The sequence below is a fragment of the Vidua chalybeata genome, chromosome Z (assembly GCF_026979565.1).
Source record: "Vidua chalybeata isolate OUT-0048 chromosome Z, bVidCha1 merged haplotype, whole genome shotgun sequence".
In the NCBI taxonomy this organism is placed as follows: Eukaryota; Metazoa; Chordata; class Aves; order Passeriformes; family Viduidae; genus Vidua; species Vidua chalybeata.
In genome coordinates, this window is record NC_071570.1 from 3,995,629 (window position 1) to 4,056,576 (window position 60,948).

General features: G+C 37.4%; 1 protein-coding gene and 1 long non-coding RNA gene across 3 annotated transcripts in view; one reads left to right on the forward strand and one right to left on the reverse strand.

Annotated features, from left to right (window-relative positions):
- The window catches only part of LOC128782379 (uncharacterized), a 13,744-nt gene extending 6,325 nt beyond the window's left edge, over window positions 1-7,419 (reverse strand). Inside the window, exons 1-3 of the long non-coding RNA XR_008428754.1 lie at window positions 7,186-7,419; window positions 1,176-1,239; window positions 768-858 (exon numbers count right to left, since the gene is read on the reverse strand). This is a non-coding gene — a long non-coding RNA (uncharacterized LOC128782379). The remainder of the gene's footprint in view (window positions 1-767; window positions 859-1,175; window positions 1,240-7,185) is intronic.
- A 41,500-nt stretch (window positions 7,420-48,919) lies between these two features.
- Window positions 48,920-60,636, forward strand: SYT4 (synaptotagmin 4). Of its 2 annotated transcripts, none has more exons than XM_053932698.1 (4): window positions 48,920-48,985; window positions 51,721-52,535; window positions 54,137-54,257; window positions 57,255-60,636. In XM_053932698.1, exons 1-4 carry the CDS (start codon window positions 48,952-48,954, stop codon window positions 57,560-57,562), a joined length of 1,278 nt encoding a protein of 425 aa, XP_053788673.1. In that variant the 5' UTR covers window positions 48,920-48,951; the 3' UTR covers window positions 57,563-60,636. The 2 variants fall into 2 exon arrangements, with proteins under 2 accessions (XP_053788673.1, XP_053788674.1); XM_053932699.1 differs by having other exon boundaries at window positions 51,721-52,529.
- The last annotated feature ends 312 nt before the right edge of the window (window positions 60,637-60,948 follow it).

The window sequence follows — 60,948 nt, forward strand, 5'->3', positions numbered from 1 at the left end:
AAAACAAAAAACCCGAACCAAACAAACAAAAACAAATCACAAAACCCAAAACAAACAAAAATAAAACAAAGAAAAAAAAACGCTAAAACCAGGCCCACCTTATGCATAATTTTCGGAGTATCATTCTGGTTCAGTTTTATAATCATACTTACAAATTTTGGACTTGGTGGCCTTTTATGGTAGTTTGGGGTTTTTTAAGAGAATTTTTAAATTTCCTTTAATCTTTTTAGATCTTTCCATCTGAAAGGTCCAACAGCAAATTAGACTGACAGTGAAATAATATAACTCAATCTGTATAAAAATATGTCAAATGTGTGAGGGGAGCAAACTGAAGAAATAGCTTTTTGAAAATATATTTTGCCCCTTGGGAAAAATTCATCACCCTTGCAGGTCCTTTAAACAGTGAGGCAGTGTGTGGTTCAATAAAGCTTTTTGTTATAGTAACATTTACCATGCACTGATATTTAGCACACATTTTTTCTTTCCCTACAGACAAATTGCTATTAATATGACAACATTCAAATGCAAATAAACATCAAACATAGAAATAAAAATATATAAAATCTTTGCCTTTCCAAATATTTCTTAATAAAAATATTTCATTTGCACACATCCATTTAATAGCATAACCTAAACACCATTCAACAGGTGAGAGTTTTGGTGGATAAGGTCCAATTAAATTCCTGTGTTATAAAAGTATAAATGTGTACTGTTGAGTTGGGGACATCAAATTATAATCTACATAACACTCTGCAACTTAAACATACCTCAAAACATCCTGGTGTTAGAAATAGATTGTATTCAGGGTTAGCTCATTTCAATTTGTCAGTAAATAGCAATCTTTTTCTTTGCTGACATCTGCCACAAGAGGGAGAGATGAACACAAAATAAGCCATTAAATCAATTCTACAAATTTGAGAGGTCTAAAATAAATGTTGTGATAGATTTAATTATAGGACATGGTGCTGTTTTGAAAGACTGACATTAAAAAAAAAAAAAAGAAAAGAAAAGAGATACAACATTATGGCTCTGCAATATAGTATTTTAAACCAGATCAAAATGAGGATGTCAAACATTATCTGAACTTGCTGTGTCCCTCTAAAAAATGAAGTGCTTTTTCTAACTGCATGATAATTGCCTTATCACAGGGTGCAGGATTTAACTCAATGTCCTACCAGCACTGTTGTGGATTACCCTGCAGGAAACACAGAGGCAAATAAATTTCTTCTCTCTCTTCCTCTGGAAAATAAAGAAGGTTCAGCACAACATTTAAAGGGATGAAGCAAAATCTTAACTGACTGCAACCTGGAACACAGAAGGGATTTGTTATTGCTTAAATACATATACACTTGGAATAACAGGCTCTGCCACTAGATACAACTTGAATTAAGTTCTAAAGTTTCAGACCTTCTGAGTTAAAGGTCTAGAAAATGTGTAAAAAGGTATTGCTTTTGTCTAAGAAGAATGAAAGAAGAAAAATTATTTGTGAGAAGCTACTGTCCTGTACTCTACCCTCATCCTTACAGACTCATTTCATATGCGGTTTACTGCTGGGTAAGACCTTCTCTGGAGTTCTATGACTGAAAGTGGACAAAGCAGATTGCTACAGAGGAGAACAGTAGCCTTTTAGAAAGAGTTTAGAATAAATCAGGATTGTGAGAAATTGTCTCACAGTGAAAACAGGAGAATCTGGTAGGGAGGTTTGCCAGGTAAGGCCATAGTTTATGACCAGGCTCATGATATCTGTCCATTATAAAGCAATTTTATTCATATTTACTAAGATTTCTCCTGGCATCGTGATTCTCACTCTACCTAAATTAATCTTTTCTTCAGCTTTAGAAGACACTGGACTCAGAATGGAAAGATGGATGCTAATTGTTATTCTTTGTTATTAATTCTGCATGGTAACAACACTCAAAAGACATCCCATTCCAGTCTAAGAACACTACAAATAGAAAAAGGGAAAAGCTTCCAGGTTTTCTCCTGAGGACTATCATCATTCATGTAATTTGTCCAGAAATGAAGCCATGCCCTCCACTACCCACTTTTTGACTGCAGTTATTGGTGAGCACTTTCCTAATGAGATAAACACTCTATTTGAGGGGGGAAAAAAAAAAAAAAAAAAAAAAAGTTCCAAAATCTATCTTTCTAGCAAATTCATTATTCCTGCTTTTCAGCACAAAAAGAGAGGTATGGACTGATTTTTGTTGTCCCCTCCAAACCCACTGTTGGTGAAGCAAGGCATGGCAGGAGCAAGGATGTTTTTCAGCTATACTGGTTCATTTATGACACAGCAAGCTGGGAGATGGACACAAAAAAAGTTGTGATTTAGCCTCTCCTTCATCAGTCACCACCAAAAGTTCAATTTTAAGGAAGAAAAAAAAAAAGACTTTTTTTCTAGTTTCCTAATATCCTACTCCAATAATGAACATTTCCCTTCATATTTCCTAGTCACAACAGCTCTAATTTCCATGGGCACTGATACTTCTTTAAAGGAACAGTCTTCCCAATTATTGTCATTCTAAAATGCATTTTTGCTTACTGGGGCTACTTTTAACTGATGTTCTGCTAAATAATTTTGTTATTTTGAATGAAAACCTCGCACATATGTTGTCAGATTCTTGCCAATTGCTCTTGTCTCTATTTTTCATCATCTTCAAATACAAATTCTGCCATTTGCAGATTTCCTCACATCTTTTTATACTGCCATGAGACAGAGACTTTGTTTCCCTTGCTATAACGGTTTTTTTCTCCAGTAAGAATTTTTCATAACTGGCAGCAGTAGTTCAATAGTCACCAACTAAGTGACTTTTTCATCATTTTAAATAATCCTGTTTGCTACAGTATGTTTTTTAAATGGACTCAGCAAAGAGTTGTTAATGAGAATTGATATTCATGTTAAAACCAGAATCACTTGAAACACCACATTTTCTTGGTCTATTTACAGCAGTTTCAAAGTCAGTCTTAAGACGTTCAGTCTCTTGATAATTTCTATTCAGTACCTATCTTTAGAAGTCTATGAGTTGTCCATATAAATATGGAAGAGTTTAGGTGAATTCTCGTGGAAAAGGATTCAAAAATTGATTAAAAGCAGTGAATTATTTCATTCCAAAGACCTATTGAGCTAATCAAATGCATTGTCTGCTAGGAGGGTGTATAGGTTTTATCATAATACAGGATCATAACATCATAGAATATCTTGAGTTGGAAGAGATCCCCAAGGATTCTTTCCCTCTTTTTTTGGTTTCACTACAGTTCACTTCTTACACTGAGCTTAAACCCCTCATCCTACAAAATGTAGTTTGGGATAGCTCTCTGTTCTACTTTGCTTCAAATCAATATTTATTACCAATATTTTTGCTCTGATGCAGACAATAAAAAGACATATATGAAACAAGTGAAAAATTGCCTAATACAGCTGTTGGGATTAGAAGATCATATACAGATAAATACATTTTGTATTACTGTTTACCCATGGGGTAAGCAGACAAAAAATAAAACAGATTTTTTTTTTTAATGAGCAATTAACTCTGTTTTATATGTGTATCTTTAGGTTTACTTTAAGCTACATTGAGGAATTTTATAGATACAGAAAGATTTTTAATAAATAGGTACTGTTTTAATTGAATTAAAAATAAACATTTTGCTAAAAATAAAGGCAAGAAGGAAAAATCTAAGACTATTTTTTGGTGTGTTTTGTTTGTTTGTTTGTTTGTTTTGTTTAGTTGTTGGAATTTTTTGTGAAGGAATTATAAGTTTAGAAAATTCATAATTGTAATTCATTGCATCGAAATTAGCAGAAATTTGTCCTACAGTGAGGTAAAGACATAGAATTGGATAAGGTAGGGTGGACAATATCAAATGAAGATAAAGTCCTTCAAAATTTCCAATAATACAACCATTTTTTTTATTTTTTATTGATGGTACCAGAGGAGTTTAGAAGTTGACCCATGCCTGTGGCTGAGCAGATTTTACTTTCCTTTGAAAGGCAGAAGCTGAAGGGCTATGCCACATTGTGAACTTGCCACAAAGTTTGTTTATTGGTCAAATATCTCACAAAAAAAACCCTCTGTTAACTCAGACACCCTGACTTAGACTACATAGACACCCCCCTGAGCCACAAAAATAATATTAAAAATGCACAAAAAAGAGCATCAAGCTGTAAAACATTCACTTTGAAACAACGTATCTTATCTCTGCCAAATCTAAAGGTCTCACTTCAAAAAGGCAAAGTAGAGGTAAAGGGCAGCAGGGAGGGAGAAAATGTTTCCACAGAAGAATAACACTGCACTGAAGGAAATTAAATGGATGATGGAATGTCATGAGGCAGGGTGGCCCTGGAGGAGAACACAAATCAATGTTTCCAGATGTAAACCAGAAAGTTAGTTCTTAATATGCACGCATATCCAACTACAGTTTTGAGAGTTGTTCCTTTTTCCTTTCTTTTTTTTTTTTTTTTTTTTAAGTGTTTCAGCAACTGTGCGAGAAATGTGCTGTGCTTTGAAATAACATCCCTATGTGAAGTAAATTTCAGCTTTGGTATTTGCATAATGGCTACTTTAAACATATTAATATGCCATAGAAATCAAACTGTCAAGTGAGACAAAAAATAGCATACAGGTGACATAAAACAGTGAACAGAGTGAAGAGGAAAGATACTGAGATTTTTCCAACAAATTAATATTTAATAAGCTACTTACATTGCTTATGAATGAGCTGCGAAGTTTGCAATTTGCAAACTTACTTTTGTTTTCAAATAAGCCAAGAAAAATTAAAGTTTTCATTGCATGGTGACACAATGACATGGAAGAAAAAGAAGTAGCTTAATAAGGATAAAAATAATATCTGTATCTTCAGCACACTAGTCTTTGACAAAATACTCATATTCCTGTATTTTCTTTGTTATAGATTGTATGGAAATCTGCAGGAAATTCTTTCTGAAAAAGAAGTATTATTGCAATTGCTGTATATGGGCCTACTACGTTTGTTACAAGAGCTTTGAAAGGCTCACATAATTAGTGTTTGTAAATCATGTTAGTATAATCAGAATGCAATTACAGAATTGCAAAGTGCTATTATTACTATTAATATTATTATTGCTATCACATCAACACATCCATTAAAGACATACAAGATCACATTGTAATTCAATATGAATCTTTTTGACACATGAACAAACCAATTCAGCTTTTTCTCTTGCAATTGATTATGAGAGCTGGGATGGGCAATGAAAAGCCTGGTGGAGTATTATGCTGCATACTTTTATAGAAACTTCTCACATATTGAGTGGAATAGTGGTTACAGTTTGTTCATGCGCTCTGCTGATAGAAAAAAAATGGTGTTATCTTCACAGTTTATGAAATAGAACTCTTATCCACACCTATTTTAAAAGTCAAAAACACAAGTACAATCCTATCATGCTCATATCATTTGTCTGTGTCAAATTATGTAAGTTTGTAGAGGACTATTTAATTGCGGCATTCTTAAGGACATAGAAGTTTGATGTGAGTGCCATATCACAAAACAGAGGAAAAAACAGCTCTCTTTACAATCTGGGTCTACATTTTCCACTCCTTGATCTTGGAAAAAAGAGTTCTTTTTAATAAATTGTCACCTGTATGCAATGTTTTGGCCAGATTGAACTAACAGCAACAGCAATATTCCAGCACATCTCTGTTTGTGGTCACCAGCAGTAAAAAGTCAACCCAGTGGGATATACATGCATCAGTGCTTGAGGCACAGAATTGATTGATATGATAGCTGTCCCCAGAGTATTCCCCTTCCCTAAGGCAAGATTGGCTATTTCTGCATCATTTCTGATGGACATCTGTCTAATTTGTTTTTAAAGACACTTGATATTGCAAAATCCAAACCCACTTTTTAATCCTGCAACTTATCTGGGATTTGGGATCTACTTATGATGATCTCGCTAATAAAAAAAAAATATATGTAAAGGATTGTACTTAATACTGAAGCAAAGTCATCTTTGCTTTCATTTAAGGTAGCAAGTAGAATAGCCACTTAAGGCTACTCTAAAATCTAGAGTTTTGTCTACAGAGCTGCTGTTTTAGTCAGTCATGATCCACTTAGTGCATATGGTGTCTTCTTCCCACCAGTCTTTATTGAACAGCCTGGTGGGGTTTTGCATCAGTTTGGTAGCTGAATGTCATTTTTCTCTTCTGACAGACTAACTTTTTAACTCAGTGTGATCATAACTTTTATTATACAAACTTTGTCAGATGCATCAAGCATTTAGGCTTTCTGCACCCAAGGGAACATTGAAGAATTTCTCAGAAGTAACATGCATTGCTTTGACTTGCTTATTTTCAATAAATTCTTGATGGATGCTGATCATTTCCTTATTCCTTCGTGGTTTAATATGTCACTGCTTGTGTGCTCCATCATTTTTCTTAGAACTTAAATTACAGTGACTGGCAATGCCCAGTTTACATATATAAGAAAAAATACATTCTTAAATAAATAAGGGTATTTGTATTTATATTTCCAGACATTCTCAGACTTATGACAGATTAAATTTATTTAAAGACAAAAAGCTTTCTTACATACTGTCTTAAATATATTTTCTTTGATTGAGTAGTTTAACTTTTTCTGTCCTGTGTATATTATTCCATTGAGGCTCAAGAAATGCTAGTGTTTCCTACCTTTTAATCAAAAAACTGAGAGATTTTTTTCATAGCAGCACAGAAAAACAGAATCATTAATGTTGCAAAAGAACTCCAAGACCATCGAGTCCAACCTGTGACTGAATACCACCTAGTCAACCTGACCAAAGCGCTGAGTGTCATGTCCAGTTGTTTCTTGAACACCTCTAAGGATTGTGACTCCATCAGCTGCCTGGGCGACCCCTTTCTAACACTGAACAACCATTTCTGTGAAGAAATTCTCATGCTGTACAACCTCAACTTCCCTTGGTGCAGCTTAAGGCCATTTCCTCTTGTCCTATTTCTAGTTGCCTGTGAGCAGATGCCAATCTCCACTGTGCTGTCCCCTCCTGTCAGGAGCTGTGCAGAGCCACAAGGTCCCCCCTGCGCCTCCCTTTCTCCAGGTTGAGTCCTCCCATCTCCCACAGCCACTCCTTATATTACTTCTCCAGCTACAGCCCATCAATGTCTTTCAAATAGTGACGCCCCAGAAATGAGCACAGAATTTGAGGTGTAGCCTCACCTGTGCTGACAACAGAGGTTAAATCACTGCCCCGGTCCTGCTCGGCCTGCTACTTTGATAACAAGTCAGGAAGTCATTAGCCTCTTGCCCACCTGGGCACCCTGGGCTCATGCCCAGCCGCTGGCACCAGCACTCGCAGGGCCTTTCCCAAAGGGCCCTTTCCCTTTCCAGCCCCTCTGTCCCAGCCTGGAGCTGCAGGGCTTGGTGAGACCCAAAGGCAGCACCTGCACTTGGCCTTGGTGCCCCTCACGCCATTGGCCTCAGCCCATGGATCCGGCCTGTCCGGCTCCCTCCTCAGGGCTTTCCTGCCCTCCAGCAGATCCACACTCCCACCCAGCTTGGTGTCCTCCATGAATTTACCATGGGTAGACTCGTTCCCCTCATCCAGCTCCCTGCAAGGATTTTAAACAGGGCTGGCCCCAGCACTGATCCCTGGGGACACCATGGTGGCCAGCTCCCAGCTGCATGTGGCCACCACCACCCTCAGGGCCAGGCCGTCAGCCAGTTCCTAGCCCAGAGAGGATGAACCTGCCCAGGCCCTGAGCTGCAGCTTTTCCAGGAGATGCCGTGGGAGAGGGTGCCAAAGGCTGTGCTGGAGTGCAGGCAGACACAGCCACAGCCTGTCCCTCACCCACCAGGCAGGTCACCTGCCAGCAGAGACCAGGCTGCTCGGGCAGGACCTGCTTTTTCTAAATGCATGTGAAACTTTTTGGAACATTTTTTTAAAGAATGATATAATGTATCCTGTCTGTCTTCATCTATCTGTAATTCCTTTCTCTCTCTGTTAGAAGACTTCTCCTTGGTATACTGTTTGTAGCTCAATAATCAATTAATTTCTTTTGCTTTCATGTTTTCATTTATCTCCACACAGTCATGAAAGACTTCCATATTTGTCTCAACTTTATTTCCATTTTCTACATATTTTGTTTATTCTTATTTACATCAGGTTTAGATTACTGATGACATAAATGCACTTTCAATTTTTTAATTATTCCTCAAATTTCATAGTAATAGCTGAGTAAACATTTATTATTCTTTACAAAAATTGCCTTGCTTTAACATATTTTTCCCATTTGCTCAACCTCTCCATAACTCTATTTACAAAGTTTAACAAAATTCCTCTTGAAGAAAAAAAAAAAAAAATATTCAGTTTCTTCTTAATTGTCTTTCTTATTCTATCTCAGGTACAAATGTTTTAAATTTTCTATTACCACTAAGTATTTGGATGTTCTTGCCATTTACTTACAAAAGGAACTATGAATTGTTCACTCTTTCTATTCAAATGGTGCTCAGCACAGCAAGACACCTGTGTTCCCTTTCTCCTTCAGTCACTAGCAATAAACCTTCAGCAATCTGTTACTCTCTGTAGATGAAGCTCAGGAAAAGAAATCTGCTATCCATAGATAAAGCAATACCTTTAATGGTGTGGTGGAAATAAGTGAATCTGGAGGGCCGGCTCTCTTAAAGATGAGCATGACAAAAAAATTATGAACATTTCAATCTACGTCCTGGTGTGATGGATCAGAAAGATAAAATAAGAAAACTCCTGTTGCATAAGACAAAATAATAAGGAAATCCTCAACCTCCCTTTTCCTGGACAGGTCAGTTCCTGTCACTTTTATCCTCAGTTCACTTACTTGCAGCGCTACACAGATTTGCTACGAATTTGCATTTTTCTATACGATGTATTGTCCTGTAGACACTGATCCTTCTCCCTCATGGATCATCTTTAGCCCATGTATTCTAGAAGATGATCCCAACGTGAAGAGTTTCTGTCTGCCCAATCTCTGCTGGTCTTAGGAAAGAACTTTTTTTCTCCTTTTAAAGAGATCTATTCAACCACAAGATGCACCAGTGAAGGATAAGACAAGCATTCACAGCCCTTCTAGCAAAAGAGGACAATGACAAATGTCAAGGCTGAACAATGACGCAAGATTTTAGTGGCTGGGATTTTATTGACAACAGATGTTTAACTCCCGAGTCTATTAGTCGCTCTTCTAGAGATCCATTGTCATTTTTGAGCTGTGTAATGCCATTTTTAATATTGTCAGCCACTCACAGAAATGATGATTTGATGGGATCCCTCCTGATATCATCCCAGCCTCCCACCTGAATAAGGACTATCATTCAACAAGTTCTCTGGGAAACATATTTCATTGACACACTTCCTACTGCTAGTCAGGAAGATTTTTCACATGTTCAGCTTGAGCTTACTAAGCCACACTTTAATGCTATTTGACGTTGTTTTACCATCTTTCCTATAAGAGGAGAGTTTGGCTCCACTGTCTCTGTAACTGCTTCTCGGCCGTCTGCAGGTTCCTGTACATGTTGGCTGTGACTCTGGAATGGATATCTTTTCTCTCTCTTATTGATACTGAATCCTTAAGGGCAACCAGGACAATACTATGATTTTGATCTCAAATTCCTGCCTCCTTAAGACTGGAATATTATCACTGGAGTATTCCTAGACCAGCTTCCTCTGTGTAGTGTGCTTAATTCCTTTACTGATGTCACTCAAGAGAGTCTGGGCCAGGCCACTCTGTGTTGCAGGAAGCAGAAAGAGGGTTTAGCCACGGATGTTATACAGGTATTTACCTTGTTTTCATGGCAGACTAAAGATTATTATTCATTCTATTTACTAGCATATAGTCAAAAATGCCTGCTGAATCATCTTTGCTGAATGTGCAGGCGGTCGGGAATTTGACATGCATTAAACCACCTTGAATGAAAAAAAATGTTGCTGCCAGGCCAAATTCTCACAATTCACATTTTTGTAATCTGAGCATGTTCTGAACAAGATGCTCCTGTCAATCTACTGGTATTTAAAGCAAATCAGCCTTAAAGCTTCATCAGTATTAATTACAAAACTCTCAAGGCATTAACTGCTACTACTCTTTGGATGCAGCAAATATTTAAGACATTTACTATGTTTGCCTGGGCAGACACACTAAAAATAGCTAGGTATCTTCCAGTGAAATTCCTAAATATACACTAAGTGATAAAATTAATAATTGAACTATGTGTATTGTTGATTTGTGGTCACCCTTTTTCTTTATGGATGCAAGACGACACAAAAGTTGAGTCCAGAGAAGGTGAATAAAGCTGAAGTTTCTAGAGGGTACATCCTGTGAGGAGCAGCAGAGGGAGCTGGGGTTGTTCAATCTGCAGAAAAGGAGGCTCCAGGGGGCCTTCTGGCTCTCCACAATTCCCTGAAAAAGGGTGAAGCCAGGGGAGATTGGCCCCTGCTCCAGGGAAAAAGGATAGGTTAAGAGGACATAAACTCATTATACCACAGGAGATTCTGGTTGAGCACCATGAGACATTTCTTCACAGAAAGGGTTAATAAATATTGGAAGCTGCCCAGGGAGGCGGTGGAGTCCCACCATCCCTGAAACTGTCTTGGGAATGGCTGGATGAGCCACTCAGTGCTCTGGTGTGGGTGACAAGACAGGGATTAGTCACAGGTTGGACTCAATGATCTTGAAGATCTTTTCCAACCTTAATGATTCTGTGATTCTGTGAAAAGTACAACTTAGCCACCATTAATTATCAAGTCACAAAATAACAGTGTGATGTTCCTTTTATATGTGTACATCAAAAATTCTTACATTATTATCAGAAAGTCTAATTATTAGCAAAACAGACATACCTTTATGGTGAAATAATGAGCCCTTTTGCAAGCAAAATTATAATCTCTGTTACCATTCATATCACTGAAATATGATAATGACTAAACATTTCAGACAAAATAGACTTTTATTTTCTCTTCTCCATAAAATCATGTTCCTATTAATTTAACAAGGACAAAATTCAAAGACAATGATAATATTGTTGATATAGTCATAAAGTAATTGATGCAGACACACACAATTGGGCAAGATAATACAGAATGAACAATTTGGTTATTATTTTCTGCATCAACTGTGAGCACTAAGAAAAATAAATGAAGAGATACCATCCACTAAACCTCCTGTCTTCACAGTGCATGGTTCATAAAATCACCTCACCTGTTTCAATGTGAAGGTATTTTTCTTACTTTTAGAGATGATAAGACAAAACAAACCAATAACCTAAAATTCTAAACTATATAAGGAATGAGATTTAAAAAATGCCAAACCCAACCTGAAATTTAAATACAGTAATTATGTAAAATGATGGTATATCAGTGGGGGAAATTACATGTTAAATTCCAAAATCTATATGGAATATAAACATCTACAAAGTCTATATATGCCATTAGGACATGATGCAAAATGCTAGAAAAGTTAGTATTACACTCTACACTAGAGTGTTGAATGTTTCCTTTAAAAAACCAAGAGTTTACCAAAAATGATGATCTTTAAACCTAATTCAAAACCGGTCTGTCAATGTTTTTAAAGTTGTTTTTATCATCTTGAAACCCCTTGATTCCACTGGAGATGAACCCAAGGGATTTCACTGGTGCAGTAAAGTACATTTACAATTGCGACCAGTTTACAAGGGCGACCTTCAGAAAACGGTTTTAGAGGACCACCAGGTTTGTTCCAGCAGGAGCATTTTTCTCTCTTTAGGAAGCCCGAGTGTGTGGCTAAAACCCAAATAAATACCTAGGAATATAAGTTTGGTTCTTACCCCAGTCATTTCTATATACACCTAGAAAAACTGAGCTGCCAGACACCTTTTAGGCAAAAGTATGTGTAAAACAGAGTAATAATTTTCTCAGTAGGAAATATGAGGACAATTTTTTTTATTTGCAAGCTAATTAAAAGTGTTTCAATGAGGTAATTATTGAAATAAAACTATCATATTAAATGGAATGCATTTATTCTTAATCAGTTTTCCAGTGTTGTACATAGAAATACTAAATTAATGAAATTTTGTTTGCTTTCTTAACAAATTCATTAAATGAATAAAGTAGGAGAGGAGTATTATTTAACCTCAATAGACCTGGAGATTATGAAAAGATATGCAGAAATCAAATAGTTCAAGTTAATTTTTATATTAATACTGTTAAATTGGCAGCAACTCGTGTTCAGTTCTCTCATTTAATTTAAAAGTAATTTATTTTGCTAACCTCTTTCTAATTTGAAAGAGAAACAAATAAATACCTAGTTCTTCCAAATGAATTGAAGAGTTTGAATCAATACAATTTCATTTGTTTCTAGAGTCATTGAAGCATAAACCCGTTTGGGTTGGAAGGGACCTCAAAGACCATCTCATTTCAACCCCATCTCCCATGGGCAGGGACACCTTCCACTATCCCTGGTTGTTCAGAGTCCCATCCAAACTGTCTTTGAACACGTCCAGGGATGGGGCAGCCACAGCTTCTCTGGGCAACCTGTGCCTGTACCCCACCATCCTCACCCCAGATTACACCTGGATTACATTGGAGCGGAGTTCTTGTATAAAGGAGCTCTTTTTGGGGTTTTTTGGTAGTGTGGGTTGCAGGCTGCAATCGTTTCTAGGGATTACTACCAATCTACACCACCACCACTACCTTCTCTTATTTCCAAGAGAATGTGAAGGAACTTCTTTTCAGACAACAGCAACAAGCCTAGTAGTAAGCAAATAGCTTACAAAACAATGCCCCAGTTCCATTAAACAGTCTAACACAAACTGACCACATTTATTATTTAGCTGATAAATACAGCATCTGAGGTAGAGATATAGTGCTTGAAGCACTCCGGTTGATATTGAGGTGCAGCACAGCTTCAGAATGTTTCCATTTTTCTATATTTTCTAACAACTGTGATTTTTATTATAGGTAAGTGGACCTAACATTCATTAAATGTGTCAGATTTACAGTACTGGAAATGAGAAGCTTTCAGTTTAATGCAGAGAAGAGCTGCAGGGAGGGAAGAGGCAGGAAGAACATTTTGATCCCTGAGGGATATGTCTCTGCTTCTTACTTTTGTCTCTGGAGGGAGCAGCTCAGCACTGGGGCAACCTCCCCTCTACTGCTTCAGTGACCACAGCAGACTAAATTCCATTAGATTCTACAACTATGAGAAGAATAGCTGTGTGAACTCAGTTTCTAGTCCCTTCTTAAATATTTTCAAAGCTAAAAAGTGCATGAAATTATATATATTTGCTGAAATTTGTGCAGATTCTTTTCATCAACACTGCTGGTTTACAGCACTACTTGGTGTCCCAGAACACCAAGGCTACTGACCAAATCAATATAGTGACAGAGTCCTTCCCATGAAAACCTGTCTCCAGTTATATTCACCTTTCATAAAAGTTTCAAAGACAGAAAAGTATTTATGAAGTATCCATGGGAGAGAAATGTAAAGTAAGAAGAGGAAACAGAAAGTACATTATCAGAAGTCTCATAACCTATTTTTAGTTCATTCTTCACTCACCATCTTAAATTATCATCTTTGTCTGAGGATACAATCATTCTAGGCTAAACTCAGAGGTGACATTTAAGGGTTTTAAACTTATACAAACTCTTATGCAGAGCATAGCCAATACTGGAAAAGGTAGCAGCAGTGTGACTCATAATAAAATTTACTTTCAATAGCTCATGCTGTTGGTAATTGTCTGAGTCAGAATGTACAGACTTTAGTCAGTTAATATTAGGCTGATAACCCAAAATGTGATAGAAGTAATGCCACCTTTCCAATTTATTCAGATTGTTGGTTCAGTTTGTCCCAATAATAACCAGTTAGATCATCTCTGGAAGGATAAATGTGGTTATGAGAAACCGAACTATGTCAAGAAATCAGCACAGATATAAAAGTTGGAAATTACTCTTTTAATAAGAATCTTAAGAATCTCTCCATTAACAATCTCACTTTTCTTGTTTCATTGAAATTGTATTTCTGAAACATCCACAGAGACTAGCATTAGCCAGGCTAATGACTGTGTTGGGAGCTAAAGAGTCATAAAATCATGGAATGGCTTTGGGTGGAACTGACCTCAAAGATCATACAGTTCCAAGTCCCCTGCTGTAGGCAGGGACACCTTCCACTATCCCAGATTGCTGAGACCCTCGTCCAGCCTGGCCTTGGACAATTCCAGGGATGGGGCAGCCATAGCTTCTCTGGGCAACCTGTGCCAGGGCATCATCACTATCACATGGAAGATTTTTTTTTCCTAATATCCAATCTAAACACTTCTCTTTCAGTTTGAAGCCATTCCCCCTTCCCCTGTCTCTGCATGCCTTTGTAAACAATCTCTCTCCATCCTTCTTGCAGGCTCCCTTCAAGTACAGGAAGCACTGTATTCATATAGTGTGGTGAAATTGTAATCCATTATTTCAACTTTTTCCTCTAATTTCTCTGTTTTCTGATGGAAATATATCAGATTTAGGGAGCTGATCTCTTTCCATTAAATATATATATATGTGTCAGATTATGATATTTTCTGACCTAGAGATGCAGCAACAGAGGCATTTTAAAAACTTTTATTCCACTTTCAGTTTTATGAGAAGGATGAGACAATACAGATGTTATAATTCATGCCATCACAATCAGAAGCCAACAATTGCCTAATTACAATCCAGTATAAGCGTTTCTTGGTCTACCAACTTTTGCCACACCATGCTGTAAATGTCTTAATGCCAGTCATCTAAAATTATCCCTTGTGGGTTCTACTACAATGCATCTTTCATAGTTCTATTTCTCCAAAGTATCTAGTCTTGTTTGCAAGGCCATCCTTCGAAACTTGTTTCTAGTTCCATTTCTCTCTCAACAATGTCTGTCCTATTCCATGGCATTTCTAAGTCAGCATTTCATATCTCAAAGTTTGCATACAGATGCACACTATGTGAGCCTTCTGTCAGGCTTTGAGATTTCGCTACAAATTCATTTCCCACAAATATATATTTGAAAATTAAAGAGAGCTGAATTACTGTTGAAGGGGAAAACAGAACAGTTTATGTGGTCTCCTGGCTTAGTGATCTTGGACATCTTTCCCAACACACACAGTTCTATGATTGTATGAAATATAGCCAAATATGGAGCCCTGGAGCCAGCAGAGTCTATGGACTCCTCAGGGGTGGAGTGCCAGGAAGCATCAATGTTTCTGGTGTTGGACAATCAAGCCTCCCCCCTCTCATTCTCAAAACATTCACTGGAAGGCCCTCACCAAAATTAGCAAGATCTGTGGAACCGTAGCGTGGTTACTCCCCTTGAGTAACCTTGAACTGGCTATTGTTCTCCTTTTGGCCTCATTGAGCAGTGACATCCCCAGTCTGACAGCACAGATGGATGTTCTCTGGAAGATGGAGCTTTCGGGAATGTCTTGCTGGAAGAGAAACTTTCCATGGTGCCACGTGTGCTGCAGGGCAAGCACGATGGGAATCAGTTATGAGGGGCTGCAAATCAGCTCCGTTCTTTAGCAAACAAGCTTTATTTCCAGAACGTATTATATTGTCTCCCAGATTACACCAGTAAATAGGACACCAACAAAAACCCTCTTCTTTATTTATCTTTCTGTGGAGAAAACATAGTAGACAGAAGAGATGGACAGAGAATTCTGTTTAAAAATAAAAAATAAAAAAATCTATATAAAGTAATGGAATTTAAATAATGAAAACAACTTTATTGTGATTAGTTCATATATTTGTGTGTTTTAATCTGTGTACTGCAGTATTCCTTTTGTTTCTTTGTTGGTTATTTTCCCCCTCAGGTACTTAAAATTATACCTGAATCTTTCTGTACTAGAGCCTCAAAGCATAAATATAAGATCACACCACCTCTGTTGTTCAGGAAAGTATAAGTCATATCAATTTTGTCAGAAGAAAAAGCAAATCCTTCATAGGAATTGTCCAAGGATTTCAAGCAAATTAACTAAACCCTTATTAAACTAATAATTGTTTCTTGTCACAAGAGCAACTTCTTATTCTGAAGCATAAATATTCTGAAGCAGAAGTTACCTAATCATGGTGCCAGTAGAATTCTGCCACCTCCAAGATGTAAAAAAAAAATCAATAAATTACCAGGAGTAATTGCACTAGACTGCAGTATCCTATAAATGTATGAAGGTATAGTTACATATAATAGATAATTTATTTTTAAATCCTTATATTTACCTATTTTTATGAATATAAAAATGAAAAGTTTAAAAATAAATTAAAAATTTGGACAAGCTCTGTGGAGTGAAGGTTCTAAGCTGTTTGTTTTGGAACTAAACAGCCATAATCTCATTGTAGAAGTTAACCTTCTAATTTTCACCACAATGCCTGTTTCTAATATCATTAAGCAGACCTCTTTCTATACATGCTGTTTGTATTCCTTACAGTGCAGCTATGTTTGAAACAGGATTGGTCAAAACAGTTATCAGACGTGTTAGGAGCAGACAAACAGCAGCACAGCTCTGTGGTAACAGATGGATATCTTTCCTATGTGTATGAGGGAATGGCTGGAGCTGGGTTAGGGGAGGGTTAGGTTGGATATCAGGGAAAGGTTCTTCCCCCTGAGGGTGCTGGGCACTGCCCAGGCTCCCCAGGGAATGGGCACAGCCCCGAGGCTGCCAGAGCTACAGAAGAGCTGGGACAGAGCTGCCAGGGATGCACAGGGTGGGATTGTTGGGGTGTCTGTGCAGGGACAGGAGTTGGACTCGGTGATGTCTGTGGGTCACTTCCAGTTCAGGGTATGCTATGATTCTATGAAATACAAAATGGTGATGCACATTCACAGAATGCATCTTTTAATGGTGACTCCTGCCTGGTTGACCAGGTAGGTAAAAGACAACAAAAGCATATTCTTAGTCTTTCTTTTCAGGTCAGCCTTTTTTATTTTGGTTATTTACCATTCCATACTCATTGCAGTGGTTTTCTGTACAGTGATTCTGGAATGATACAACTGTACAAAGATGTGTCATGGAGTGTTAAAGCCATTATTTAAATCACTATCCTTGTAAGACCAACTTCCAAATGTAGCTATGAAGCAGCCACTCAAATATTAACTGGAGTAGCAGTTAACAGGAGACATGATCTCAGAAGTGTTTTCAGCATTTCCTCTCGGGGAGCTGAGGGATCTTGCTGTTCCAAGGGCCTGAGCATCATCTTTGTGTGCAACGTATGTCACAGGTTAATAAAGATTACCTGTTTGCCAAACCCCACACAGAGACAAATAGACCAGATATGCAGCTGACACCATTCTCTGTTACTCTTTCAATAGACGACATTTCAGAAAAGTCACACCTCTTTTAAGCTGAAGTTTAATCTGATTATAGACTCTAGAATGTACCCTCATTGTTATCTAAATACATCCTTCACCAGTGATCAGAACAAAGTTTATTCACAGCCTCTTTTGAGCTTCAGAGGCTATAATTTTAACTAAAGCTAAACACAAGGCTGATTTTTATCTCCCACATTCATTTAATTAAACATGGCTCATAAACTGCCATTTCATTAATACTAAATCACCATGAAAAATCTCTGTAACATTAAATTAACCTTTGATTCTACATTTTTCCTTTTATGTCATATTTGATAAAACTTGCAAGGGTATTTGTGAATATTATTTAACTAGAGACAAACAACTGTGCAAAGTACAACAGGAAGTACAATTTCTTGCTGTATGAGTCAGAAAATAAAACTACAAATAAAATGCAGCTGCAGGCAGGAAGATGATTGTAAGATGTGTATTGAGCTTCTTATAGCATGCTATTTTGTGATGCTTAAATAATGGAATGCTATGACAAATTCTAGTTCAAATCAAGTAAACCCCTCAATGTTTAACTACGGATCATTTCATCTGACTTTCTGTTTATCTCTGACCTAATCATTCTATGTAAATTGTGTTGTCCTTCATCATTGATTGCTACTGATCACTGGTCATTGTTACCCTTCAAGATGGAAATTTATCTCCATTTTGGAATGAAATTCACCTCTTTTTTCCCCACTAGTCAGTATTTCTTGTTATGGCTCTGACAAAGCAGAAAAAATGCCTATCATGCACCATTGTCTCTGGACAGACTTACAAATTGTAGATGTCACAATCAACCTTATTTTAATAAAGCAATTCACCTAGACTCTTACAATTTCCGGTCTTAAGGTATATTTGGCAGATGCCAAAGCAGTTTGTTCCTTATTTGTCTCATCACCAGTTTGTAAGTTCCTCTGTAAGGCACAAGCACATGAGCTCCATGAAATATTCCATTTCCTGTTCCAACACTGCCACACCCAGTCCTAAAAATTCCACTTACCTACTTACTGCTCACCTTCATTATTGTTGGAAATTTTTGCCACAAGCTGGCAAATAAAATGAGAGACAGAATTTTCCTTTTGTCTGTTCCTCTTAGTTCCTGAGGCAAGTGCAGTATCTGGTAGATAACCTAGCCCTTAGCATAGAATCACAGAACCATAGAATTTTTAAGTTAGAGAAGAAATTTAAGATCATATTGTCCATTAAACCAACACTGATAACTCCACCCCTAAACCACACCCCTAGGTATAAGATTTACATGTCTTTTAAATATTTTCATGTATGGTGACTCCACCACAGCTCTGGGCAGACAGTTTTGATTCCTGGACACCCCACAGGTAAAGAAATTTTCTCTATTATCCAATCTAACCCCTCCTTCACACTATTTGAGGCCATTTCCCCTCATTCTGTCATTTGATATCTGGAAGAAAAAATCCACACCTACCTCACTGCAACCTTCTATCAGGGAGTTGTGGATAGCAAGAAGGATTTCCCTCTTCATGTGCCATTACATCTTTTCTGGGAGGTTTTGTTTGTTTGTTTGTTTTGGTTTTGGGTTTTTTTTTTTTTTTTTTTTCCACCTATAGCAATTCTTTTCCAAACAGTGAACACGAAATAGGAATATTGATTTTTAGTGTATCCAGAGATTATTTTTCACTAGCAAACACTTAGAAGTTCTTAATTAGTAAATTCAGAACACATTTAATATGCAATTTTTTTTAAATCATCTCCTCATCTGATGCAAGTCAAATGCCACACTAAAATGTGCATGTATTACATACAAGGGGCTACCTCTATCAACCAAATTTGTAGTCTTATCAAATAATGAAATCTAAACTATTTGACAAAACCTATTTTCCATAAAACCACATTGATTGGCATGAATTACAGTCTCTCTCTCTGATTGCTATTAATGGAAAATCATATTGACTTTTTCATTATATTGTCTGAGTTTGATGTCTGGGTAACTGGCCTATAATTACTGAGACTTTTTAGCTCATCTTTTTTGAATATCAGTACCACAGCAACACATTTTCAGAAATCCAGGTTAACCTAAAACTATTTTTTTCTATTTTTTTATTTATTTGTTTTTTATTTCAGTGGTCCACTCAAATGTTCCTGGATGCAACTCATCTTACTATGCAGAGTTTATATGTTTTTATTTTGGATTGTTTATGAACCTGGTAATCAGCTTTTCATGACACAGACATGTCATTCTCTTCAGTGATAATGCTGAGGAAAAAAATTTGGTAATTTATTTTTATTTTTTATTTTTATTTCATGGTTTTGAGTTCTGTATCCACCACAACTAAAACAGGATGGCTCTGTAAATAAGCATTAACATTTTTCTTTATAGGGAAGTTCACTTTTCCTAAATATCATTTTAAGTAATATTTTTCTTTCTATATCTTTTCTTGTCATCAACTTCATATGCAACCCTTCCATTTATGTTTGTGTGTGTGTCCATTCAATGCTAAATACGATAATAATGACAAAATTTTGGTTGTTAGGTGGAACATTCTGAATTCTGGATATTCTTGCCAGGTGTTGCAAATGATAAATTGGGAACTGATATTTTTATGATCATCTTGGGGTCACTCTTTTTAATTTCATCATTGGTCTTCAAGGGGAGAAAAACTTTTCACAGGATGAATCAGGAAATAGAAGTAAACATCCTGATTAAATTAGCCAGAGCAAGGGCATGCCATATGACTTGCAACTGTGCTGCCCATTTCTGTATAATTTATTCAGTGAACTATTTTAAATTGCGATGAAGAAATACAAATGTAAAACTTCTACACGTTAGATCTCATCTAAACTCAGTGCAAATGCACAGTTCATCTCTGAAAGCTCTCGTAATCGTCTTCTTTTCTTGAAAGAATAATTTATCTCATGTTTGTTAAAGGGAAACACTGCATAAGTATGCAGTTACTATAACAACAACTGCATCATAATTTCATAGCCTGATTTACCCTAGCAAGGTGCTTAATAGCCATCTTTTGTTACAGTAGACTGTAGATTATGACTGAATTTTCAGATACCCAGAACATGTGTATTCCCAGATCATGCATGGGGCTAGGCAGGGACACTGTACCTGCATCAGAAAGAAAGTAAGTTTGAGACTTTTTCTCCACTCTGCCTCATTGCTTCCTGCAAAGACAGCTTCCTGCCTCACCATCTGCCCCTTTCCATACCATGAATCCCTCACCACATCAGAATCCATTGACAAAGTCGTATTCACCACTGTGTTTGATGCCTGGTTTGTCACACTCAAACACCATTTGTTTTATTTTCTTGCATGGACCACTCACAACATCCCTGTGCTTCCTCCTCACCTGCACAGCTGGGCTGTAGGACTTTGTTTTTCCCAAACCATTCTCACCACACTCTTGTACTTCAAAGTCTGTTGTTTCCATGTTGCTGCTATCTCCATTTTCCCCTCTCAGACTTGCTTTCTCCTGGACCTGTTTTTCCATCACCCTGAGTCTTGGCAGTCTATGCAAGAGAAAAGAACGCTGTCTGCTTCAGAGTTCTTCTGGCAAGAAGAAGGCTTTAAGCAGAGGAGGCTGTCAATATTCACCACAAAATATCCTACCTCGGGCACTTGCATTTTAAGGAGTAGCAACTCTGGTCTTTCTTTTCCTGTGTCACCCTGTTCTAGATGCATCCCAGCTTTGTGGGATGGCAGACCATCTGCATTTGGTACACAGAGTGGGTCCACAGGCAGGAGATCCAAGGCCTTGAGACAAGGCTTCTTGTAAGGCAACATAAGGTGGGAATGAGAGGTAAGCCTGAGAACACTTGTTTCATGTATTTCAACATGGCTTCATCTTCTCTACTCAGACAGATATTTTTGGGAGCTCTTATTTTTGAAGATTCAAGTTAAGCTGCTGAGTTATATGAATACAGGAGGGAAAAGTTTAGTCTTATTATTTCAAAAGGATCTTAGGTCAGCAGGGTAATAAATACAGTAACTCAGATACTGTAGGGAGCAGTGCTGTTCACTCTTGATCCAAGCATGCTGAACAGAGAAAAAAATGTGGTCCAGAAAGCCCTGCCAAATTCTGTTTTCACTTAATCTGTCATGAACACCCAAATGCCATCCCCAGGGCCCAACCTTGTTTCTCACTTCCCTGTATTTATTCTCCCCCCCACCCCCAACACTATGATGCTCCTTCCCCTCTGACACAGAGTTTGTCACTTCACAGTCCACCCTCCCATTTTCTGCTGTTCAGTGTCCCACCCCTCTCTCAGAAATTATATACATCTATTTCTCTGTTTTAACACTCCAGTTGTGCTGATTTCCTGGTATGCTCAGAGTACAGTTTCCCCAAAACAGGAATACTCTTCCTCTGACAGAGGTGAATTGTAGCATGTCACAAACAAGTGACACAGCCTTGTGGTGTCACAAGAGCCAGTGGTGACCTGGGTTCAGCCATGCACTGAGAGCCAAGGGGTAACACACAAACCTTCTCCTGTCTGGCTTGAAAAGAAACTTACATTCTCAGAAAATCTTTGCCTACATACTCTTTGTTTGCAAACCAAACCCCTATTTTTAGTTTCACTTCGCCCAAAGGATATGAAATATACAAATAACAGTAAGAGTCAACAGTAATAATGAGGATAACTTCTTGAAGTATGAATCATGGGCAGTATAAGGATTTGAAGTGTGAATCAGATCTGGGCAAGGAGAAGTAACTTGTCAACTTTTTTAAACACTCTGTCAAGGGGGGGATAAAATCTTGGGATTTGGAGTCCCAAGTCCATACTCATTTCCTCTTTCTACCAAAACTCAAACAAGCATTTTGATTTTGATGTTTGTAATGGAAAATTGTTCTTAGTTTCCACTGCAGTTATAGGTGGAAGCTATATTTACCTAAGATCATTAGTCATGTTGCAACCACAAATATTGAGGGCAGGAATTATTTCAGCACAGAGCAAAAAGAGAAAAATTACCTGTTATTTTTAAAAATTCTGAAGTTGCTTTAATATGGATTAGATCACAAACCAAATCTCACATGGTATTCTAATGCTGTAGAGTGTTTGCAATCAGCATGGTAAACTTCCCCTGAAATCACTGATTTCAGGCTGCTATAAATGATTAATTCTTCAACTCTTACTGGAATTGTAGAATCTTACTTATAAATACATAAGGTTTCTCAGCTGTGCCAGTTGTCAGTTCTGTTTAAGGATGAGTTGAGAAATGGGTAAGATTCTTTCCCACAATCCTTTCTGCTGTCATTGGCCCTTGTTTTGGTGTGCTTGCTCATTAACTTTGTCAATACTAGGTAAAAAAAAAAAAGAGTAAAGAATTTTATGGAGGGAAACTGTTAGCTGTTTATGTGGTTAAACTCTTTACCCAGTTGTCAGTCGTCCTATCCCCAAAAATAAAGTAATCATCCAGGATAACTTCTTTGAAAAATCCATGTCCCCTTCTGTTTTGTAAACTGTTTGAGCCCTGGCAGTAAAAGTACAAACAGGCACAGATTAAAACTGTGCTGTTGTGGTGGCAATTTTTAGCTCACATCCCTGAAGCATAAACATAGGGATTTTCATATGTAGAACCATGGGTAAAGAACCATTAATTCAGAAAAAATGGCATTAATGTGATTTTGCTGGAAATATTAGCAGTTATTTCATCTGTCAGTCAAGTCCCAGTCAGGGTCATTGACCTTACTTGGTATCAGAGAGCTCCATGGTTTCTAAAGTTGCTTAGCATTTTGAAGTGATGTTAATTAGACATAGGTGAGCCCCTCATCCCCCTTTTCCCCACTCTTAACAGCATTAATACTGAGATTTACACATTTAAATGCCCTTTATCTTATGTAGAGGGTACTTTTCTCTCTCCCTGTTTAATTTGAGCATCCTTGAAAGATAATTTGAAAAATTTTTTAAATACCTTCAGGGTTGGGGAGAGTTCATGTTTTCCTGTTTTCCTAAGCACATGAACTCCATCAAATCCCATAGTTTGGTTACTTAGCCATTTTTCTTAGCCTGCTTTTACATTTCCATATCCTTTCATATTGCCATGATTTTACAATAGGCAATTATTTTATTTGGTTTGCATGCATATTAACCTTCAGGCAGCAGCTTTGCATGTAATAAATGATTCTGTCAAAGAAAGACTTGGAAAAAAAAAAGTTTTCTGATAATATCCATTTAATCTAAAACAGAATTACACAGCAAACAGACATTTATTCCATATCTAACTGCCTATTCATACAGTTCAGCAGACTGTCAGATTAACTGTAATGGTACCTTCTGGTGACAGAATAATACAACAGTCTGTGCCCTCTCAGTGTTTCTTGCCCATTTTTGTTTAAGTGGCTGTAACATTCAGGTTTTGGAAGTGAGGGGATGCAGGATTGACATCTGTTAGAAGAAGTTAAGATTTCTCCTTACCTAAATATCTTTTAATTGGCAATAAAGTATGAAGCAATAGGGGCTTTCTTAGGACCTAAAAAATACCAATGTCTTTTCCCCAAGCAGAGTCTGTTCTGTCAGTGATGATGTAAACAGGCACTCTGTCTTTATAAGAAAATGTTTTGCCAATGAGTCTGGGCATAATTGTGCAAAGTCTAGTTTGGCTTTGAGGGGCATTATCAGAATGAATCACCTCTCTTGTAACTTAGTGATTTTGACATAGCTGGCCAACTTTATTTAATCTGGAAAATGGACGCAGTCTCGTCATCTTTTCCCCCCATAACAGAGTGAGCAGTTGGGTGAGCAGTGATGTTAAGACACAGCTCTTGAAAACACAGTGATCTCTTTTCCTTTTTACAGAGAAGCGAATTTATTTAGTTCAGTTTAAAATTAAGTTCCTCCAGGTCAGACCTACATTTCCTAATTATTTAAGTGAAAAATCAAACCGAGAAGTACCTTGTTTAAAGATACGTATAGCTGTGTAAACTGTGCACACACTTGAATAATACAAATGGATTTTACTCATGATACTTTTTAAATGCAAGAGAATTTACCTTATAATTTTTAGATAGAAGAGAAACTTTGCTCTGTCATTAAATAATTTAAAAGCAAACAGTAACAATTTAGACAGTCAAAAGAGAATTGCCATACAACCCTTTACTGAATCACAGAATTATGAAATCAAAAAATTATTACAGTTGGAAAAGACAATTCAGATAATCAAGCCCAACCTTCAACCCATCACCAGCACCATGTTCATCACTAAATCCTGTCCCCACATGTCATATTCAAGTGTGGTTTGAACACAGTGGTGGTGGCTACACCATTTCCCTGGGCAGCCTATTCCAATGCTTTACAACCCTTTCAGTGAAAAAATTTTCCCTAAATATCCAACCTAAATCTCCCCTGGCACAGCCTGAGGCCATTCCCCTCCTCCTGTCCCTGTTCCCTGGGAGCAGAGCCTGACCCCCCCGGCTGTCCCCTCCTGTCAGGAGCTGTGCAGAGCCACAAGGTCCCCCCTGAGCCTCCTTTTCTCCAGGCTGAGCCCCTTCCCAGCTCCCTCAGCCTCTCCTGGGGCTCCAGCCCCTTCCCAGCTCCGTTCCCTTCCCTGGACATGCTCCAGACTCTCAATGTGTTTCTTGTATTGAATAAGAGGAAAGAAAGAGCAAAGTGAAAAAAAATCCAACTCGCTCAGGTGCTCCCTGGTCTGTTCCATTGTGAACTCTCTCTTCAACTGCTAATAATTCTTCTAATAATTACTTTCTGTATAATTTGTCATTTGTGATTTCTTCTTCAACTGAAAGGCAGGGAAAGACAGTGCAGAAGCCTGTGCACCACACAGTGGCTGAAAGTAAATGCTTATCAGTGTTGGAGAAATCTTATCTGCAGTCATAATAAAATTATTACCTTGACAGGAAAAAAGTTTCAGAAGAACACAAATAACTGAGAATTTGAAGCTCCTATAGGCTTTAAATGAGATTTACTTTCTAAGTAAAGTTGTATCTCGTTTATCTGTTGAAACATATCCTAACCTGTATATTCAGATTAACTTAAGCAATTTGTGAATTTGAAATAATTTCAACTAATTGCCTGAATCATAAAAGAAGAAAGAATATTTCTCTACTGCTATTTCTAAATGGAAACAATAATATTTTTTCAGCTCAAAATACTTTATCATTGCTAAAGTAACTCAAAATAAAAAAATTGTCACATATTTTCAGGTTAGTTTTTCCAATAACTTTTTTATGGTGTATACTTGGCTGTGTACATTTACATTCTCTTTCTGACTGTGGGCTGGGGAGAAATTGGCTTTTGATTGCAAAAGGGCTTTTTTTTCCATGTCTTTTATTTCCTTTTCACACTACTTCCACTGGTTTTAGTAGAACAATTCTGATTAAACTTTTAAAAAGTCTTCAGGCTCTGGTTTCCAATTCCAAGAGTGATAGGTATTTATAGGAAAAGACAGTTTCCCAGCCTGCTGCAGATACGGAGTCTTATACATACATAAAACATAAAAACATACACCAGCGTGCCAACAGGTTTTTAATTATTTATCACACTCAGAACACAGAGTGTGATAACATTTCTGATGTCACTTTCTCGTTTGTTATAGCAGGTTTGCTTAATGAATTTTCAGCATTTGTTTGCAAAGCATGAATGTAAAATGGAACAAAATAAGATCCTTGTCAAAGACCATTTAAATGGTAATGTCAGTACTGCAAAAGGTGATAGTCTGTGTCCCTTGTATAGGATTTTTTTCTACTACCCCTGCATAGCCTTCTTGCAAAGCTGACTGATTTACCACCTAGTGATTTGGACTGACTGACATTTTTTTTAATGTCTGCATATTTTAAGAGGTACATATATTAAAAGTGTGCTTGCACCAGAGTGTGCAAGCAGGGAGGGGGTCTTTTATAATTTAGGAGATGCCTCTTGTTTTGTTTCCTTCCTTTGAGAGAAGATTACTTCAATTATTTCACTTTTATTTATATCCGTGGTATAGGACTCAGAGTTTTCAAACCCAAGGTATGTAATAAGTGATATTCAGTAAAATACTTATTTTTGATGCTGATTGTCTGTGAAATCACCCTAAGTTACTGGGAATAAGATACATAAAGTTTTTTTTTTCAATAGATACAATATTATATCAAAAATTCATGTATGTTTATTGCCTGATTAGACTACAGAAATACATCTCCAAATGAGTTAATATTTAAGCAACATTTTGAGTGTCTGAATATAAAAAACACCTTATTAAGCTCACATTTGGTTGAAATCCCAGAGTACCTAAGGGGAATCTCTTTTCCAATGCCCTTTAGCCATCAGTCCCTTAAGCTGTTGAAGACAGATGTACCAGCTGCAATGGTTATTGGGGATTATATATCAACTGTGTCTTTGAAATTATCAGGGATAAAAAAATATTTTTTTTGTTGAGGGTTTGGGATACAAAAAATTCCTTTCTAATCAGTGATTGGCACTTAAATAAGTAAGTTTATGATGAAACTTCTTGACAAACTTGGGGGTTTTTTTGGGGTTTTTTTGAGTTTTTGGGGATAAAACTCAGGGACCGTTGAGACTTCAAATGTTGATTTCTGGTTGTACACAGAATTTTTTCCTGATAATGATAAAGTTGTTTATGTGTGGTTACTTTAATTTTAGTTGTTAGAGGAGGAGTGTAGTGTAAATAGTCAGAAGTTCCTGGTACAATAGACAGATTAAATTATTCTCTTAGAGAGGACAGATAGCTCTTTTCAAGGGACTCTGACCAACAGTATGATACACCTTCTAGAAGAGTTTCTTGACAGACTAGACAGAAAGCTTACACTAATTTTAGATTCCAAAGTTAGATGAAATGATCCATTAACACCAGTGCTTTTTTTATACTCTAGAGCCTTTTTGGATCAAAAAGTACCAGCATCCAAATCCAAAAACATCTGTAACTAACAACAAGACTGTTTTTCAAATCAGTTGCCACAATCTCATTCTTCCTGGTCAAAAACTTTTTCATTTTATCTAGTTACTAGTTTGTCCTCTGGCCTTTTACTGCTTCATCCCACGCTTCCATACTAGTCAGCTGCATAGCTCAATAATCATTTAATGAACTTTTGAGCCTATTCTCTGCATGTATAAGGTGCAATAATGGAGCTTGCAGTCAGAACTCACAACCAAATATTTTCAAGCAAAAGGTTTTCACAAGGGGCACAGGAAAGAATGCCATCACCAGAAGAAGAATGGTTCTCAAGTCCACAATAAAATTTCTACTGTTCTGAAAGACAGATCCACCTATCCTAGAATATATTTTTCTTTATGGATATAATATATCTGCATTCTGAGCTCCATTTTGGGATAATGCTGGTTCTTAGTTTAGTTACTGTTTTATTCCTTTGCAACTGGCCTTCTCCTCCTGACATTCGGTAAATTCGTCACTAAGTACATTGAGACTATTTTAGTTCTGTATTCCCAAACCAATGCCAAAGTTATGGCTGGCTCAAGTAGAGACAATGTGACTGAATCCACCATCTAATCACAAGGTGACTGGAACCACCGCAGTTTATTGTTTATTGTAGCTGCTTCTCATTAGCTTTGTTTTCAACGTAAGTCCACTCCTACATTCAGCTTCTTCTCTAGAGGTCAATCTCCAAGAAGCATTTTCTACTCTGTTTGAATGTTAAAAAGGGCCACAAATACTTCTTTCTTCTCTCTGTTGTTGAAGATTTTCTGGTTCTGTCTGTATCAAATGGAAAAACTCAGCAGTAGTAGGGTACACTGAGGTGGAGGACTGTCTCTCCAAGTGCAAGAAGCAAAAAAAATGAAGTTTTGGGATAGCTCAATGTCTCTTGCATTTTGCCATTCTAATATTGCTGTTTGACAGGGAAATGAGGCTAACAACACAATTCACATGGAGGGGAAAGGGATATTGGTCCCAGGGAGTACATGGAATTTTCTGAGTAACTGGTGCCTTTCTTCTGAACAGGGAGCACATGGAGAATGTCTGGATCTACCAAGATCATGGTGCAGATATCATTCCTTCACATTTCTGATAGCTGCCTGTAGAACACTCTTTTTTCACTTTTTCCAGGACATCAGCAGCAGTGCATGCAGCAGCAATCCCCAAATTTCCTCTCTCACCACATTTTTGAGTAATTACTCTATTCTTTCTCCTACCTTGTAGCTTTAAATTATGAAATTTATAAACCGAACACATTTTGAGACTCTATTTCCCTTCTGCTTTTATGAAGCCTTTCACTTTGTTGTAATGTTTGCTTTTCCATCTTTCCTGTATGAACTGAAAGAAGGAACAAATCTTAATTTATTATCAAGTTCATCAATTTTACACAAGCAAGATTATATGTCCTGTTTCTTTCTGTGTAATCTGTTCCCAGAGGCCTCTATTCAGGAAGGTATGTCTCACTCCAAACTAATCTTTGCCTAGATTTCAAAAATATTGCCTTAAATGAACTCTGACACTGTTAATAAATAATTTCTTTCATTTTTGCAGGAGTCTGTGTAGTTGAAAATTGCTACAAGCTCACTCTGCTGTTACTCCCCCAGCAAAGCACTTGCAAGCTGTTCAATCTCCTTGCAAATGTTTTCTGAAATTTTGCTTGCTTTCCTCTTGACTCCTTTCAGCTGTTCAACATTTTGTTATAAATTCAGAGGCTCAAAAGGGATGTACTTGCCTTCCCTTATTAAGTTCCCTGGTTTGTTCCCAGTCTTGGATATCTCCACAAAAGAGATGATGCTGAAGTGAACTCACCTTGTTTAGGGTGAAGCTGAAGAGCTGTTTTTAAAGGTTGTGTCTTCTTTTATCTTTAGAATAAAAAAGACTGCCTATACACTTCTAAAAGTTTGCTTTCCTTTACATTGGTAAAGGATGACTTCTGCTTCAGATTTTATGTTACATGTGCAAGAGGTTCCTGAGGCAGCTTTTCCCTTTATGAATATAACATTTCTTCTTATTTTAGAAAATGGCAAGATTTTTCTCTAATTTCCTTAGAGCTTAAAATAACAATCTTATTGTTTTCCATACTCACTATTTAACCAAGCCAAAGTGAAGAAACAATTATTAATCATGAAAATACTGCTGAAGAAAAACTGGTGGCTTTTTGATATGTTTGTCTCAGATATTCAGAATATTGTACAGAATGAAGTTCCCCAAAGTAGAATTTCTGGCTAATAGAAAATTTAAATTTGAGATTTATGGAATGAAGAGACAAGTATTGCTCCTGTAGGGTCATGGGTGATGATTTCAATGTTTACTTGCAGCATAAATGTTAGAAGAATAATTTATTTATGACTGATTCCAGATAGCATGTGTTTGTGATGAGAATATTTTAGGAGTATTGCAGGTTGTTTTTCAGAAATTCGGCATATAGCTATGGAAGCTATTCAGCATATAGTTGGGCGAGCAGGAGCACAAGAGAGTAAAGTATTTGGGAGAAAATAAAGAATTTAGAGTCAGGTTGGAAGAAGGAGAAGGGATAGGAAAAGGAAAAGGAGAAAAACTTTGAGGTCTAAATTAGACATATTAGGCATCAGTATGAATCAGTCACTGTGTGCACAATTCTTGATAGTTTAACTCTTTCATGAAACATGAGTTTGGGAATTCTTCTGTTTCTGAAGATGTCTAATTTACCTATTTTCTGCACTGCCCCACAGTATCAAATTCCAAATGGCTTTGGGGAAGTTCTCCCCTCTGAAAGAGGTCTGATTCTCCCTGTTCTCACCCAGAGACAGAGGAGAAAACTCAGCTCTCTGGGCTGAAACTTACTCCATGAAGGACCTCAAATTCAGACTGGGGCAGAGTGAGGAGGGCAAATGCAAGGTGCACATCCTTGGAGCAGGAGCATTGATTCTTCTGAGGCAGCAATAATAGAACCAGCTCTGGTGACTGAAACGATTCAAACATTTAAAAGCCTCAGACTAGATTAATCTCCATGCTGTTTCCTCATTCAGCTGGGAACATTTCATGGAGATGAATTGGTCACTTCACACTTCTGTGAACCACCTAAACTACAGATGGATGTGGGGAGTCCTTTGCTTACATCCTTCTTTTTTAAAGTCCCTTTTTCAATACTGGCAATGTCACTATGAGAAAAACAGTGTTTTGTGATTAATTTTATATCATAGTGCAGTGGATAATAGACTTCCTAAAGTTAGGCTGAACAATTTTTGTCTTCTGGGAACTTTGTAAGTATTTTACAGTCTGGGTATCTGGCAGGATTGTTTAAAGCTTGTTTCCTTTGCTAGTGATGCAACAAAAGTTAAGATTTTAGGGTAAAGGTTTCTGAAGCAAAGTCCTCCCAAAAGTCAAAGATATATAGCCTATTATTATTTTGAGTGGGATGAAGGTCAGATTAATGAGTTTTGATGTGTTCCAGGTAGCATAGTAACACATGTGGTTTGTTGTTTACTGCGGGCAGGCAGCACATGTGCCAACTCTGCACATTTCACACATCCTCATGGAAAGAGAAAAAACGTTATCAGAGAACAACTGTTGGTGCATTGCTAAAATCCATTCTGAATTTAACTCCTGGAAACGGCAAGAATGTAGAAATGCAGGAAAGAAAGCAAAATGTGAAACACTGCATAGAAAAAATGTGGAAAAGATTGATTTGACAAACTGGAAGAGAAGGAAGCAAGGTTACACTATTGTATTTGTTATTTACAGGAATTACACTAAGCAGAAATTGATGTGAAGGAAGAGAAGATGTAAAGGTGCCAAGTGGAAAAAAGTGGAATAGGTTAGACAAGTTAGTCTTGGAGGAGAGCTAACAGATTACCTGTTATAGGTCATAGAATGTGAGGGAAGCTTCCCAGCAGCACTTCCCTTTCATTTTTTAGGATTGCCAGCAATGTAAGGAGGAAGTATGGCTTGGTATGGAAGTATGGGGAGAGTATCTAGAACTTCACAGCGAAGTTCCAGAAGTCCAAAAGGGCTTCACAGGTCTTTATATCTCCTGCCAGTGGAGACCCAGAGCTTGGACCAAGGGTGACTTTCAAGTGGGGTTGAAGATCCCGAAAAATACAGCTGTTGAGCAGGTAGGTAGAGGAAATATCTTCTTCATGAACTCAAAAGGCAAAGCAAAAATGTTTTGGTAAAAAAGTTGACTATCCTCTATGTCACAGCTCAAGGTAGAAAGCCAGGCCTGAAGACATGGCTGTTGCTTGGCTTGGGATTTTTTTTTTTAACTAAAGATACGCTATTTGCTTATAATCTAATAGCAGAAGGAGTTGGTTATGATTGCTTAGAGCGGTGTAAATTTGCCACAGTGAAAATTTAACCAAAACCAGAAAGACTATAAAATAAAGTAGCAATTCAAAAAAGTCTCTTGTAGTAAGTATGTAAATAATTTTATTGTGGGCTATTTCTGATAGGTGAATTTTCCAAATTATGGCATCGAGCAGCATACAGAAAATATCTATTTCAGAAAAAAGAATTTAAGGAAAATCTTTATATGTGGAAACAGCATGAATATGGATTCCATTTTTATTTAATTGCTTAAAAAAATAAGGAAGTGTTTTTCATGGAATGTACATAAAAGACATAAAATACCCAACAACGTATTCATGGCACTCCAGGAAATAGCACAATATGAGAATGATATAAGAAAAAAAAGAAACTTGAAATTCTACTAATATGTTAATGAAGATGGTTCTGTTATGTTTTGCTTGGTTGGTTTTTTAATTTTTTTTAATTAATGTATCATTCATTAATACATTTATTTAAAAATGGCATAATGTCTAAAATGTGCAGAATACTAGAAATCACTTGTCCTACATGTTGATTTGCCAATGTGTATTTCTCAAACTTTCATATGTGGTCACTGTAACTTTTTTCTTTGTCTCCTCTCAACACAAAAAAAACCCCAGCATTATTTTCACTATATCTATCTTGTCTAAGCTATTATAATGTGAAATAATCATTATTTGCCCCCTTCAGCCATCACAGAGAGAGAAAGCAGTATAAAGTACAGGATTGCTCAGTGAGGGAATTGTCTTACATTCTAGGGCAGCATAGTTTGGTAGTTGTAAGTTTAGGGCATGCAGGTTTTTGTTACTAAATACTGAAAAAAAAAGGGTGTTTTCTCCAATCACATGTCTACCATTTCTTTAATTTCTTTCCAAATGTACTCATTTATCCATTTATCTGAACTACATCTTTATGTAACACAGAACTGCTTACCATCCAAATCAACAGAGTTGTATCTCCTTTATCTTGACAGAAGAATGTTCTTTTCCTTTCTTCCTCCTCTTGTGAGTAATTAAAATATTTGACAAATTTTGTTTCTGTTCAAATCCTATACAGAGGCTCAGGACACCTCAGTTTTTTGGTGGTGACTCAATGCACAGTAACATTGAGAGATGTCTCCTTTCTACTGAGAGAAGAACCCCACTGCTGATGTGTTTGACACTACATAAATGGGTCCTTTAGACTGTGTGATTTTTCTTCTAATGATGTTGTAAGGATAACTTCATTTTTTCTCTCCATTCCCCTCCCCATAAGAGTGAAAACCAGTGCTTTCAGAACAATAGTTTCATTTATATTTCTACTGGTAAAGTAGAACAACCATGGTTTCAACAGGAACAATACATATTTTATAGAATCATAAATTTGTTTGGGTTAAAAGGGACCATATGGATCATCCATGGGCAGGGACAACTTCCACTATCCCAAGTTGCTCCAAACCTGGCCTGGGACACTTCCAAAGATAGGGCAGCCACAGCTGCTCTTGGCAACCTCTGCCAGGGCCTCACCACCCTCACAGGAAAGAATTTCTTCTTAGTATTTAATCTCAATACTGTCTCTAACAGTTTAAAGTTATCACCCCTTATTCTATCACTACATACCCTTGCAAAAAGTCCCTCCCCATCTTTTCTGTAGCCCCTTTAGGTGCTGGAAAACCACCAGAAGTTTTCCCTGATGTGCCCTTTTCTCCTGGCTCAACAAACCCAACCTTCTCAGCCTTTCTTAATAAGAGAGCTGATCCAGCCTTCTGATCACCCTTTTGATGTCACATTAATATTTATATTTTTTGAATCAGACTAATTTTCTTAGCTCTGACTGGAAGGCAGTGCCAGTCCATGAGTCATGATTCTTTACCTCTTTCTATCTTGTTTAATGGAAAAAATAATTCTGTGTTTTCTATGCAGTTTTATTTAAAATAATAAGTTCCTGTTTTTCCTTTTACCTGCTTGCCTATAAAGTAGAGTAATATAGAATAACTGCTTCTCAAAGCCTGACCTCTGAACCAATGTTCAGGGAGATTAAGCAAGATGATTAGTAAAACCAGCACAGGTGACAGTATGTCTCAGCATGTATAAGGGAGAAGAAACACTCTGGTATAAGCCCTAATGGTATTGATGAATTTTAACAACCACTTCAAAACCTTGCCTAGACTCTCAAGACAACTTCTGTGTGATGAAAATTCTTGCATGATGAGTGTTTCTGTATAATGCAGACCCATTATGGTGGGGAGCTAGACTCTCTTTGAAAGACACAGCAGATTTTTGTCTGGTTATTTCTGGGGTGGCTTGGCCCTGGATGGACACAAGGTGCCCAACCAGCCACTCCGTCACTCCTTTCCTCATCTTTCCAGAGAGGAGAAAGTACGCTGGGGGAAAAAAAATAGATGAGTCGAGATAAAGGCAGTTTAATAAAATAGAAGCTACATGTGAAAGCAAAGGACAGCATAAGATTTATTCTCTGCTTGCTATCAGCAGGGAATGTCCAGCCACTTCCCAGGATTCAGCATGTGTGGCAGCTGATCCAGATGACAAATGCTGTAATAAGGTATGCATCCTTCTTCTCTTTTAAGAGAATAAACTTCTATTGCTGAGCCAAAACCAAGGGGTCTGTTGGGTCAGCATTCCTGGCTGTGTCTTCTCCCAGGACCTTGCCCACCTCTAGCCTAGTGGTAGGGGGGGGGGTGCTGGAGAGATGTCACTGGGGCTGTGCCAGCGCTGCTCAGAGTAGCCAAAGCAAAGGTGTGTCGCCAATACCTTTCCAGTTTCCAATGCACAACACAGCACTGGGAGGGCTGCTGTGGGGGAAATTAACTCCATTTCAGACTGACCAAAAGCAGCTTCTTAGCACTAGTGGAAAACACGTGATTTATTTTCTTGGTTCTAGTGGGGTTTCTTGGCCTGTTGTCCATTGTTACTCAAGGCACCTTTCTAAGAGCTGGTCAAAAGATGGAAAGAACAGACAACTTTTGGTTCATTCTCAAGGGGTCTGTGCCTCCCTGAGAATATTTGAGGATTGAGAAACCTTCATAAAAATTTGGTGGCCACTTCTTTAATTTATAAGATTCTAACCAATGTAGACAAATTATATCTGTATTTAATGACTTGAAATTTTCAGTTTCATGACATGTTTTTAAAAGTCTGGCATTTTTTCAGGTTATTCAAGGTTGACAGGCAGTGTGACCCTGTGAATCACAGGCAATTTAGCTATGATGTAAATTCTTTATTTAAGAGGTTTCCTTAGGTTTCAGTACATGCAGAATCAAAATCTTTTCTCTTAAAATAATTTGTAACTTAGTTTGCAGTATTTGGCAATTTTCTCTTAAAAATTCACGTTTAACATTTACCAGAATGGTTTTGTGCTTTAATTCCCTAAATCTGAGACTCAAATTCCTGTACATAATTAAAGTTTTAGCATTCACAAGACAGCATGAGTGAAAATAGAGAAGTAGTTAGGTATCATTTTCTGATTCTGATTACATTAAGAAACCTGACCAACTGTACCCCTGTGCCACATCTGTTCCACATATAGATGTATAAACCTATCAGGACTTCTAAAATGAGAGACAGGTTCCAAAGGGTTGTTTAGAAACCACAGTATGAATTCATAGACTGCAAGGAATCAATCTGTGATGCATTTACATTGGTTCCAAACGAGACTCTGGATACGGGCTAGGCTGTGAAATTATTCCTGTCACCAGATGCTGTTTGTCTGCTTCTGTGCTCTAATTGCTATCAATAATTAAACACAGGTCTCTGATTCATATGCACAGAGGCAGAGATTCTTAAATTAAACATTTTAAAGTCGTTATAGTACATTTTATATGTTCAGCTAAACAGTGCACTCAGGCTGATTATGATTAAATACACTGATACGAAATTACATAGATTCCATAAATATCAACGGATACCCAGAACAAATAAGATTCCTAGTAAATAGAAGGAACACTTTCATTTAAGATTACTAACAGACTACCAGAAACTAGCTTATATTCATTGATATATGTTGCACATTGAGCAAAAAGATGGCATCTCCAAGCTGACCTGCAGAAAATAAAAAATAATTTCCATCCATTTGGAAAACATCAAATTGAAAACAGTGGGGTACACCGAACTTTGTGTGAGAGCCACTTGAAAATCCAAGTTTGAATGCAAGTGAAGCTTACAGTTGTTAATCAGTCTGTGGTAGGCACGAGCTTTTCCAAAACTGTGTCCCCAAGGTCATTCTCATTCTCTTTAAATAGAATACAGTCTTCAGGAAGTGTGGAGAGAAAAAAAATGTCATCTTTGAAGCTGTGTTTACCCTTTGGCAGGGTGTTCAAGGTGATGACATATATTCTTATGATGATTGCTATTAGTCATGCTGCCATCCTGCACAAAGGTTTGGCACACTCTCAAACAGAGGTATGATGATGATGATGATGATGAACCATCTCTGGTGATTCACTCTTTCCACTCCAGCCACTGAGGTCATTGTAGTATGACCACGAATATCACATTTTCAAAGTGCAGATACTCTGATGCCCCAGACATTATTCATCTGCTTGTTCCAGACCTTTGGGACTGTTGTCCTCTGCTTCTAGAATCCCATGAGCTTTTTTCTGTAACTATTGGTCAGCATGAGACAATTTCAAACCACTCAAATATCACTTGGCTACAGTTTATTTCACTTACAATACAAGCTAAGTTGTCTTTTTGAAATCTGCATCTAGAAGTGAGTCACTTTCAAATTCATATTAACTTTCTTTGTTTGATTTGATAAGCTACCGCTGAATAGTTCTGAGAAGGCACAAATTGGGAAGAGAGTCTTGTTGGACAGAGGTTACTGAAAGAGAATGATTTTCATTAGGCTTTGAAAGGCCCCATTCTGTTTGCAGAACAGCTCTTAAAACTAGTTTATCTGTTGCTAATAGTGTCCCAGAAGTGTTAGCTCTAGGGAAGTGTTTGAAAAAATTGTGTGACTAAAGTATAGTGTGTGTCATGACATTTTATAGACGCTTCACCACTGTACACTGTGGAAATTAGAAGGTGACTTTCAGTCTGAGACATTGGCAAAAAAAGGTTATAAAAAATACATCATTTAAAGTTCTTTTACTCAACTCACACTTCCAATCACTTAGGTTCTCTTCCATAGGTTTTGTTATCAGAACAAAAACTGTCATTTTTTTGAAAAATCAATTCAGCTCCTAAGATGACCAGTGCAAATCTCCAGTTGTTTTTAGAGTCAAAACAGCTTCTGAAAGAAGCTGTTGTTGCTCAGGATACCAGATAATTTAACTTTATTGGTTGACACAACGTGGGTGCTTAACCATAATCATTAAATTGTCATTTGTCATTCTAGATGTACTAGAGGTTTATGTACTGATGCCTCCAGCTTCACTCCAAAAAAAGCAGAGTTCTCTCCGAAGTGCTGTGTCATGCAAGTCTCAGATTTCTAGGATATTGAAAATGACATTTATGTTGAAGAAAGCTGATTCATTGGCGCATCTTTATGTGTTGCTGGTAGAGTCCCACAGAGGTTAATATTCATTAAGTACTTGGAAAAGGAAAGTGCCCAAAGTGTAGCATGTGTCATCACACAGTTAATAAAACTAAAAATCTTCAATCAGATGTTGTTTGCTGTTAGTTTGAATTTTGTATTGCTTTGCAATAGCTCTACTATACAAACAAACAAACAAAAAATTGCCAGAAAAAAATTGCCAAATCAATTGCCACATTTTCTAATAAGCTGATATTATTGTCCGGAACAGCTTAGTAACCTGCTGAAAAGTTCAATTGACATTACTTACTTTAAGACCTTGTTTACAGCTGCTCACAGCTTTACAAGCCCATAATTCTGAGGACTAAAAAACTTTATGTACATATCGTGCTTTGTGCACAGACTGTACACAAAACTAGACCACTCAAAATATTGTTGAAGTTTTTCAGCCAAAACAGCTCAAATACCTCCTATTATAAGCAAGCTAGAGAAATAATATTCTGTTCTGTTCCCAGAAAACTCACAGTTAAAACCTTAATAATGAAATAATTTTCCTTTCACATCTGTGTGTTGTAATACAGGCTGTGCATTTGGCAGGGATGTGGCCTTAGCAAACCAACTGAGCCACTTAAATTCAGTCCCTCCCTGGGAATTACTTAATGATGGAATTATGTACATGGGTTCCATATCTGTTCCATAAAGCTGATGTATCCTAGGGATCAGGCTCATGGAATAATACAGACTGCTGTTAGTAGGATTCCACCTCAAAAGCTGAAAGGGGAATAAATAGTAAACAAAGTAGTAGACTGGGAAGGAAAAAATATAATCTGATAATTTAAATTAAGTCCTGTTTGCAATGGATGGATAGACTGATGACTAGTGAGCTTGTAAACAGAATTATTGAAGGTTGAAAAGTGAACTTACACATTTGTAGACATGAAGAAAAACAGGAGGAATAGATACCATGAAAGCTTTGATAAACAGATTTCATGCATATTGGACCTACTCTTAGTGGTAGAAAGTCCACTTGGGGGCAAATCCTTTTCCTAACGTGCAATGAAGTACAAAATATGTTCCCTTCCTCCTCCTGTGCTTAGGACATCTCTAGTGACAGCCGACAGGTGGATTTTGTGATTTTTGAAAATAAGTAAGTTTATTATCCAGTTTTTCCTCACTGAGATCTGCCTGCTCTGCTACCTCTCTCTGGCCGCCCATTCTAGAGCTCCATTCTTATGAGTTAAAAGATATGCCAAGCTAATAAATATTTCTCCTTCAGAATACAAGGCAGAACTGTTATCTACTCCAGCACAAAACCTTTGTCATTTCTTCCCTATGCATCCTACTTGCCAGAGTCCATCTACTTCCTTCCCAAACCCTTCCCTAGAATTTTCCAAGTTCCTGTTTCTTTTTGGCCTATCTGTTGGACAAGAGGCACTACAGGGAGTGCAGTGAATGTGGTGATTGGTCATTTGCCTCTCAACCACTGAGTTGGTCAGGCAGAATATGAGTTGTTCAGCAGGCACGTGTAATCCTTAGACTGTATTTTTGTACATCTCAGTTGTGAGTACTTTAAAATATTTAAGATTTCTTCTCATCTCTCCAGTTTGGCTGATATTAGCCAGAGGGATCCAGAGTTATTGTGAGAAAGAGGACCGACAGAAAGAATCAGTCACTGATACAAAAGTGATGCCATCACATCAGGTTCGCCCCCTTAGGAAATCAGACTAAAATGTTGGACACTTTTAGTATTAAGAAATTTGATTGCTCCCCCAGAGAATTTCCTCACTGAATCTGCCACAGCTTTCTTATATGATGGTGAACACAACACTTCACTCATCTAAGTATGATTCCAAACACAAAATGCAGTGGAACTGAGCTCTGGCAACTAGGCTGAAGTAACTCACGCTTGTGCTTTAAAAACACATAAACTACAATATAGTACTAAGAACTCTGAAAACACGAGCCCTCTGGGACTGGTGTGAGACACTGAATTAGGGCAGACTCATGGCCTGAATTTTTCTTGCAGGCATTTAAGAAAACATTTGGGTTCTTGAAGTGACATTTGGGTGAAATGTTGAAGCTGAGGTATAGGAAGACAGGTCTGAAAAAACATGTTTACTTTTAAGTATTGTTACCTTGGTGAAGTGGGGATCCTTAGTAAGATATTAAGAATTAGCAGATTCTGAATGTGTGCTTTGATTTTAACTTCCAGTGATTTCTCAAAACAAAGTACTTAACTAGTCCTCAAAGAAAACCATTCCGTAGTTTGGTGGTGGGATGGAAATGGTGTCAGTAGTATCACAGTCAGCCACAATAGTACCAGATGGAGGTTGTGGCTATCTGCTGGTGTAAAACTCACAGCTATATCCTTTCTGTTCTTACCAGATCCTACAGCCAAATTCTAAGCACAGCTTCACTCTGTCTTCCTCATGCTCCTTATCATGATTTTCACTCCTGTGAGCTCCATAAAGTTAATTCTGTCCTGATAGTATTTATATCATCTAGGAGTAACAATCTATGGTCACATCTTGCATTTAAGTTATTCTAAGAATACTTTTTGTTTCAAGTTTCCTGTGGATGCTCGAATACTGCATGCTGCTGTCACTTCCATCTTTGTAAACAGATTTTACATTAGACATTTTCCATTTATTTAACTGGATTGCCATTGGAAAGAGAAGATCACTGAGAGAAAAGCTTCCATTATGAGCAACAGGAAGTATATTTTTTGTGTCACGTTGTTTTCCAGAAAGATAGAGACAACTCAGTTTCTATTGAATTTCCTCAGGGAAACCATGCCAAGCTGAATTCATGTGCATATGGCTAATTAGGCTGGGAACAAGCTTTCATTACTTTAATTGGAAAGTGAAGCTTTCCATGAAAGAGCCAAGCAAGTAAGACGAGGCTGGAGGGCCAAGGTTGATCTGTACTGATGTGCAATCCTCGACATGTGCCATATACTTAATTACAGTTTTTTATCATTATGTTGTGTATCATCATATTTTATGCCTGTAATCCAAATGTCTGTTGTGTTTTTTCAGCTAGGTCATTCCAATGAAATATTGGTCTTTTCTTAAAGTGTCAGTTTGTGGGACATCTTGCAACACCTAGAATGAAGGTCCTGTGGGTTGATGTAATCTCATAAAATACTTTGAAGGGTATAAATATCCACAAAACAAGCAAATCCACTGCACAGATAATCCAGACTCCAGCATGTCTGGATATTGAGTGCAGTAATGAGCAAGATGTATGAGCATGATGAGCAAGATTTGTGTACCTATTAAATTCCAAGATGAATATTAAGAATTTTCCTCACTAAATTCTATTAATACAGGATCTTCTTGTAATAAGCCCATTGGAAAGAAATCAGGGAACCTGCATAAGCCTATTGATATTTCCAATTCTTATGATCTAATGAGAAAATTCAAAAATATTATTTAAACTGTTATCATTAATACTGGAAAATTTAGGAGAGTTTAAATCTCTCTAATCAGGATGTTAGTGACTGTCAGAAACATAAAGCAGATGGCCCACGGAAACTCTGGGCATCATTTGATAGCATAACAGTGGAAGATATTTTTATCTGCTACCTATGGAAATTAAAAACAACAAAAAATGCATACTTATTTTCTGCTACTTCTTATTGAATTAAATGAAATGCATTGTTCTTTTTTCTAACAATATGTCTTCACATCTGAAACCTTTTTAACCCAAAATCTTGTGAGAAAATATGGAAAATAACTTTTATTATGATTTTCAGCAATTCAAACTCTGTCTAAAATTCAACATAGAACGTGTAGAGTGTTCCTTTCCTTTCCTATTTTGTCTGTCTTCCTTTTTTTTTTTTTTTTTCTTTTTTTAATATTACAGCAGTTGGCTCCTTTAAACTTATCTGCATGATGTGAAAGCTCTATCAAGCACTCTTCATGTTCTCAAGAATCCCTAACAAAAGCAGCACTTGAGAAGTGATGCATACCATATTAAGCAGAAATTCAGTGGAGCAGAATTGTAGTTGTAGATTCCTCTCTTGGATTGTCAGCCGCTTGCATCACTACATTATTAATTTTTTCATCCTTGCTGTGCTACAGAGCTGAACAACCTATTTTCCTCCTTTTTCTCCTTCTCCCTCCCTCCTTGTGTTCTGCTTTTGAATTAGTTTGCAGTGAAATTTGTACAAACTCAGGCTTCAGGTTTTATCATAGTCACATTTCAGAGAACTTTACAGACGTATTGAAGAGAAAATCTTCATTTCTCTCTGTTACTGGTCAATATGTGAATGATTTGGACCCATCAGCCTACAGGATGTATAGTGGAAAGAAACAGAGACATAAGGGAGGAAGGTACCCAATTTCTTCCAGCAATGAAGAATTGAACCCCTCACAATTTGGCAGATTCATATGGATGAAAAACAAAGAGCTCCAAGATGATCACTTGAGCTCATATACTTCAATCTTCATAGCACTGATGTAGAAATAATTTGGCTCAGAAATCCTAATGCTATATTTAGTTAAATGAAAGTACTTCTCATAAATGCTTTTATCTCGATGGTGCACTTGGTTTTCATCTAGAATTTCCATTTATTTCTGTAGCAGCTCCAGAAGCCCCACCCCACCTTAAAAAATTTAGATTTTACTGACACTGTTTTTCAATTTTTTACTTGATGTGTTTCTCTTCCCCAAAGAGCACACACTGTGTCAGGGAAACATCACTTGGAACAGAGAGCAATATGTAACAGCATGGTATCAGATTTTCAATGAATTTTGGGAGTATACTTGATCTTTAAAAACTAAGCTCCACACATTGTAATATTAATTTCTATGCTTAAATTGAGGTATGTTAGTTTTAAGAACTTCAGTCAGAGCTTTCACATCTGATGAAGACACACACTAAGTGCAGAATATTTGGGATCAAATATTTACTTGTAGATATGGATTTTTACAGGGTTTTGAAAGATAAAAACCCTCTTTCTTCTTCCCTTCCTCTCCTTTTTTACTGTGACTACAGTTTTCTCTATCTTATGAGTGTTTCATCTGTGCAGAATAGTAAGTGCTGCAGCATTTCCACAATTAAACTCTGTAAATGTGAACAGTAATACCTTTGCTGAATCGTACCAGGTAATCCTTGAAGCCGAGACAAAAAGCAGTCTTAAGAGTGAAATTCGTATATATTGCATTAGTTGCCCTTGCTAAATCCTCTCCGTATTGCAGAGCCTTTAGTTTGAGTTTCAGAGAATTTCTCCAGTGTTTGAGCCTTTAAACATTGAACCTCCTGCAGGAGAGAAGAATTTGCACATGTAATATTCAGCTGCCATTGGTGCTATGACAGAGAACTGCTTGGAATGAATATGAGAAAATGCATTTCCATCCTTAGAGGATTGATCTAATGTTCATGCTGCATATTTATTTTCTGACCCAGTATATTATTACATTGGAAAAATATCATTAGGTACATTTCTAATTTTAAAGAGTGTTGTTCAGGATATTTCCATGAGAAATAGGAGCACAGAAAAGATTTGAACCTGGTTATGGTGGAATGCTCCAGTCTCTGATGTCCTACAAGGAAATGGGGCTCTCTAGATGCTTTTTTTTCTGGTGCTTGCTCCATCAGTCATGACTAAGGAATGGATACAAAACAAGTGCTAAGCAAGGAACTAATTGCCTCACTTCCACACATACCGGGGCAAGCATTTTTGACCATGGCCAGAAAAGAAAACATCTTACAGGAAGTCCTTCTTATTTTTCTAAGGTTTCTCAAGAGGTTCACAGTCTTAAACATAAGTCCATCAGAGACTTGAAGGTTTGAATTTTATATTAAAGTTCATAAAACTGGAGTTAGGTGAGATTTAAGCCTTAAACCCCTGGGTTTGCATAGTTTTCAGTCCTCATATTTATTAATTAAATAAAAACCATAAAAGGCCTGTTTGCTAATTAAGGATGAAATTTCTAAAAAAAATCGGAATGACTTAGGTAAGAACTTAAAATTAATTTGAGCCTTCTAATACCATAATACTTCTCCAAAATCTCAGCCTGTCCCTCTCTAATAAAACCTATTTTCTTTATTTGAGTTATGCTTCAACTGCTAAATAACAGGCAAAAGAGATCCATGACAAAAATAAGATTCTGATTCTGCCTCCTATTTTCAGCACAGTTGTTATCAAAACCTTTACTTGAAGAGGAAATGAAATTTCTTTTCCTCTACAGGCAGAGGTTACTAATATGAAAGAATATTCTATCTGCTGTGGTATTTATAGACCTGGCTGAAAGTGTGAGAGTTGTTCTGACTCACCTAGACTGCAGAGCCTATAAAATAGACACAGGCACAGTAGTTTTACCAGCTCACACATGAACCTTAACACATTAAAACCAGTAGAATCTAGCTGTTAACAAAGTGAAACTGTCAATTGACATGATATATTTCCTGGAAAAATTAATCTTAAAAATAAAAAAAAAAATAAAGTAAAAAATGTCATAGGAATTATTAGTAGGTGCTGCCTCCAAAACCTAGGTCTGCTTCGTGACACCACAAATGTGCCAGTAACCTCCAGAGACCCCAGATTTTGAGGCACTTCGGAAAGACTGTGAGTTCCAGTATGTACAGATTGAAATCAATCTGAAAAAAAATTAATGGCAAAAGTGAGTGCTTTCCTTTTTCCCTTTCTTCATCCACCACGTAGAAGTGCAGAGATAACTTAAAATGAAAAAAAAAAAAAAAAGGAAAACAGAATAAATTTAGTTGTATGCTCACAAAATGTTGTGCAAGCTGCCCAAATTCTGAAGGCATGGAAATACTTCATTTCCTTGGAAGAACCTTGTCACCAATCAAATAACCAGTGTTACTTTCTCAATATAAAAATCACTGCTAAATTATTGAAATTATATTCTTCACTCATTCTTACAATTCTATCAAGACACTGGACACAGTGCAATTACAAAGAAGAAAAATACTAGGTTTGTTTTCTATCTAATGAGAAAATGCAACTGTAGACTCCTCACATAGCCTTAGGAATGGAGGTCAGACCTAAAACTATCATATCAAACTTCATCCAACCTGGCATTGATGACTTCCAGGTCTGGGGTATCCACAACTTCTCTGGGCAACCTGCCACAATGATCCCTGGGGTGTGACTGAATTTCATGTTGAAAGCATTAATGTACATTTCTACACACCTGTAGATGAGCTAGGGGATTGCCTCAGTTGCTTAAATGACACAGTATAATTAAATTTGAGGCAGGTTGTCAAGACCAACCATTGTCGCAGGCACCTCTTCTGCACCTTCTTCTGCTGCTCCAGATCTGTACAGCTGTCCTGTTCATCCTTGTATTCACTAGTTCTGTGTGAAAGTTTAGAGATTTAGTGACTCTAAATACATGTTCAGAAGCAAGTCCACCAAGTCCCAGAGAGGGAAAAGTTCATCTCTAGATTTGTAGGCCTGAAATTCAGTGGATGGGCTAGAGGATGATTCAGTTACCAAAATACATACCTCCTGTGCCATTTCAGAAGCTCTGTGGTATCCAGTGTATCCATAAGGGACTGGTAAATACAGTCCAGAGAATGTACACCATTCTGCAGCAGAAACTGGAAGCCATGCTGAAGTATTTCACTGTAGCACTGAACATTAAAATGCATGAAGATGAATTCAGTAAAAACCTAGGGAAATACGTCATAGAGCTAAATAGGCAGCAAGGTGAGTCTTCAGGTGATAAGTCCAGGATTCTGTGTGTGTGGCACTCAAAAAGATGCCTTTAGGCATTTAAGTAGTGTCAAAGGCTGAGAGATGAGACAGGGAGGGATGCTGGCCCCTTTCTACTGTCTAATTGTGGAGCTAACTGAAATGGAAATTAAGCAGAGTATGACTACCTAAATCCTTTGTAGATCCCTTTGAAGTTGTTTGACTTTCAGAGTGTTGAATGTTCTTCACTTCCCATAATCAGGGACTGATATCGGTATTCTTGCTGAGGTTTTATTTTGTAAGCATGGCTGGAGGGCTCGATTTTCATAGGTGCTGAATAGTATTAATTAATGTCTGTAGTTTGGCACCTGGCAACTGCAGAACTCAAAATGATATGCTATTTCTGAAAATGTGAAACTGTCTTTAAGCCCCAAGGAAACATTCTACAGAGATGGAAAAGGGCTATTTTCCCAGTTTCACCTCATACATATAAACGTCTGAGTTTTATTTTTAAGTGTTGTCTGACTTTGGGCGAGGGGGGGGAACTGGGTGGACACTTGTTTAAAATAGCTTGGGGCTTTTTTTTTCCTTTCTTAAAAGGAAAGGATTATGTTTTCTTCACACATAGGCATGGGAATCTGAAAAACAGCAACAATTCATTTGCAGGTGTGGGGGCCACCTTTTCCAGCCCTATATGTGTGTTTGGGGACTCTCTGCTTTGGGAAGTGTACAGTCTCTGTCACTTAGCAACCACAGTCCCTCTTCTTGGAGTAGCAGGAGAATGCTCTGCACATGCATGTGCACCAGTAATCTGGTTTTCAGACCACAGAAGGTCCTGTTGTGATACAGTCAGCCAGATAACATACTGTGATATTTTCCAGATGATCAATCCATTTCGATTCAGTGCAGGCAAAATCTCATTCAGCTCCTTTTAATGTTCTGTCTCTGCACTGGAAGTGTTTGAGATCGTTGTTTGCTGGAAAAAGGAAAGGAATATTACCTGGGCAGTGAGCTCCTAGCCTCAGTTTGTACCGAAGAGCCTGTTGCAAACTGCGAAGTATACACAATGCTGCCTTAGAACAGAGTGAAATGTGGAGAACTTACAGCCGCAGAAATGAAGTCATTAGTGTTTTGCAGGACAGAAAGGCCATCAGTTAATTGGTTAAGAAACACACAGGGTTCACACTATTTTCTCTCTGGATACTTGTCAGAAGTGCAATGAATCAGCGGTGGGCTGGTTATGTATCCTCGTGCTTGTAGTACCTACAGGGGTGCACGTTCGTCATCCAGTGCTGATGGCTCTGAGACGTACACTAGATGGTGCTTGCACAACGCAGGCAGAAAACGTGTCTGTCTCGAGATGTGTCAGCAGCTCAGTGCTCCACCCCCCCCTCAAGTATTTTCTGTGATGAACATTCCATTTCATTAAGTGGAGTCCTGTATTAAATACAGAAGGTTCATGTGTGATGTAAAAAAATAGTCATTTGCTATTTTGCTGATCAAAGCAATAAAGAGATAAAATGACTACTTTTCATATCTATAGATATATTTATTCATGCTTCTGTATATACACAGTCTTAGCAGCTCCAAGTTTCTAAAGACAGAAACTTGTTGTTGTGAAACCTTTTTTATGTCACCTTTATTAAAGTGATACACATGAGATGAAAAGAAAGGCTCTCTACGCTATGTTTGTACAGCACACAAAAACACTCAAGTCTTAACTGGTGTCTAAAACCTACCATGAGCTGTCACAAATTTCTGAAAAGGATAAAAAAAAAAAAAGAAATAAAAGGACACATATCTTCCCCATTTCATCAGCATTGTCCCAGAAAACAAAAAGAAAAGAAAAAAATAAACCACTGAATGCTAAAGGGAATTATTCCTGTGAATTATTAAAATAAAGTACATATTGTGTAAAAGCTTTTTATATATCCCTGGGACATATGAGAAACTAAACAGAAGAAAAACAGAATCAATCACTTTTATCATTCTGTGGGGTCTCTAAATGATGAATATTTCGACAAAGGAAGTCTTGGGGTTTACTCAAAAAAAAAAAAAAAAAAAAAAGGAAAAATATAAAGATTCAATAATTGTTGACAATAATTCAAGTGTCAACATAATATTTATACTCAGCTCAAGCAGGATAAATGTACTACCCAGATATACTATATATTGATTCTCAGTCCTTTGTTTCTAAAGTCCAGACATAATAATTTACAATAATCCAATAATCCACTTATACATGTTTAACTCAAAATTTTTTTAGGGTTTTGTTTATTCCAGTCAAGTCTGAAGGTTCATATACTTGGAATGTAGTCTAAAATCAAATGTGGTTGCTTTCAGTGTCCCCACATTTTGAGGAGGAGGCTGAGGGGGAACATTATCACTGTACACAACCATATATAAACTCTGTATATTTCTCATGAGAAGCAGCAGAGGGACAGGCACTGCTCACTTCTCTGTGGTGACCAATGACAGGACATGAGGGAAAAGCCTGAAGCTCAGTCATGGAAGTTTACGCTGGGTGTCTGGAAAAGGCTCTTCCCCCAGATAGTTCCCCTGGGCACTGGAAACAGGCTCCCCAGGACAGTAGTCACAGAACCAAACCTGGCAGAGTTCAAGAAGCATTTTGACAATTCTCTCAGGTGCACAGTGGGATTCTTGGTGTGTTCTGCTCAGGGCCAGGAGTTTTACTTTGATGATCCTTGCAGGTCCCTTCAAACTCAAGATATTCTATGATTCCATGATCTTCCTACTTTAATTTTTCTAAAATCCCAAGAGATTCACTGACTTCACTGAGAATGAAGAATGTGCGTTGAAATGGGGCAAGACATACTAGCTTCCAAGTGGCTGACCATGGAGTAAGGTCACGCCAGACAATGTCTGCATCTGGATTTTGTTATTTAGAGAAGCAACAGCACCTGTTTCCCATTTATGCAGAAGAATTAGCTCCAAATCTGGCTGCTATACTTCCATTTGAATCCAGGAGGAGTCAGATGCCAGGTGCTGGCTTTTGCAGCTCTGTTTCACAAGGAGTTAGCTTGGTTTGTTATACTAAGCTTGGTTTATTATACACTGTAGATGTTCTAGTTACAGGCAGCCCTGCTTTCTCGTCCTGTTCCCCTCACATTTCTCCTCTCTGCCACACTTCCCCTGTCTCCCCACCACATTCTCAGTTCACACTGGGAGACAAGACATCTAAACCAGTAAAATCTAGAAGTAAAGTCATCTCTTTCCCAGACCTGCAGGAAGATCAAGAGGATTTCCAAACTGGGGGCTGAATGTTTATGAGGGGGTGGATGTTGGGAGGAAGCAGGGAGGAGGCACAGGGACAAGTCACATCCGGAATTTCGTGACTCAAATTCAGTAAATACATCACGTCAGTCATAGGAAAAACGTGTGCCCTGCAGCTGGAGCCAAGGTGTCTGGACTCTCTCAGGCTGGCAACTCTTTCACGTTGTTGTTGTAACATGCACAGCTGATGGTTAATTAAGCAAATAAATAGATCTTACTCTGGCAAAAGAGGCACACCCATGTCTCTCAGAGGGTGAACTGAATCACAGACATTGTCATTTCACTGTCTGTGTCCGGTGGAGGGGTGCGTGGGGGAGTTCAAAACCTGCAGCAAGGCAGTTAAAATAATCGATGAGTGTGTGTTCAATCCCAAGACAGGGACGGGGAGAAGGGGAGGAGGAGGGTGTAGGAAGGGAGAGAGAGAGACAGAAAGGAAGGGAGGGAGGGTGTGGTGGCTAGGGAGGGGGGGAGGGAGGCGGGAAAGGTGCTGATTTCAGCCCTGTAGCGTCAGGATTGCGTCAATTTGGGTTTCAACCACGTACTCAGTCTCAGAGCAGAGCTACTCAGAAGAGCCAAAACAGGAAGGGGGTTGCAAATCAGTGTGCAAAGGGGAGGATCGAAGGTTCCCCTCCCCCCTCTCCTCCAGTCCCGTCGCAGCCTCCTCCTCCACTGTCCCCACTGCTCTTGTCTCCGGGTTTTGGGTGTTTTTTGTTGTTTCCTTTTTTTCTTCTCTTTGTAATTTTTTTTTTTTTTTTTTTTTTAACTGCACTGGCAAAGACGGTTACCGTGAGAGCAGAGAGCCAGGAGACAGCAGGGCAGTGAGCTCAGTGCCCCGGGCGGGTCGCTTGGCATCCGGGGAGGCTGCTCCCGCATCCCAGACAGCGGCTCCAGCACCGCGGACAGCGGCTCCAGCACCGCGGACAGCGGCTCCAGCACCGCGGACAGCGGCTCCAGCACCGCGGACAGCGGCTCCAGCACCGCGGACAGCGGCTCCAGCACCGCGGACATCGCTCGCCACCAACATGGCTCCGATAGCGGACAGCCGCCAGCAGTTCGGTAAGCGCGTCCCGGCTGCCCGCACCCGATGAGCCGGGAGATGCTCCCCTCCCCGGGAGAAGAGCAGCCTCTGCTGAGTCTCCCGGTGCCTCCCAGCAAGCAGCTTGTTGGGAGGGACCTGGTTTCTCCCCCAGTTTTCGTCAGGTCTCAGAAGTTGTGTGAATTTTCTTTCTTTCCCTAATCTCTCCTCCTTAGTCCCTCCCTGTTCCTCTTCCCTGGTAAAGTACCGCAAGAGATGAAGAGATTTTTGTTAGGTGCGGTTTTGGATGAGAGAGGTTTGGGGTTGTTTTCTGTATCTCTATTAAAGTAATGTGCACCAAGAGTTACATGATGTAAATGTATCTTGTGCCAGGGAGAAAATATTTGTTCAAGTAATTCTTGAAATAATTATAATTCCTTTTATTCTTATTGTAGGTCAATCATTAGTTAAAGTGAAAGGACATTGCTAGGAAGATGAAAATACAGGATTTCAGTGTTTCTAACTGAACAGCTGCATCTTAACCAACCTGGTTTCAATGAGAATAACAAAGATGACAATGAACTTTTCAGTTTTGTCATTTCTATGCCCTGGATGTAGTTAGGTACCAGAAGTTTCAGAAGCAGTCATGTATGTGCACTTATAAAATGCATACATAAGTTATTTTAGTGAGAAAAGCAGTAAAAGGGAACATTTCTGAACTCTGCTTTACAAATATTGACTCTAGCCTACATTACGCTTGCTTTAGCACTGGTTTGATTCAAGGATCATTCCACATTGACTTAGTGAAGAGACTCCAGATTTATATCACATAACTGGAATAATGACTTCTCCCAGAATCAGTAGGTGATGCTTGCTATTAATGCACTGCCTTGAATGTTAACCAGTTGATCATGACAAAAGCAAGAAATTATTTTTGTGACACAATTAGTTGTAAATAAAAAACCATTTTAGTTACCATTTCATCTTCTTTCCTGTTCTAACCACTTGAGGCTTCTAACCACACTTGTGACATCATGCTTGTCTAATTACTTATTTAAGAAAGATAATTAATATTTTAAACATCAAATTGATTCTACCATTACTTTCAGTAGTTATAGAATTAGAGTATAATATCCATTACTATAAAAAGTCTATTATCTCATGAGAAAGTATTGCAAATGTACAAACCATTCTTAAAAGATATTAAAGTATTCTGATTAGTTTTCAGTCACTTTTGGCTTTCTATTTTATACCATATATATTTAAATTTCTGCAGCCCAGGGAATTCTTGAAACTCAAAACCACGTGCTTAAGTTAGGAAAAATACTTTTTGATTATGTATATGGTTGTCAGTCATTTCATTAAGTTATTGCAATTAAGTATATAGAACAGTACAGCTTGTAGTCATCAGGAAAGTTGTCATAAAAAAATAATAGCCAGGCCTGATCCTTTCTGAGCTGGAACATTATGTCCTACTTTGCTCTAATAGTATTGTTGTGGATTTCTTTTTTCTGAATCATCACACTAAAAAGCAAAGGTGTATTGGCAGCACATTTATCTGCTCAGCTTTTGACTGGATGAAGCTGATTTAGTAATACAGGGGCACAGTTTTCCTTTACTCCTCCAGAATGACCAGAGAGAAATGGAACTGTTACATAATTGACTTTATGCATAAACAATGTCACGACATTAATATTCTAGTGTACATCCACTGTTGCGGGGAATAAAGGTTAAGCTCTGATTGTTTCATTGTGGGAGGTTTAAACTCACTTAGTAATGTTAGTTATGGGCAAAATTTGATTTCTAATTAGTTGTGCTCATTTACCCTTCGATGCCTGCTTTGAAGGGCTAATGATACTCCATATGTAAATAATATATCTACTTGGCAATGGAGGTTGTAACCCTTGCTCAGGTTTCTCTTTATTCAGTGTAAGTATAGCATTAATATTAAAACTGTAGAGAATTATGTTTCAATGTTTTTTCTTATATACTCCTAAGAAGTACTGACCCTTTCTGTAAACTCCCCATAAGATTTGCTTCAGTGTCTTAAATGTAAAGCTTAGCAGTTATCAATGATAACAAAATTTTTTCAGCTTTGAACTCATATGTGCTACCTAATGTCACATCCATCTGGAAAAGACACTTGCTATATAATTATTCTAAATTTTCTTGATAGGCTTCCTCCTGCAAAGTATTGAAAATCCCAGTGAAACTGTTGAGTGCTATAACCTCCAATTAAACTCACTTCTTTCAAGAGATACCTACAGGCAATTATGGGATCAGACCATAAAAATTGATAATTGAGTGCACAAAGTACTCTAGGAAACACTATGGAAAGCAGATGATGTATCTATAAGTAATATATATTTAGAGTATGTTTTAGCTAACCAACAAACTTCCATAAACCCAAAGCTGAAAACAGCTGAGAGCTGGTATTATTCACAGACATATGAGCTCAAAAACTACACACAGAGGGTTGAGACAGCAGAGAAATTACGAACAGTGATTATTATTAGGCTGGGAATAGTATTTTCCTCCCTAACTCTCCGTGTATGGAAAAATACTAGCATAACAAGCATGCCTCAGAGTGGGACTGCACACTGGTGCCTGCAGGTGGCGAGCAATGTGTACAATGCAGAGCACTTCCAGTCTGTCAATCCTGCTGATATCACCATCTCATACCAGTTTGTTTTGCTAAATTATTGCTTTATTAAATATCATGCAGAATTCAAGGTACTGCTGCTTATGTGCTTGTTGCTGTTTATTTAATTTGCAGATGAAATTCCTACAGTGGTTGGAATCTTTAGTGCATTTGGCCTTGTCTTCTCTGTCTCCCTTTTTGCTTGGATCTGCTGCCAACGCAAATCTTCCAAGTCCAATAAGACCCCTCCATACAAGTTTGTCCATGTTCTGAAGGGGGTTGATATTTACCCTGAGAATCTCAACAGCAAGAAGAAGTTTGGAGCAGATGATAAAAGTGAAGCAAAGAACAAATCAGCAATGCCAAAGAACTCTCTCCATCTTGACCTGGAGAAGAGAGATCTAAATGGCAATTTCCCCAAAACAACCACAAAAATGCAGGGCTCTCCAGATCTTGAAAATTCATCTCCTAAGCACTTTGCAGAAAGGAAGAAAGATTCAGTATCCCCTGATAGCTTAAAATCCATCACTTCTCTGTCATCTGAAGATAAACAAGACAAGCTAGGAACTCTCTTTTTCTCCCTAGAGTACAACTTTGAGAAAAAAGCATTTGTAGTGAACATCAAAGAAGCTCGTGGGCTGCCAGCAATGGATGAACAGTCAATGACTTCTGATCCCTACATCAAAATGACAATCTTGCCTGAGAAAAAGCACAAGGTGAAAACCAGGGTGCTGAGAAAAACCTTAGATCCAGCTTTTGATGAGACTTTTACATTTTATGGGATCCCCTATAGCCAAATTCAAGACTTAACGCTTCACTTCATGGTCTTGAGCTTCGACAGATTTTCCAGAGATGATGTCATTGGAGAAGTCCTCATCCCCCTTGCTGGAATTGAACTCTCGGAAGGAAGGCTGCTAATGGACAGAGAGATCATCAAAAGAAATGTTAGGGTAACATCTTTTTTATTCAAAGTTTGAAAATGTGATAGGGTTAGCTATGATTCTTGTGTAGTGCTGCTGCTGTCTTGGAAAGAAAAGCCAAAAAGCTCACCATGCAATTCCTGAGATGCTTTCCAATGGCAGTGTGAGGAAGCCATTACACAAATTACATATTTCCTAATAGCAGTGTGAGGAAGCCATTACACAAATGCAATTAAAAAAAAAAAATTACAACAAGCATGTTGAAAGAAATTGCTAATGCCCTAAGCTCTAATTTCTTATTCATTTGGTCCTGCAGGCTTGAGTGGACCAGTTCCAGTTAGGTCAAGCAGATTCAATCCCCATTGATTTGTTTTTACTTGCTTTTAAATGAAAGAATAAAAATATTTATGCATTATTCCCTTTCTCCTCCATCCCCTTTTATATTTTATATTATTTTTAAATCTTACTGAAGTCAATGGAAATATCAGCTGCATGTGTTGTGTAGCACATTCTTAAGGAATGTAGGTTGTCTTTAGTTAGGGAAGTGGGACCTGCTAGAGACCACATTGTTGATGTTGTAGCATGTTCTTGTACATTGGTGCTGTCATCACCTTGTCTCTCATGAATTGTGATAGAGACTGCAGCTTTACTAAAGGTAGCAAGGGTGAAGCCATAGACTTGCTGGAGTAACCAACAAAACTTCCTGACTTTACTGGGACAAAATATTTAATGCTGTGCTGACTCAGCTCAGAATGTAAGGGTCGTTTACAACCACCCCAGCTGAACCACAGAAATGCACAGGCATCACACACACATCTCTTAAATCTCTGCTAAAGGAAGTGGAATGTGTATTGACTTTCAGCATGATTGGTTTCAAATGACAAGCATACTGCCAAATAAAATAAATATCTACTAGGCAACATACATATAGCCAATACTGTTATTTTGCAATTCTATCACTATATGGTAACAAATATGTCACCAATCATTTGTTGATAACTTATTGGATTTTCTGGTGTATGAGGTAATATCTTCTCTTGTCTTCCTTGCCTTCCTTCTCCCTTTGAAATAAACTACTCCTGCAAATTCAAATCAAATAATGATAGAGAAAATCTTTGATCTCACTTTTATTTCATGTATATTATACTGCTTTAGAGAGTGTCAAGGGATAAGACTTCTCTGACAGTTTGAATCCTTCCTGTTTAAAATTCTTTACCAAATATTTTTCTTTACTTGTACTAGATCTTTTCTCCCCATTATATCATGGAATTTTGCTTTGCTTAAGATAGCAAAGCTGAGATTTTTTAGCTGAGATTTTTTTTTCTCAGGATTTCATTTCTACTCTCTAAAGACAGTGATGTCATGTCAATTTATATTGCCCATTTATTTTTTAATTTTATTCAATCTGATAACCAATCACAGGAAAAGTTATATAACTAATACAGAAGGAAATTATAATCACTATGTAAATCAGAATAGCTATATATGGTATGTCCTTTTACACAGCTTCAGAGCATACACTTCTGTGGCATTTCATAAACCTCTTTAACTCTGGTTTAAAACTTGGTCAATATAAATGCTTTAAATAGTTTTATTCTTTTTTTTGTGTGTTTTTCCTTTAATTTCCTCAGAAATCATCTGGTCGTGGAGAATTACTGGTCTCTCTCTGTTATCAATCTACAACAAACACACTCACTGTCGTTGTTCTAAAAGCCAGGCATCTACCTAAATCTGATGTGTCAGGATTATCAGGTAATGGTTTTAATAATGAATATGTCCTAAGAATATAAAACAGAATGGCAAAAGACAGCTGAAATATGGCATTTCAAAGGCTAAAAATATTCCATACATGCAGAAATGGTGTTTCTATTATTTACAGCCTATTCATTCAATTCATATCTAGGTCAATGCTTCATTTCCAGGGTATGTATTTTACAAATTTGTTCTTCAATCACATCAAAAAATGGTGACATCTGTTAGCAGTGGAAACCAATGAGTTTTATGATTGTCTTGAACAGAACCCATCTGCCATAAGCGTGGGATGTTGTTTGCAGATACCAAAAGCTTTTATTTATGACAAAAATGGAGTTTATTTGTAGAAGCTCAGTATAGAGTGAGATCATCATATAATTTATCTCAGAAGAAAAGCATCCTCTTACCTCTGTGTAGAATTTGGCCCACTGAGCACTAATTTTTTTTTGGCAAGGTGAAAAGGTGAGCTCTGCCAGTGCTGGGAGGAGGCTGCACCATGACACACAAGCTTTATTGTGAGCCAAACTTGGGGTGCGCTAAGAGGGATCAAGTTTTATGCTCTCTTCTCCTTCTCTGCTGCCATATCTCATTCAGTGGAACCTCCTCTGAAGCCAATTCTAGAATTGCATATAGAAGACACATTAAGGCTATATAACATAATAACAAGTATAAAGTTTAATGTCCTGTATACAAGACTGCCACACAAAAACAACAGTACATAAAAAAGAGCTGTACTACCACATCTGCTGCTATTTCTTTACAGAACTTACAGTCTTTCATTTCACTCAATATTATGAAAGAAGCAGAAGAGGAAGTAGTTTTGGGAAACATTGAATAATTATCACTGCAGCCAATAATGCAGTGTTTCTATTTCTCATACTGCAATTTGCCTGAAAAGTTAGCCTATCCTGAACCCAATTCAACAAACCTATAATTAACTCTCATCAAGTTCCATTTAAATCTTCCTTTTGATCTAAATTTTGTTCATGTATCAGAAGGAGAAATTGTGTATATGGAGCCCAACAATTTACTTGACTAAAAGAAAGGATATGTACTTTTAAAAACCAGCATCAAAGTCACAGGAGATAGTGGTGGCTTCATGAAGCCAGCATGACAACCAGCTGATCTCAACAGCCCTGCCTGATGTTTTCCCAGATGGGAAAACAACTTGGTAAAAAAAGCCCTTCTAGTCACATCATCCACCTGGACCCTATGGAACATTGATTGTTTACTGCAGTTCTTACAAGTAAAGCTGTAAAATTTGTTTGCATTTCCTGCATCTCTCAGGAGAGCCTCGCTGACTGTAATGGGGATTTCTGCAGGCAGCCACGTTGCACCTAGACACCTACTCCATTTAAACAGTTTTCCATTGTTTTCTACTTGTCAATAAGGCCAGGTGCAATAGATGTTTGGGTATCAGTAGCATACTGCGCCCAGGACAGTCAAAATTTCCTCTGTGGCTTTCCCCTCATCCCAACATTAATCTTGGAAAAGGAGGAGAGTGAAGTGGTGTTTCTATGGGATAAAATAAACAATCCCACAATTCAATCTCCTTGTGAAGAGGGAAATTTTTTATACTCAGAAACTCTTCCATTTTCACAATCTCCTTGATTTCCTTGGTCACTGGGGCTGAGTGACCTTAATTAGCCCAATAAAATCAAGTGAAACTCTCTAGACTTATCCAGTAGCTGGTCAAAGGTGAGAGAAAATCTCCTCTGAAAAGAAATGGAAACCAGTATGAATCCACTGGTTGATACTGATTTTTCTATTTCTAATGCTAGTATAACATACAATAATTTCAAAGCCAGTGAGTGTTTTTATTAAGCCCTGGTTTTGAAATGTTCATTATGGTAATAGAATATGAAAATGAAGATGTTTCCATTACACCCCACTTCTGGTAGACTATTATCAGTTCAAGGAAAAACATAACTTCTACTCATCCAACTTTTTCAGTCTTGTAACTGTGACATAAAATGTGTAAATACTGTTCAGCTTTAGTATTACTTATTTTTAAAAAGTGTTCAGGAGTTCTCGATGATTAACTTGGTTAATTGTTTACATAAACGATCATGTTTGACTGGGTTCAGTAGAGAGCATTTTGTACTTCATCACTGCACCATGAGAACCTGGAAACAGGCCCACAATTTCACTAAATAAATGCCAAGGTAATAGAAAGGGTTGACTTTTAAAATGTCTCCTCTGAAAGAATAAATATGGCCATTATTGAAGACAATAGCAAAGGAACCTCACAACAATTAAATAATTATGATGAATGCAAACACTCAAAGTTGGTTGGCAGCTAAAAATATGGGCATTTTCCCTTCCCACATTCAACAGTAGTACAGCACAGGTGTAAAGACACATACACATTCCAACAGCAAACACACGCTTATGTTTAAAGTTTAGTGGCAAATTTGTTAAATAACAATTGGTGACCTCAATTTAGTCAGGTAAATTGACTTCTATAGGACCCCAGCAGAAATATCATATCCATTCTCTCAGTCCAACTTTGTTCACTCCTTTCTGAAGATTTTCTTTTCATGGGTTTGATTAGTGCTGATGGTTATACGCAAGCAGAATGTGTGAAAAGCAAATTTCCGTCACACATAAATGTGTAATGATGCATATTTTTCAGACACCTTTAGAATTTTGTGCACTTTCAGACCATTTTTGAACGTGGTAAAGGTGTCGTTGGTTTCATGGACTGCAGGACAGAATTTGTCTCATGAAGGAAACATCTGTATTTGGTCACAGTCTAAACTTCACTGCCTGCCTTGAACACAATTTTGGTGACCATAAAGGGAAATTAAAGGGGCTAATTCTAGTGTAAGGAAAAAAAATTAAAAATTGGATGAGAGGAATAATCTTTAATAATTTGATGCAACTACTAATTGTGATGCAATTACATTGGATAATTGTGGGATTTACCATAAATTACATCAAGGAATTTCTAAACACTGTTCAATAGCTGATCTGTGCTCTTTGTCTTCATTGCAGACCCTTATGTCAAAGTGAACCTGTACCATGCCAAGAAGAGAATTTCTAAAAAGAAAACCCATGTGAAGAAGTGCACCCCCAATGCAGTGTTCAATGAATTGTTTGTCTTTGACATTCCTTGTGAAGGCCTTGATGATATCAGCATTGAATTTCTGGTTTTAGATTCAGATAGGGGGTCAAGGAATGAGGTCATTGGCCGGTTAACCTTGGGATCTTCAGCAGAGGGAACAGGTGGAGAGCACTGGAAAGAAATTTGTGAATATCCCAGGAGACAAATTGCCAAATGGCATATGTTATGTGATGGTTAGCGGGTTAGAGAGGAGTTGGATCTTAAAAAACTATATATTTCCATAGGCAAGGAGCAGGTTTTTTTTCTTTGCTGTGTATAATTACAAGCTTTTAACTACAAAATTTTTCTTTTTTTTTTTCTTTTTTTTTTTTTTTTTCAGAGGGGGCAGGGGGTTTGAAATAAACTTTAATTCAGTTATCAGAAGAGAAGGTAACTTAACTTTCACAGTAAATAATGGAATTTCTATTTCATTAAACTTTAACATAATTAGTTCAGATTAATATTCTTCTAGAGTTTAAGTGGTCTGTAAATTCTGATGCACTGTAAACTTCAAGAAGAACAAACTATGTTTTGATAGAGTCACTTATTAGTGACTCATATACAGAAGAAGATAACCTTATTACACTATATCCAGAAAAAAACCCACCTGTGGCTTATTAGGGAAGGGGATGAATCTATAAAAGCCATGGGGATTGAGGGTAAGTGGTGGTGGGAAATTCCTTCTGTCCCTCCACCAAAAACCTTCTTTTATGAAAATTTAATCATTATTTGTAAGTTTTGGTTACTTATACTTTTATCATCCCAAAGAATTAACATGTTTTCTGTATTTTGCTTTACATAGCACATTGTGTAAAACTATTTTTTTTGTGTCAAAAAATTATATAATTAATCACACTTGGACTTTTTTAGTCGTTTATATATATAATTTATTTTATTACAGTGACCAAAATATATACATACTTCAAACTAATGATAAGTTAGAAAACATATTTTTTGTTAAAAGGGCTCCTTTACGGGTGACTGTACACGTTACAGTATAGCTAGAATTTGGGGTTAGATATGGCTTGCATTTTTTTCCTCTAGGTAGGATTACACTTTAAACATTTCAAGCCATACAAAAGAATTTCTGTTGAGATGAGGAAACATACAGGATATTACAATCAATTACTTTTCACCAATTATATTTTAATGTTTCACTAGTACTAAAAAAAAAGTTGATGCTTTTTATTTTTTTTTTTTCCGTTTCATTAAAGAATAAACAAATAGTGAGACAAAGAAGAAAACCTTATTCTGCTGTTTAACTTTCTGTGTTGAACCTCCCAGACTGTAACAAAAGCCATTACAGTCAGTACCAATATACAAACTGCAGCGCATTTTTAAAATGTTGCAGAAGATGAAATCAAATTCACTTTATAATTTCTCCAATATTCTATAGACTAAGTACTTGGAAAGTGCTTTGATTATATGAATTAATGTACATTACTGACTGTACTGAAAATGGTGGTGGTAAGGAAAAATAGCATCCTGATTTCATGTCAGTGTGACACGTCTATTTAAAATTAAATTGTGTCAGGTTGAGGAAATATCAAGTGTAACAATAACAAGTGTACAAACAAAGCATTTAGACCTGTGAAATTTAGTCTTGGTCACACCAGATAGGTTTTTAGGCTGTCAGAATTATAGCACAACTATAAGCAGATTATTTCCTAAAGTTTGTGCACTAACTTCTGATACAGAATTGTTTGCAAGTATTAGTCCTACTTCATTTTCAAGTACAATATATATAAAAAAGAAGATAGTGATGTTCGTTGTTGACATAAGAAGGGTTAAAAAGTGGAAAACCATTTTCAGTATTTTTGCATACGTCATTTGTCACGTGTAATCCCATTGGAGCGAACAAGACTACTTGGTAATTAAGGCACTGCTCATTGTGAATAAAGGTAGCAAAATGGGCATGCCAGCTTAGAACAAACCAAACATACATTGAATGTCAATCTACTTTCATTAAACAACAGACCTAGGTCCTACTTAAAACTGTTGGGGATTTGTTGTCTACTTTACCTGTTCTCATATGGCCAAATTATGTTTGCAGGAAAGGACACTGAAATATGAAATATGCAAGTAGACAAATAGTACTGGAAGAGGCTCTTCCAGGTTTTGTGTCAGTATTTTCTCCAGTTTTTGAGAATGTGTTTGATACAACAGTGTTTATAGATTTCTGTAAAAATACATTTTCAAAATAACATAAACATGCTTTTTATGATAATGCTAAATGTAAAAATATTGCGTATTGTATGTATAAAGGAGAGGAATCTTTTTTGATTATTTCTTTAGAAAGCTGATTAACTGCTTAAGGGCTAGAGATTACCAGCCACATTCAAGCAGAGCTAATCCAAAGTCACCAAATGAAAGATGCCACAGGCCTCAGTGGGGTTTGAAGTGCAAGCAGGGAGCAAAACTCTCCTGAATCAACCCAGAAATGTCACTGGGACCATGGATACGAGGAAACATTTTTTTAACCAATGGAAACTGGGAGAGTTTAGGGCAGTATGACACAATCAGAGTTGTTACAATTTCTGAAAAGGAAAGAACGGAACTGGAAATTATTACATCAAAGAGACTGGGGCATCTTGCAAATAAAAAAGATGGAGGTTTTTGTACACTGGCCCATAAGTAGTTCCTTATCTCTAAAAATCAGATGACAGGCATCATCTGTCTCCAATGAACACAAAATATAACATTAGGGGATAACAATTCATCTTTTTGAATTAATGCTGGGCTGTGATGATCATCTTTCATTTTGCATCCAACAAGTCGTCACCAATTTTTTTAAATTTTTTTTTTAGTTTTTATAGCAGCTTAAGGGTCAATATTTCTACCAGCTAAATGGCAATTTTTGTTGGGGGTAGGGGAGTTGGAATTGGAAAGGGAAGCAAAGACATTTTTATTAAGTCTAAAAAACCCTGTATATAGATTTTTTTTTTTTTCATTTAAAGCAATTCTCAGTTTGAAAAGTTGAGTAAAGACGACTTGTAACACATTTAAACCAGAAAGAGGCAGGAGAGCGAATGTAGGCCTGTACTGAGGTGAGAAATTCTGCTGTTTTATAAAGTATTCAATTCTCATTGTGAATATCTTGAACTCTGTTAGGGATACTGTACTGTATTAAACATGTAAAAAAAATGATGTTTGTCTAAGTAGCTTACAAAAATAATAACTCCTTGAATGGGAGACTATCCATGTCTGGATATCTGTCGTAACTAAATACCTGATTCGTTATGGTGTTGTAACTTAATAGAAGCTATTCAAGAGGAAGCTATTCAAGAGGAAGCATGGTGTATGAGACTTTGTAAGTTATTTGTGCTGGTTCTGTATGTTGTGCCATGTGTGTAAGACAAGAATAAACTGCTGCTTTTGTTCATTCCATCCCACCTATTATCCCACCTATGTATCTTTTTTTCCCCTCAAAGATTCCTGCTATTGTTTGTGTTCATGGTCTACTCTCTCATGCTTCTCTCAGAAAGCATTTGACTTGCAAAGTCTTCCTCTTCTTACAGAGGTGGATAAGATTTGTTCTGACAAATACTACCCAGGCACATCACATATTCTATATTCCCAGCTGCT

Coding starts and splice junctions, on each gene's coding strand:
- SYT4 (XM_053932698.1), top strand. CDS start 48,952: ATGGCTCCGATAGCGGACAGCCGCCAGCAGTTCG. Junction 48,986..51,720: donor GGACAGCCGCCAGCAGTTCG/GTAAGCGCGTCC, acceptor TTTAATTTGCAG/ATGAAATTCCTACAGTGGTT. Junction 52,536..54,136: donor TCATCAAAAGAAATGTTAGG/GTAACATCTTTT, acceptor TAATTTCCTCAG/AAATCATCTGGTCGTGGAGA.